This window comes from Capricornis sumatraensis, chromosome 19 (assembly GCF_032405125.1).
Source record: "Capricornis sumatraensis isolate serow.1 chromosome 19, serow.2, whole genome shotgun sequence".
Taxonomy (NCBI): Eukaryota; Metazoa; Chordata; class Mammalia; order Artiodactyla; family Bovidae; genus Capricornis; species Capricornis sumatraensis.
This window is the reverse complement of record NC_091087.1, coordinates 66176652-66246337: the sequence shown is the minus strand read 5'-3', so window position 1 is coordinate 66246337 and position 69686 is coordinate 66176652. Positions and strand designations below refer to the sequence as shown.

Here is a 69686-nt window from a genome sequence, read left to right as displayed (position 1 = left end):
TCATGATGTACTCTGCATATAAGTTAAATAAGCAGGGTGACAATATACAGCCTTGATGTACTCCTTTTCCTATTTGGAACCAGTCTGTTCCATGTCCAGTTCTAACTGTTGCTTCCTGACCTGCATGCAGGTCAGGTGGTCTGGTATTTGAGAGTTTGATCAAATTCATGTCCATCAAATTGGTGATGCCATCCAACCATCTCATTCTCTGTCATCCCCTTCTCCTCTTGCCCTCAGTCTTTCCAAGCATCAGGGTCTTTTCCAATGAATCTGCTCTTCTCATCAGGTGAGAGGGACTGGAGGGACTGAGCTTCAACATCATTCCCTCCAGTGAATACTCAGGGTTAATTTCCTTTAGGATTGAAGGTTTGATCTCCATGATGTCCAAGGGGCATCTGCATCCTTACAGAACTTAAAAAATATTCAGTGACAGAAAGGCACTGAGATAATCAAGAAGAGTTTGGTCTTGTCCTTTCTGAGATCATGATCTACGTGCTTTCAGTCCCCAAATATTTCCAGAATTGACTGTATATTTTTAAGTTACAGAAAATCACCAGGAAAAAAGACATGAAAACAAAGCTGCAGTCTATTTTTCTCTTGTAAGTCCAGATGTAAATAGAGGGTTGACAAGGTAATTCCATGTTGTAAGGGATTCAGGGTGCTTTTATTCCTCACGATCTTTGCCAGATCCCAGATGGCTCATGGCCACATCCACCTTCTGTATAACGGGAGAGCAAGGGATAGGGCTTCCCTCATAGCTCAGTTCATAAAGAATCCACCTGCAATGCAGAAGGCCCCAGTTTGATTCCTGGGTTGGAAAGATCCTCTGGAGAAGGGATAGGTCACCCATTCCAGTATTCTTGGGCTTCCCTTACGGTTCAACTGGTAAAGAATCCTCCTGCATTATGGGAGACCTGGGTTCAATCCCTGGGTGAGGAAAATCTGAAGAAGGGAAAGGCTATCCACTCAGTATTCTGGCCTGGAGAATTCCATGGACTGAATACCCCATGGGGTTGCAAAAAGTCAGACATGACTGAGCGACTTTCACTATCACTTTAGGGCTTCCGTTATAGCTCAGTTGGTTAAGAATCTGCCTGCTATGCAGGAGACCTGGGTTTGATTTCTAGGTCAGGAAGATCCCTGGAGAAGGAAACGGCAACCCATTCCAGGATTCTTTCCTGGAGGATTCCGTGGACAGTGGAGCCTGGCAGACTATAGTCCATGGGGTCACAAGAGTTGGACACGGCTTAGTGACTAAACCAAGGGATAAAAGGAAAGGCACCCTACTCTTTGAGAGATATTATCTAAATACCACCTGCCTTATTTCCACTTCTGCTCCATTGCCTAGAGCTTGATCCTAGGGCTATATCTTGCTGCAAGGAGGCTGTGCTATGAGGTCAATATTTTTCACTGGATAACCCATGTCACAGCTGAAAATGGGAGGTTTATTTCGCAAGAGAAAATGAGAATGGACATGCATCATGACTTCTAATCTTGCCACCACGTTCTGCCTGAGTGTTCCCTAGTCCTCTGGCCCCAGGGGAGACATCATTTTTCTTAATGCTGTCATTAGGCTGTAGAGAAGACTGTGACTTGACAATCCTACATGAATGGTGGTTGTTGGATTCCAAAAATGTCCTGTACCAATTGGTCTGCTGGTCCCAAATATTGGTACAGGATATTTTTTCAGTTCAAAATCACCGTTCATGTAAGATGTTCATGTCGTGATCTTGTCTGTAGCCTGATGAGAGGATAATTTGTAATGATCCAGAATCCATTGGCTCCTCGTCTTTGAAGTGAACCCCTCCAGACAATCTCTCAATAGCCACTAAGACGGCAGGACCACTGGAGCCTCTTTACCTTTTTCGATATTCCATCCTCTCAGTCCAAGGGACCCCAGGCATATTTCTGAACCCCACAAAAGGAGTTAAAAAGGAAAGTAGGGACCTACTGTTGTGTTAAAAGATAATCTTGCTCTCTTGTGGTATACCACTCCAATCTTTCCTCCCATCATATCAATTTTCCTTTTTTTCTGGTGTTAAATCTCTCTAACAATCTCTTATCAGGACTCTTGGCACTTAGAGTTCACATGAATAATCCAGAATTAACTCCCCAACTTCCATTTCAATATCCTTCAGTTAATCAAAAGTGTTAATAATCCTACCATCCTCTGACCTCTTTTTCAGCATAAAGGTGACATTCATAAGTTTTAAGGAATTTGAACATGGATATATTTTAATGATGTGTTTTTCACCTTATCATGAAAAAAAAAAAGGCAGGTGGGGGGAGGATAAAGAACTCTCAAATGTTTCATAAAAAGAGGAAGAGACAAAGTGTGTGTGGAAAAACAAAAGTATTTTTAATGGCCTCATCTTGTTAGGCTGGGAAATAAACACTGGATTAAAGGCAGCAGGGAGAATAATATCCCATCCTGGTAGGAAAAAAAATAAGTACATTTTGATTGGAAAAAAAGAGTTGGTATCTAATTTCCAAGGACATTTGAAACCTACACATCATTTAGACCTTTAGAAAAAGGAAGATAAATATTAAGGGAAACAAATTTGAAAGAAATGGCACAAAAGAAATTAATACAGTAGTCACAGTAGGAGATATAAGGAGAAGAAAAAAGAGTAAACAAAAAGGCAGTTCATCAAAAATCTAAATTATGGCATCAGGAATACTTGGTAGAATATATTTTGCAAAGAGAACTAAAACATGTTTCATCTCATTATGTGACCTTGGCAATTCCTGGCTGTGCCTTTATGACCATCTCAACTGCTGTAGTGGGTTAGGGTTAGGGTTAGGGTTAGGGGAGGAAAAGTGGCCCCTTGTGATTTCTGGCCTAACACATGGTGACTGCAGCCATGAAATTAAGAGACGCTTGCTTCTTGGAAGGAAAGCTATGACAAACCGACAGCGTATTAAAAAGCAGAACCATCTCTTTGTTGACAAAGGTCAATATAGGCAAAACTATGTCTTTTTCCAATAGTCATGTATGGATGTGAGTTGGACCATAAAGAAGGCTGAGGGCTGAAAAACTGATGCTTTTGAACTGTGGTGCTGGAGAAGACTCTTCAGAGTCCCTTGGACTGCAAGGAAGTCAAAGCAGTCGATCCTAAAGGAAATCAACACTGAATATTCATTGGAAGGACTGATGCTGAAGCTCTAATAGTTTGGCCACCTGATGCAAAGAGTCAATTCTTTGGAAAAGTCTCTGATGCTGGGAAAGATTGAGAGTCAGAGGAGAAGGGGGCGACAGAGGATGAGATGGTTGGATGGCACCACTGACTCAATGGACATGAATTTGAGCAAACTCTGGGAGATAGTGAAGGACAACAAGACCAACCCCAAGAAAAAGAAATGCAAAAAGGCAAGATGGTTGTCCAAGGAGGGCTTACAAACAGCTGAGAAAAGAAACAACGTGAAAGGCAAAGGAGAAAAGGAAAGATATACCCATTTGAATGCAGAGTTAAAAGAATGGCAAGGATAAGAAAGCCGTCCTCAGTGATCAGTGCAAAGAAATAGAGGAAAACAACAGAATGGGAAAGACTAGAGATCTCTTCAAGAAAATTAGAGATAACAAGGGAACATTTCATGCAAAGATGGGCTCGATAAAGGACAGAAATGGTATGGACCTAACAGAAACAGATGATATTAAGAAGAGGTGGCAACTATACACCTATACAAAAGAGATCTTCATGACCCAGATAATCACAATGGCGTGATCACTCACCTAAAGCCAGACATCTTGGGATGCGAAGACAAGTGGGCCTTAGGAAGCATCACTACAAACAAAGCTAGTGGAGGTGATGGAATTCCAGTTGAACTATTTCAAATACTAAAAGATGATGCTATAAAAGTGCTGTACTCAATATGCCAGGAAATCTGGAAAACTCAGCAGTGGCCACAGGACTGGAAAAGGTCAGGTTTCATTCCAATCCCAAAGAAAGGCAATGCCAAAGAATGCTCAAACTACTGCACAGTTGCACTCATCTCACATGCTAGTAAAGTAATGCTCAAAATTCCCCAAGCCAGGCTTCAACAGTATGTGAACCATGAACTTACAGATGTTCAAGCTGGATTTAGAAAAGGCACAGGAACCAGAGGTCAAATTGGATCATCAAAAAAGCAAGGGAGTCCCAGAAAAACATCTACTTCTGCTTTATTGACTATGCCAAAGCCTTTGTGTGGATCACAAGAAAATGTGGAAAATTCTTCAATAGATGGGAATACCAGACCATCTTACCTGCATCCTGAGAAATCTGTATGCAGGTCAAGAAGCAACAGTTAGAACTGGACATGGAACAACAGACTGGTTCCAAATCAGGAAAGGTGTATGTCAAGGCTGTATATTGTCACCCTGCTTATTTAAATATATGCAGAGTACATGATGAGAAATGCCAGGCTTGATGAAGCACAAGCTGGAGTCAAGATTGCTGGGAGAAATATCAATAACCTCAGATATGCAGATGATACCACCCTTAAGGCAGAAAGCAAAGAAGAACTAAAGAGCCTCTTTGATTAAAGTAAAAGAAGAGAGTCAAAATGAGTGAGTGAGTGAGTGAGTGAAGTCACTCAGTCATGTCCGACTCTTTGCAACCCCATGGACTGTAGCCTACCAGGCTTCTCCATACATGGGGTTTTCCAGGTAAGGGTACAGAGTGAGTTGCCATTTCCTTCTCCAGGGGGTCTTCCTGACTCAGGAATCAAACCCAGGTCTCCTGCATTGCAGGCAGACGCTTTACCCTCTGAGCCACCAGGGAAGCAAAAAGTTGGCTTAAAACTCAACATTCAAAAAACTAAGATCATGGCATCTGGTCCCATCACTTCATGGCAAATAGATGGGGAAACAATGGAAACCATGACAGACTTTATTTTCTTGGGCTCCAAAATGACTGCAGATCATGACTGCAGCCATGAAATGAAAAGACACTTGCTCTTTGAAAGAAAATTTATGACCAACCTAGATAGCATATTAAAAAGCAGAGACATTACCTTGGCAACAAAGGTCTGTCTAGTCAAAGCTATGGTTTTTCCAGTAGTAGTAGTCATGTATTGATGTGATAGTTGGACAATAAAGAAAGCTGAGCACTGAAGAATTGATGCTTTTGAACTGTGGTGTTGGAGAAGACTCTTGAGAGTCCCTTGGACTGCAAGGAAATCAAACCAGTCCATCCTCAAGAATATCAGTCCTGAATATTCATTGGAAGGACTGATGCTGAAGTTGAAACTCCAATACTTCGGCCACCTGATGCAAATAACTGACTCATTGGAAAAGACCCTGATGCTGGGAAAGATTGAAGGCAGGAGGAGAAGGGGATGACAGAGGATGAGATGGTTGGATGGCATCACCAACTTGAGGGACATGAGTTTGAGTAAACTCAGGTAGTTGGTGATGGATGGGGAGGTCTGGTGTGCTGCAGTCCATGGGGTCTCAAAGAATTAAACATGTCTGAACAACTGAACAACAAAAAAATGACAAAGTATGTAAAATTTTCTTCAGACAACCCCAAAGAGGAAAAGGTTTAGGAGGCAGGAAAAATTATATCGGCCCATGTTGATAATGACTGAAGCTGCTGATAAGTATGTGAGATTCATTATGTCATCCTCTATATTTTTATATATATCTTAATTTCTCCATAATAAAAATGTGAAGCAAAAAAATCTTTGCGAGAGAGATTGTGCTTTGTTTCTCAGTCTTTAATGCATCCTCAGCATGAAGTGGGTGCACAATAGTGAACAAATGAAGGATGAAAGAGGGAAGGAATGAAACCATACATCTCATCACAGCCCCTGCTGTGCCCTCCCTTCAAGAGAAAAACTTGAAGATTCCTAAGAAGTCAAGGAAAAGTGAGACTGTGGGTGTTTATGTCCAGACAGTAGATGAGAAGTCAGAATAAAGTTGGGAGAAAATGAAGTCTGGTGCAATCGCATTAAACCATGTTCAACCTGACTCTGTGCTCAGTCTGGAGGCCACATGTGTGCCATCCCTGCCATCAAGTCAGCTCAGAAAGGACCAGGCTTTTGAGTTGCAAAAGTTTTGCAAACATGCTTTCTGTTGAGTACATATTGACTTTTCTCTTCGTGCTGCATTGAAGTTGAAAGTTCTATTGATTTGTATTTACCACAGAAAACCACTCCAACCAAAACAAATACACTATTGTGACATCTGAGAGAGTCATAACTCAAGCTTCTTGAAGGCTAGATCGTTGACCTGGGCTGCACTCCTGTGACAGGCGCAGTGTCATAGCAGGAGGTGTCCCAGAGGAGAGAATGACCCAGGAGCATGGCTCCAATGAGCTCAGCCTTCCTTGGTGTAACGAATCTCTATCAACATCTCTGGTTTCAGCTTCATGATATCGACTTGAAGGGGGTGTCAGGTTATACGGAAATTTGCAACAAAAGGCAGGTATTCTGAACATCAAAAATATTTTGGCAGTTTCGTGAATTAAAGAAAACCAGATATCTCAAGTTAAGGAATCTAGCACTTTTCTATGTACAGAAAGAGGCAAGAGTCTAGGTTCACTTTCCCATATGTATCTCAGCTATATGAGGCCAATATCCTGTGTTTTCACATCCTCAGCTCCCTTGCGGCTCACCATAGGGAGTGGCTGCATCTGCATCTGATGGCTGCCACATCCTGCAGGTGTTCTTCCTGAGTGCCCTTAGGGCTCACACTGGAGAGCTGCAGTCACTGACAACTGTGACATCCTTATTTACAGATATGGCAGGAAATTCTGTTTCTCAGTGGCAACCTTTGGTGGCCAGGGGGCAAAGGAGGAAACTGAGACTCCAAGAGTCAGACCCAAACACCTGAGCCTCAGCCCAGGACTTCAACCCCAGTCACAGCACCTCCCACACCCACAACTGTTTCTCCTCCATGTGTGGATACCCACACACTCCTCTCTGAGGGTTGTTCACCTTACTGATGGTGGTTCTGAGGGTGGGTAATGGGCCAAAGGAGCCTTGGAACAGTCCGTATTATCTCAGGAGACTAGCCTGTCACTTTCTCCCGACAGGGACAAGCTTCTGTGCCAACGGCCCTGGTGATCTGCTGTCTATCCCCAGCTCCTCTAAGATTCAGGCAAAGATTTCAACTTGAGGTGAGTGTGGAACTGCAGGTGGGGCTGGAGTCCTGGTCCCCACTCAGCTTGGTGAGTTGGCCACAGGTCATCTCCTCAAAGAACACGTGTTCCCTCATGCTCCAAGAGCTGCACATGTGGGCAACAAGCTGTGTGGTGCCAGCTCATCCTACCTGCATGACCTTGACCATGCTCTTCTCTCTGACTATATCCCTCTCTGATGCACTCCTGATCCATCTCCCCATCTCAGCTCAGAGGCCACCTCCTCCAGAAAGCCTTCCAGAAACTCCCTTCCTGCTTGCTTTATGCATGCTCTCCTGTCTAGGCCTCCTCTGACTGCCATTGCTCATGGACCCATAATCAGGGCTTCACATTTCCATCACAGGTGGAAGATGGTGAGCTCTTTCCAGGCTGGATCCAGGCTGCCAGTCCCTCGTGTCCTGATTGCCGAGTATTTGTTGAAGGAGTGAGTCAACAGGGGAATGGATAAGCGTCTCTCCAAGCTCGGAGAGCTCTGTGGCTTGGAGGCCCTAGGCATGCTGACACACTCAGTTCAATTTAGTCACTCAGTCATGTCCGACTCTTTGCAACCCATGAACCACAGCACTTCAGGCCTCCCTGTCCGTCACCAACTGCCAGAGTCCACCCAAACCCATGTCCATTGAGTCAGTGATGCCATCCAGCCATCTCATTCTCTGTTGTCCCCTTCTCCTTCTGCCCTCAATCTTTCCCAGCATCAGAGTCTTTTCCAATGAGTCCACTCTTTGCATCAGGTGGCCAGCGTATTGAAGTTTTAGCTTCAACATCAGTCCTTCCAATGAACACACCAGGACTGATCTCATTTAGGATGCACTGGTTGGATCTTCTTGCAGTCCAAGGGACTCTCAAGAGTCTTCTCCAACACCAGAGTTCAAAAGCATCAATTCTTCGGCGCTCAGTTTTCTTTATAATCCAACTCTCACATCCATACATGACCACTGGAAAAACCATAGCCTTGACTAGACGGACCTTTGTCAACAAAGTAATGTCTCTGCTTTTTAATATGCTGTCTAAGTTTGTCATAGCTTTTCCTCCAAGGAGTAAGCGCTTTTTAATTTCATGGCTGTGGTCACCATCTGCAGTGATTTTGGAACCCAAGATAATAAAGTTTGTCACTGTTTCCATTGTTTCCCCATCTATTTGCCATGAAGTGATGGGACCAGATGCCATGATCTTAGTTTTTTGAATGTTGAGTTTTAAGCCAACTTTTTCACTCTCCTCTTTCACTTTCATCAAGAGACTCTTCAGTTCTTCTTCACTTTCTGCCATAAGGATGGTGTTATCTGCATATCTGAGGTTATTGATACTTCTCCCGGCAATCTTGATTCCAGCTATGCTTCATCCAGCCCGGCATTTCACATGGTATATTCTGCATATATAAGTTAAATAAGCAGGGCGACAATATACAGCCTTGACGTACACCTTTCCCAATTTGGAACCAGTCTGTTGATCCATGTCCGGTTCTAACTGTTGCTCCTTGATCTGCATACACATTTCTCAGGAGGCAGAAAAGAGAATAAAATAATAAATTTTTCAATCTGGCTATGATATTCACCAAAGCAGATTATCAGACAAATGGGCGTATAGAGACTAGTGTCATCTCTGCCCATAAATAACTGACAGGGACACAAACATTGACAGAAAAGGCTTTCCTAGAGGCTGAGTTTTAGTTGTTTCTTCTCTTTAAAGACAAGAGAACTCAAGTCTATAAAAGTTAAGGATTGGCCAAGGACACCTGGGAAACCCGAGGCACAGTGGAGAGGCGTGATCATGATCAATTCTGTCAATAATTAATCCAATTCCAGAGGGGCCAGGCAGGACTGTGATAAGGGAGCCAGGATGGTCAGGGGTTGGGGAGGGGTCTCCAAGGAGCAGGGGTGTTGCTTGTGCTCCAGGAGAAGGGCTGAGACCCTAGAACGGGGTTTTCTGAAGGATGCCCATGGACTGCTAGTTCTTTGAACAGATAGTGTTTGAATGTCCACTCCGTGCAGAGCACTAGGAACTGAGCTGTGGAGGACACAGGCAGGCCTCTGCCCTCAAACAGCTTACCCTCTAGTGAGGAAGTCATATGGTCATATGGTGTCAGATAAGCAGAAGAAAGCTAAAGCAGGGTAGAGAGCGGTGAGGACAGAGGCAGTGAGGATAGAGGTGGGGACTCTCTGAGAAGGTGACCTGTGAGCAGAGAATGAGTGGAGTGAGGGAGTGTGCCATGCAATGGGCTGGGGAAAGGCAGGTCTAGCAGCTGACAGCAAGCGCAAAGGTCCTGAGGCAGGAAGCCACTTACATTCTAGAACAGCAGGAAAGCCAGGGTGGTTAAAGTAGAGGGAGGGAGGGGAAGGATGGTCAGAGGAGAGGACAGAAGGTTGGCAAGGGCAGATCATGTGGGGCTTCGAGGTTGTGGTGAGGAGTGTGGATTTTTTTTCTCAGAGATCTGGGGGCCATCAAGGGTCTCCAGCAAGAAATAAACAAATCTGATTTGTGATAGAGGCTGACACACCAGAGAGTATCACCAGAGGGTGACAAAGGCTGGTTCCATGGACTGAAGGGTCGGCTCAGGCCCTTACTGACATAAATTCTGGTTTCCCCCGAGACCTACCGAGTCATAATCACTAGGCAGGACATGGCCTCAGGTCCACCAGGGGAATAAAGCCTGCTGCCTCCTGGGGGCCTGCCCTGAGCTAGGTCCTGGGCAGGGTCCCCAGTGCATGATCACTTTGATTTCCTACAGCCCTGGGATGAGGGATTCTGACATCACCCTACAGAAAGGACCAAGCAGCCCAGAGTGGTTAGGTGATCTGAGGAAGGTGGTGGGGTCCTTGTGCAGCAGTGGAGCCTGGAGCTGAGCCCAGGTCTCCAGGACTCACCTGCTCAGGACACTCTGCATCTGCCCCCCCCACGCCCCCCCCACCCCCGCCCCTCGGGAGCTTCCTGCAAGTTCAATACCAGGGATGAGAAACCAGTCTCAGATGGGCTAAGTCAATCACCCAAGGTCAGGCTCTGGGATAAGAGGATTTGAGGAGGGGTCAGCTGGAGGAGGGGCTCTGAGGGTGCCTGATGAGACTGATGCTCTGTATATGAACCTAGGAAACAGTGGGGTGGGGTGGGGACTTGTGCACCATCTGGAGAGGGCAGAAGGCCCCTCCCAGGCCAGGGGACGCAGCTGGAAGAGATGCAGCTGACTTGAGTCCCGTGGTGCCTCTGGATTCCAGGGACCGGTGTGGAGGAAGCTGGATCCCCACCTCGGGGTGGGGAAAGAGAGCTTACATGCACAGGGAGGTCAGGGCACTCCAGCAGGTGCACAAGGTGCCTGGCCTTCTGTTCAGACCGGCTGTCTGTGCCGTGATCCTCTCATCCGGTCAGGAATCGGTCCCCGCCAGACTCTGGGCTCAGTCCTGACTCCACCACGAACGAGCTGCTGGGCTTTGGGCAGCCCCCTCACCTTCCTGAGACTCCCTTTTCTTCTCTATTAAATGGCAGTGTGAAAATAGTGCTCACCACCAATGACTGGTAAAAATGAAAAGAGGTTAGGATCATGAGACATTCGCACAGTGCCTGGCACAGGGCAGACCTTCCAGGAATATCACTGATGACCATTACTGTTGTCTCCTTTCCTGCTTCCACTTCCAGACCAAGGGCCCCTGAGCATGAAGGGCCCTCAGCGGTTGCCACTGGTCACTGTGCTCTTGGCTGTGGCTCACTGTCTGGCCCTGGTTAACCAAGAAATTCTGATCATACTAACCTCAGCCCTCAGGACAGCCCCGCTACTGCTGCTGCTAAGTCACTTCAGTCGTGTCCGACTCTGTGCAACCCCATAGACAGCAGCCCACCAGGCTCCCCCATCCCTGGGATTCTCCAGGCAAGGATACTGGAGTGGGTTGCCATTTCCTTCTCCAATGCATGAAAGTAAAAAGTCAAAGTGAAGTTGCTCAGTCGTGTCCAACTCTTAGCGACCTCATGGACTGCAGCCTTCCAGGCTTCTCCATCCATGGGATTTTCCAGGCAAGAGTACTGGAGTGGGTTGCCATTGCCTTCTCCTGGACAGCCACAAAATCTCCAAGAGCAACATAGGCTTTGCCTTCAGCCTCTATAGACCGTTGACCATGGATGCCTCTGGATAGAACATTCCCTTCTCCCCAGTAATCATCTCTTTGGCCTTGGGCATGTTCTTTCTTGGGATCCAGGACCCAACAGCACTTACCTCCTGGAGTGCCTGGATCAGCCTCATCATGGTGGTGAGCCCAGGTTGCAGGAGGGCTTCCAGGATCTGTTGCTCGGTCTTCCTGAGCAGGATACCCAACTCCCTCTGATCATGGGCAGCAGATCAGTGGCCTGGGCCTGGGGGCCAGCCAGGATTTGCCAGAGGCCCCCAAACCATCCATGAGTGTGTTAAAAAGCAGACCCAGGGGAAGCTTGTGGCCTGGGTGGAAGAGCTCAGGGTGACACTAGAGCAGTCTTGAGAATCACATGCTCCTTGGAGGTGAGACAGCATATATCCAGTGTGGAATCTCCACCTGGGAATCACAGCTTCAATCACTCCCAGACCCACTCTGCTCAGCATCTGGGAAGCCTCACCTGCTGACTTGACATAGGAGGCACTCAGTCAACGTCTGCCCTCTGAAGCCTGGATGCTTCTGCTTAAATACCTCCAGTGATGGAGAATTCATTGTCTGTCCTATTTTAATGCTACTTGTTGAAAGTGAAAATGTTAGTCGATCTGTATGCCCGACACTTGGATTGTAGCCCACCAAGCTCCTCTGTCCATGGAATTCTCCAGGCAAGAATATTGGAATCAGTTGCCATTCCCTTCTCCAGGGCATCTTCCCAACCCAGAGATTGAATCCGGGTCTTCTGCAATGCAGGCAGATTCTTTTCCGTCTGAGCTACTTGTTGAGGTTCTTTCAAAGAAGGGTTTTCCAGCTTTGCTGCACATGACAACTCCCTGGGGACTTTGTTTAACATGGAGGTGCCCTGCACTCACCCCAGGAGATTCTGATTTAGGACAAAAGTAAGTCAGGGACTCTGCATTTCAGAACCTCTCCTTTCTTCCCTCAGCAAGTGATTCTTCTGCAAGAGGACTGTGATCTTCACTCGGAGGAACCCTGAAGGCAAGTACTGAATTACGGAACATGAGTTCCCTTCCTCTGGAAGGTCCCAAAAGGCATGGGTTAACGCAAGAAGAATCCCACTGCAGGGAGGTATTTTATTTTTTCCAAAAGAGCCAGTAAAGTTACATGCCTCCCTCCTAACCATGCTCCTAATTCAGCAAATGAACTCAGTCTTCCTCACATTTGTACAGGGCTCTCTGGGTCTCCAGAGGTATTCACACCCAGTATCTCCTTTGACCTGCTCACCTGGATGAAGCTGATGGGGCTAAGACTGATGGTCCCATTTTATAGATGAAGAGACTGATATCTTAAAAGAAGAAAAGTTGTTACCCTGAGGCATCATGGCATTCGTATACACACCTATAGATTGCTGCCAGGTGTGATATGTAAGTGTTTTATACACATGTGCACATGCAATCTAAATATGAAGTCCTTATCATCAGGCCAGGCATTGTGCATAATTAGCTTTTGTTGAAATCTCTTTGCATCTCAGCAAGGTAGATAGTATCACGTCCAAGTGAGAGACTGGAAAGCTGGGGGACAAGTGTTAGGTATTTGTCCCAGATCTCAAAGCCCGGCAGACCCTCACCTTCAGATCCACACCTACCTCAGAGCAGCTGGTACCACAGGATACATTTTTTCTCTAAAACTAAGCAATTTCTGGAGAGGTTAAAGAGACTAGGAAGAGCAATCCTATTTATATATCATTATACTCTTATTCTAATGTAACAGTACTCACTTCCATTTTACAAGCAAGGAGACAGAAGCTTAGGGTGGTGAGGGGCCTTGCCCCTCAGGGTCACACAGGTAATAAGGGACAGCCCAGATACTTTGGCCCATGTGATGTGAAGAGCTGACTCATTAGAAAAGACCCTGATTCTGGAAAAGATTGAAGGAAAAAGGAGAAGGGCATGGCAGAGAATGAGATGGTTAGATAGCCTCACTGACTCAATGGACATGAATTTGAGTAAACTCCAGGAGACAGTGGAGGACAGAGGAGCCTGGCGTGCTGCAGTCCATGGGGTCGCAAAGAGTTGGACACAACTTAGTGACTGAACAACAACAAGAAGTCACCACTATTAACTTCCCCTTAGGACTGTGCCACACTACAGCCCTGGTGCTGGTCACCCCACCTCCTGAATCTTTTCTGAGGTCATACAAATGGGCCCAGCATCTTTAAAGCACAGAAGCCAACTCCAGGCTAACGCTTGCCAACCTGAAGGCTAAAGTCTAGAAAGGTCATCTGCCCCCCTTTACTTCCACCTCTTTTCCCCCTCCAGCCAGGGCAGGGCTCCTCTCACTAGGCTGGCCCTGCCTGTGCGCTGCTCTCTGTGGCTTTAGATCACTGCATCCCATGGACCACTCATCCTTCCCTTACCCCAAGGCCCCTCTCGTCCCCTGAGTACCTCTCCGGTGGTCCTGGAGTGACAGCTTTTCTCCAATGCACGCTCTCCTTGGTTATGCGCCCTTTCAGGGTTCCTCCTCTTCACGTCCTATGGTACCCAGCTTAGGGGGCCTCTTCCCATCACCACCCACCCCCCATCCTGGGGGCATGAATCCTCATGCTTCTCTCCAGCCTGATTCTCTCCAGAACACCTCCCTGAGCAGGTCCCTTGGTTGCCTCCCAGGAACCACACACCTGGGGTTCAAACCCAGAGGTGTCCCCTCCCCCAAAACCTGCTCCTCCTGCGGGGGGGTCCTTCCTCGGCAGTTGCTTTGTCATCACCCAGGAGCCAAACTGATTGTGGGTTGTTTTTCCTTCTTCTACTCACATCCACCCACAGTCGTTTAATGCTCTCTTCACAGGCTTCCAATCTTCCCATTCTCCCTCTCAAGCCTGGACCCGTTTTGGCCCCAGTTCCTGACATAACTTGTTGAATACTGAGAAATGGAGTATTTCCTGCCATATCAGTAAACAAGGATGTCACAGTCATCAGCAATTCTGGTCCTCCCAAAGAGAATTCCTGAGTCAATGGCACTCCACTCCAGTACTCTTGCCTGGAAAATCCCATGGACGGAGGAGCCTGGTAGGCTGCAGTCCATGGGGTTGCAAAGAGTCGGGCACGACTGAGCGACTTTTTTCACTTTTCACTTTCATGCATTGGAGAAGGAAATGGCAACTGACTCCAGTGTTCTTGCCTGGAGAATCCCAGGGACAGAGGAGCCTAGTGGGCTGCTGTCTATGGGGTCGCACAGAGTTGGACATGACTGAAGCGACTTAGCAGCAGCAGCGGCAAGGGCACTAGGGAAGGAGAATACCTGCTTCCTCTCACAGCATTCAGGCTGCAGCCACTCCCTACAGTGAGCGTTGAGGAACTCTGGATGTGAAAAATGCAGGACACTGGCCCCATATAGCTGAGATGCACAAGAAAGGGGTGATTGCAGGGAGCCCAGACTCCCACATCTTCCCATACACAGAAAAGCTCTAGATTCCTTAACTTGGGATATCTGGTTTTCTTTAATTCACAAAAATACTTTTGATGTTCAGATGACCTGCCCTTTGTTGCAGACTTCTATACAACTTGACTCCTCTCCCTACCTTCTGGGAACAGTTTTCTCAGGGTTACTTGAGATGCTGTTTCTCAGGTTTGAAGTCCTAAAAATTTCCACCAAATAAAACATAACTCTCAACTTTTGGGTTGTGACTCTTTTTTAAGTCAACAATATCCAGCCTGTATCCCTGACCTGGATCCTGAATCACGTCTCTACATAGCAGCCAGAGTCATTTCTCTACCATGCACATCTGCTCACATCAATGTTCTGTTTAAATTCCTTTAAAGCTGCCTAGAACTCTACAGAATCTTTCCAGAATCCCTACTGATTGCCAGGCCACTTGAGGTCCAGGGGCTCCGTCATGGCCCCACTGTCTGTGTAAGCCTTTCATTGCCTACTTCAGATCTGTCCACATTTTTCAGCTTCTTGAAAATGTTACCCTCACTCTCTCCTGCTCAGAACATTCTCCTCTCTCTTCACACCGTGACATTCTTATTCTCCCTCTGTTGATATCACAGAAATCACCTCCTCCAGGAAGCCTTTCATGACCTCCCGAACTAACTCTGGCCCTCTGCTCTCAGTTTCCAGAAGCTTGCTTCCTCATACACCCTGCCCATCAGATCTGAAGTTCCTAGAGGACCATCACTGTGGAAACATTTATAGGGCATAATGGCTCTGCAGCTCAGGGTATTCTGATCGAGGAGGCTGGGTTAACATTCTGCCAGCCATAATCAATAGCTGTGTGAACTTGAGGGCAATTACAGAGGCTCTCTGTTCCTCAGTTTCCCTATCTGTAAAGTAGGATGAGTAGCAGGATGTAACTCCTATGATCATCATGAGGACTAAAAATGGGTTATTCTAGGTAGAAGCGTTAGCAGGCTACCTGAAAGAGAGATCTCGACCCTTCAGTTGTGGGTGATGCCATCATTACCGCTTGGAGCTGTCCTCCCTGGAGACCACACAGCCCTCCATACATCAGTAGGAGGCAGGGCTGGGTTGTCGCTCTTATCACAGGTGTGTGTTTGATGCTCTTTCCCTCCTAGGACACCTCTTCTGCCTGCTGATGGGGATCGTCTGTCAGGGGAGGAGGAGGAACTGGTCAGGAGGTGGAGGAGCTCAGCTGGGATCCGGGAAGCAGTTAGTCTCCCAGGTTTGCTGCTGGAAGGCAGAGGGGAGGTTCTGGGGGAGGAAGGCCCAGCTCAGCAGCAGAATGGCAGGGTCCAGGGGCTGTGCCAGAAAAGGGTACATTGTGGGCCCTGGGGAGGGAGGGGTGAATGTGGCCCTGGGATCAGAGCCCCTGAAAGTGGGGATCAGGCAGCAGGGCCCCTTTCAGTCCTGGACCTGTGGTCCAGCAGGCTTGGTCACAGCTGCAAAGCCTGCTCCTGGGATGGCTGGTGAGGCTGGGGCAGAGGGAGGGGCTCAGAGTCTGGGGTGGGCTGAGCAGATGTGGTAAGTCGGGGGTTGGGGTGGCCTCAGGGCTCAGGCAGCAGCAGAGTGGAGACACACAGGAAAGAGGCAAGTCCAAGGAAGGTGCTTTATTGCTGTCAGAGGTTTCAGAGTCTCCCTGTGACCTGGACACAGAGTCCCTGTGCTTATGGAGCCCCAGCATCGTCACTGTCACCTCCCCAGGGGTGAGCAGGTGGGGACAGGCAGGGTGGACCCTCAGTGCCCAGGGGCCAGGCTGCACCCAGGGACCTGGGCGCCCCGCTCCTCAGGGAGGGCACCCACAGCTCAGAGCGGAGCTCTAGGCTTGACTGGGGTTGGTGACTTTCCCCAAAAAGATGATGCTCTGGGTGTCTTTGAGAACTATGGCAATCAGGAAGGGCCTGTTGAAACGCACAGTGGTTCTCAAGACCGTTCTTTCGATGCTGATTCCTGTGGCAGCAGCTCCTTCCGTGCCCTCCTCGTCCACGTCCAGCGCAGCGCCGTGGACCACCTGTGGGAACACCAGAGCAGTACCCCCCGGAGACGGGGTGGGCGGAGGCGAGCAGTCACTTAGCGCTTCTAAGGGGGCTGACACTGCTGCTCGCCAGTCACTCTGCTCTCCCAACAAACACCCCACTGTTTCCATAGTTGTGATACACAGACGTGCAAACTGAAGGCAAAATCTGTGAGTGATATGCCCAGCATCAGACAGGAAGAGAACGGACTCACTCTCCTAACCCAGAGACTGTGCCGCCTCCGAATTCCCCTTAGTATATGGGGAGGGGCCAGGTCAAGGCATTTTTCTTGCAGGGAACTGTCCGCAGTGCCGCCATGTCAAAGCAACAGATGGGTGAGCACTGCTTTCTGCTCCTCTCCTGCCCCAGCTGACGTGTCCCTGAGCCCTCAGCTCCCTTGCCTAGGATTGGCTTCCCAGCCCTGGACCACGGAGCCCCATAGTGCCTGTGTCCTTTGCCAGGTCCTATGGCAGGTGGGTGCAGGGGAGCCTGCAGGGCTGCCCAGACACCCCCCATCCCACCACTCCCTCTGGCTCCCCTGCCTCTAGGATCACAGCACCAGGACACTGGGTGTTCTCACATGCTCTCAGTGTATTTTCATCACGGATGCTTTACAGACTTTGTTAGAACCTATAACCTCTTACCTGCTCCGCTAGGCACCAAACAGGAACCAAGAACTATACGCTCCTTTTAAAGATGAAAAGTTGGGGGCTGCAGAAATGTGATCATTCCCCTCTACAGACAGTGAAAGATGGAGCCTGATATGGGGCCCACTGCTGTTTCCACTCCAGGTCCTTCCCAGTGACAGGCTTCTGTGTCACTTTATAACTCAGGGAAGGTGGGACCTGATGTCACCATGATTGTAACCCAGCTCTCCTGGGCTTGGGGAGTCCCAAGGAGGGAGACTGAGTTGCAGGAAAAGCAATATTTTACAAATTCCAGGGGACCTGCCATCTGTCTGGCCTCCATGTTTAGCGCTCTGATAGGAGGATGAATTGTCCAAACTTAAGACTCACCTGGGTGACTACCAGGTCCCCGGTCCCTGTAATTCCTGACAGGTCAGCGTCACCAAATATTGTCTCAATGCCCAGCTGGAAGAGGATGTCCTTCAGCTCATAGTCGCTTTTGATGGAAAATTTTGGCAGGTAGAGTTCATGTATTCGACTAGGAAACAAGGAAAATAAATTTGAACACCTGCTTGAAAAGATGCCCACCTCTTCCCACCTCACAGCACTGTCTTCCAAGGATTCCTCTTAACCAACCCCCTTCTCCCTGGAATAAGGACTCTTGTTCTCAGTTTCTAGATCCCTCGGGCTAAATCCCCTTATTTTGTTACTTATCCATTCCAGTCTGCAGGAGTCTAGCATGCCAGGCAGGCACCAGGGCAGGGGGAGGTTAAGGAGTCTGCAAGGCCCCAAGTGACCTGAGTCCACCCCCGGGGGGACCCTGACCTCGCCCAGCTTCCCCCCCTCACTCCCTCTGCTCTCCTCTGGCCTCACTAATCCTCAACCACGCCAGGCTCGCTCCTGCCTCAGAGGCTTTGCCCTGGTGATTCCCTTGCCCAGAAATGCTTTTCCCAACACATCCAGAGGGCCCAGTCTCTCACTGCAACATCACCTAAGGGCCGCCCTATTTATGATCACAAACTACCTCTGGATACGATTTTCTTCACCCTTTTACTGCGCTTTACTCTCCCCACCTCCCCATTTGTCCCCTCTCAACCTAACAAAGAATTTATATTCATTTCCTGTCGGTCTTCCACAATTATAGAGTGCCATGAGGACAGAGAATTTAGCGTTTTATTTGCTGAACTACCACATGGTCTAAGTTAGCCTCTGAGGCATAGTATGTTCTCAGTTAACCTATTCAACCAGTGCTGACTGGGTGAATGAGTAAATGAGTGACTACAATGGAAAGACAGTGCAAATATGGTCCTCAAAACCCATCACACCTGGGCCCTCACCTGATTCTATTCAATCCTTCTACCTTCAAGAGGAGAAGTCATGGGGAGAAGCTCATGAATATTGGGGGTCATGTTGAGTCCTCATGACTCAGCCCTTGTTAATGTGAGCCAAACCTTCAGCTCCCACCCTCTCAGATGTCATCAACTTACAGAAGGTTTTAAGCACTGAGCCAGGCAGGCACCAAAGGGCAGGTTGTCACGGGATGGGCTCTCCCACCCTGCCCCTGCCCTGCACATCCCTGAGGCCCTTTTGCTGGGGGTCAGGAGTCCAGGAAGAGGGGAAGAACTGAGAAAGCAGCTGAACCCACAGCTCCGGGTCCTGGGGATAGTCACCTGGGCTTCAGGGAGTTTCGCCACCTCGTCAGCGTCTCCGGGATCAACTTGGCTTCCAGGTCCTGCATTTTGCCCTCATCAGGGAGGATGAAGAGGGCGCTGTCGTTGCTGGTGTACATGAGCTCTACCAGCGTGCAGCCCAGCTCCTCGTCCCGAAAGTAAGGGGTTTCCAGGCCAAGGGTCATCGTGGGCACCTCCACCATCTCGTTCTTGCTCACATGGAACTCTGCCTGCTCAGTGTGTTTGGGGTCAAAGGGGATCTTCCACCTGGCTGGAGGCGGGGGGACAGGTGAAGAGTCTGTGAGTGTAAGGGCTGTGTTCCCTCCCTCCTCGGCCTTGGTCCCTGAGCAGGGAAGACCCTCCCCATGCCAGTAGCCCCTCACACCACGTGCCTCTGGGGACGGAACTGCTAGGTGTGACCATACACCTGGGCAGCTGGGTAAGCCTTTGGGGACGGGGGTGAACCCCGCAGGTCAGGATTGGGAAGCGGGATATGAAACAAAGCTGGTTAGTTGTGCTAAAGGAGAAGTCGACAGAAGTGTCGAGAGCAAGGGAGAGATGGGGATGAGGCTGGGCCTGGGGAGATATGGGACCGCCTGGTCCTTCAAGGGGACATGTTAGTGACCAGGCGTTAGTCGTTGGCTTTGTAGGGAGGACACACGTCCCCACAGCCTTGTGAGCCCGGCTGGAGCAGGAGCCACTCGGGGACCCGGAAGGCAGAGGAGGGGGCTTGGGTGTCCCCCAAGGAAGATGGAGACCTTCGTGCCGGGGGTGGACTTCTTGGGGAGATTGGAGCCCTGGGGCTTCATGGAGGATATACCCGCCCTGCTTCCTGCTTTGTTTCCACCCCTGCCTATGTCCCCACGGTTGGAGATGGGAGGAGAGGGGAAGCTGGGTTGGTGGGCACCCCTGGGGAGGAGAGAGTCCTGGGACAGGTCAGGGTGGCAGGAGATTAGAGCACAGAGAAGTCCAGGAAGAAACGTAGCAGATCTGGCCTGGATTATTACCAGTTCTCCTCTCTTCATTTACAGAGGAAAACACAGATCCAGGAGGGCTACCCAGGGCTGTGCCAGGAGCTTCCAGTTCAGGGCAAACATGTCCCCCCAGCAGGTGCCCCTTAGGCACTCGACCACCCCACAGTGTGCAGAGCATTGGCCTTCCCTGCATGTGTTAAAAGAAGCTGGGGTTCCCAGCCACTCCAGAGTGGAAAGCCCCTTCCTCCAGGCAGCCAGGCAAGTTTGAGAATAAAAAGTCTCCCTATGGCTCAGGCAAAAGTTTAATGGCTCTCTTGCCCTTGTGTGCTGTAATGATAGCTCTCATTTAGAGAACCTCCAGATAGACAAAAACCCATTAAGAAGCAACAGTTAGAACTGGACATAGAACAACAGACTGGTTCCAAATTGAGAAAGGAGTATGTTAGGGCTGTATATTGTTCACCCTGCTTATTTAACTTCTATGCAGAGTACGTCATGCGAAACGCCAAGCTGGATGAAGCACAAGCTGGAATCAAGATGTCTGGGAGAAATATCAATAACCTCAGATATACAGATGACACCACCCTTATGGCAGAGAGCGAAGAAAACTAAAGAGCCTCTTGATGAAAGTAAAAGAGGAGGGTGAAAATTCTAGCTTAAAACTAAACTTTCAAAAAACTAAGATCATGGCATTCAGTCCCATCCCTTCATGGCAAATAAATGGGGAAACAATGGAAACACTGACAGATTTTCTTTTCTTGGGCTCCCAAATTACTGCAGATGGTGACTGCAGCCATGAAATTAAAAGATGCTTGCTCTTTGGAACAAAAGCAATGACCAATCTAGACAGCGTATTAAAAAGCAGAGACATGCCTTTGCTGACAAAGGTCCATCTAGTCAAAGCTGTGGTTTTTCCAGCAGTCACATATGGATGTGAGAGTTGGACTATAAAGAAGGCTGAGCACCAAAGAACTGATGCTTTTAAACTGTCATGTTGGAGAAGACTCCTAAGAGTCCTTTGGACTGCAAGGAGATCCAACTGGTCAATCCTAAAGGAAATCAGCCCTGAATATTCATTGGAAGGACTGATGCTAAAGCTGAAACTCCAATACTGTGGCCACCTGATGAGAAGAACTGATTCACTGAAAAACACCCTGATGCTGGGAAAGATTGAAGACAGGAGGAGAACGGGATGACAGAAGATGAGATGGTTGGATGGCATCACCGACTCAATGGACATGAGTTTGAGCAAGTTCCAGGAGTTGGTGAGGACAGGCAAGCCTGGCATGTTGTAGTTCATGGAGTCGCAAACAGTCGGACATGACTGAGCGACTGAACTGATGGTCCGGACAGGGTCTTAGTGCCCAAGCTGTCCTCACTGATGACATCCTCTATAATGCCCAGCCACAGAATTGGCTGAGCTGAAATTGAAATAGCTCCGAAGACACAAAACTAGACGTGTGTTTCCTTCTGAGACAAACAGGGTTACCCACCTTTAAAGTAGATGTAGTTCACCAGGACCAACACCGTTTCTGGGGAAAGGCACTTGAACAGCTCCTCAATTTTCCCCTGGGTTTTATTCTTCACATAGTCATTTATTAGACTCCTGGCAGCTTCAGGATCCCCGAAGTTGGTCGGGAAGGCCTCGGAGGAGTACAGCACTTGGGCATCTTCTATGAACTTGTCCAGCAGCTTCAGCTGGTCCTGCACGAACATGGCATTGCCCACGCTCAGCTGCAGCTGGTTGCTGGGTCGATTGAGCGCCTGCAGGAGGTGCTGGAAGCCGTGGTGGATCTCTGTCTCCTGGATCTCCGTGAGGTTGAACTTGAGACCTTCCAGGATCTCTGTTAGGGTGGAGCCACGGGCCCCCAGAGACAGGAAGGCCAAGGCTATGGAGACACTCAGTGGGGAGAAGATGACATTCTTATTGGGGTTCTTCAAAGCCAACTGCTTGTAGAGGCTGAAGGCAAAGTCGGTGTTGCTGGAGGCTAATGTGTGGTCATCCACACGTGCCCTTCTGTCTTGGTCCTTCAACACCACATTCTCCGGGAGGCAGTGGACACTGCAGAGCCCAGACAGAAGGAGCCCCAGAGCCAGGAGGGGGGCCATTCTCTTTGCCCTCATGTCTGAAAAGCAAAGCTCCTTAAGTCTCCACGTGTCAGATGACGTCCCAACCCCCGCCCTCTGTCCCCCCTGGTCTCTGTTCTCTTGGCCCTGCTGCTCTGGGACCTCCCAGGTGTAGGCACCCTCCTGGGCTCCCAACACACATGAGGAGGCTCTGGGCTCCCTCTCATCCTTTGATCAAGTACCATTTTCCCCAGTGGAGAGACTGGGCGCAGAGAGGGGAAGGGGCTTTTCCAAGGTCACACAGCAAACAGTGGAGGAGTGAGGGTGAGGAGCCTGGGGTGCCTGGCTCCAGGGTAGGGAAGCTGGTGATGCGTGTGAGGTGCTGTGCAGCAAGAACCCATCTCCCTCTTCTAGGGAGCTGACGCTGTCAAAGGGGCCTAGGAAGCAGGGATCCCTTCCCACTCTGTCCCCTCTCTGTCCTCCCAGGAAGTAGTCCTGCACTGATCAGAGGACACAGCACCTCTCCCCGCCTCTGAGGACAAGGGTGTGACCTCAGGGAGGCTCTCCCGTTGAGGTGCCTGGTCACAGTGAGGGTGCAGGAGCCGTGCTGTAGCCTGGCTCCCTGAGGAGGGCTGCTGTAAAGAACTAGGAGGGCAGAGCGTTCTGCTCAGCCCCTGCTACGTGGACAGGTGGAGAGTGTTTCCATCAAGAACCTGGAAAGGCCTCCTGGTGGGGAGAAGCAGGGTGAGCTCAGAGTCTCAGGGACCTGGTCGAGGATTTTGTTTGGACCACCTGTGAGTGTCGTGAGGTGACGAGCATGACTGCACCTCTACGACCCTCAATTCCCACCTCTGTCCAACACGTGGAACGGCTCAGGTGACATACAGGAAGAAGGTGCTGGGCTCCTAAGAGGAGTTCCAGACGTGTCACCCCCTCCAATGGGCACCCTCTCTAGGACTGTATAAGCCAGACTGTGATCCCTGGGGTCAGAGGACAGAGCTACTGCCCAGAAGCCTCAGGAGAGACGGAGGTCAAACTGGTGACCTCAGCAAAGAGGGCTGTTTCCCTTCAGCCTCTGCCTCTCATCTCAGGGTTTAGAGGAAAGAGGGCTGCTGGGGTGGTGCGGTGGGGAGGGGAGGAGGAGGAGGAATTGGAAGAGAGGAGCCTGAGCTGAGTCTTGCCCAGAGGCTAGGGGAAAGGCCCCAAACAAGCCTGGGCACAGAGGTAAGCAATTGCCCCAACTTGGGGCTGATGCCACCATTTCAGTTCTTTAGAAAAGAGTTAAACATTTTCCTCCAAAATTATATTTGGAGAAGTAGCTCCTGTGTATTTGGCCATTTTGGAGGGCTGCCTCTGTTCAGTTCCTGTCTGGCTCTGGACAGACTCAGTTCCTGTCCACTTGGCTGGGGGCCCTGGACAGTGGAGCCCAGAACCATAACCCCCGCCTCCGGATACCCTGCATGCTCTTCCCAGAGGGATGCACTGCACTAATTCCATCTCCAGGGCTCTCTGAGGGCAGCGCCCTGTGCCAGGCAAGGAGACGCACCTCAGGGCCCTCGGGAGAGCTCTGACCTGACGCTGGATGCACAGCTGGATGGGGTGCAGCTGGCTCGAATCACAACTGCAAAGACTCAAAAGCAGAAATGTTCCCTGAAGCCCTGGTGGCACGTCCCTCTCTTTGCAGGATGAAAACTGAGACCCAGAGAGAGGACTGGTCTTCAGAGGACTCAGAACCCTCCCAGCATCAGACACACGTCCTCCCGCCTCCCTTGTGCCTCAGGTTCTACCAACCCCTGATTGAGGCCAGAACCACCCTGGGAAAGGGGTCCCTTGGCTCCCAGTGTGGGAGCATCACGGATTACCTGCCTGTGAGAGCGGGATGTGGGCAGTGAATCCAGAGCCGCCGCCTGCCCAGATACTGGAGTTTCCCCGGTGCTGCCGCCTATTTATCCTGCAAAGACCTCCTCCCAGGCTTGTGAAACATAGACAGGGACAACACAGGACTCTGTCCTCTGACTGGAAATGGGCAGATGACCATTCCTGGTAACAGGTGGGTCTGTTAAACAGGTTAAATCTATTTGAACAACCTAGTTACAGAAACCACTAAGTTTTTGTTTGTTAAAACTGAAAATACATTTAAAAAATTTCCCTTGAGAGTGTTTTCTCCTGTTTAAGATAACTCATTGAAGAGTATGTGAAAATTCAGGAAACTGTAAAAAAGGAGATTGAAAAGTACCCCTGATTATTGCGATTTTTAAAACAATGTTGGTCTTGTTAGTTTTCCCCATGTTTATGATATCCTCACTGAGGACTGTGTAGTAATCCAAGGACTGTAGAGACAGACGTTGGAAAACATTCCCTAGAGTTGTGTCACTCTGGGAATGCCCCGTTAGCATTGCGTTGTTTCCTTTATGAGCCACCTCTCTCTAATTTGTGGATATGTGTGTACCTGTGTGTATGTGATAGGAAGCGCCAAACACAGTCTCAGATATGTTTTAAGAGGTAATGCGCTTTGACTACAGCAAGATTGACTTTCCCAGAGATGGGGTGTGAGGGCCGTGAGAGGGCCTGGGGCCTCTGTTCTCTGGTACCATCTGTCTTTGGGGTTCTGCTGTGTCTCAGCCCTCGTCGTTACCCCTTGACTATTGCTTTACCCTAATAGCTAGTTGACCTTCATCTCTGGCTTTGAGGTCCCCTTAGATTTCTCTTTGAGCTAATCCCAGGTCTTTCTAGGCCTCATGGGAAAATATTTCTCTTTTATCCCTCACAGTCACAACCCTCTATCTATGACAAGCCTTGACAGACCTTTGTGACCTGTAGGAGTTCCACCAAGCAGTTTGGCTTTGGACTGAATACCTCAATCAAAGAAGTACTCCTCACCAGGTGTGACCTCAAGCTTCTGCTGTTGCTGCTAAGCTTTCAGTCGTGTCTGACTCTGTGTGACCCCGCCAGGCTCCTCCGTCCCTGAGATTCTCCCGGCAAGAATACTGGAGTGGGTTGCCATTTCCTTCTCCAGTGCATGCATGCATGCTAAGTCACTCCAGTTGTATCTGACTCTATGCGACCCTATGGACAGCAGCCCACTGGGCTCCTCTGTACACAGGATTCTCTAGGCAAGAATACTGGAGTGGGTTGCCATTTCCTTCTCCAGTGACCTCAAGCAATTTACTGTAAATCCCTTCATCCTTAATCTCCTCACCTCTGAAATGAAGATAACAAAGTTTCCCTGACCAAGGTCTCTGCAAACACTAAGTGAGATAGCACTAAATGTAAGCTCCAGTAGGACAGGACTTGCTAGTGGGGGTGGGGGGTTTAGGGGGGTGGTTATACAGTGCTGCCACCTCTAAGTGAAGTGAAGTGAAGTCTCTCAGTCGTGTCCAACTCTTTGCGACCCCATGGACTGTAGCCCACCAGGCTTCCCCATCCATGGGATCCTCCAGGCAAGAATACTGGAGTGGATTGCCATTTCCTTCTCCAGGAGACCTTTCCAACCCAGGGATTGAACCCAGGTCTCCCGCATTGTAGGCAGACGCTTTACTGTTTGAGCCACCAGGGAAGTCTTGCTGCCACCTCTAAGTACTAAGTAAATACTTGTTGACTGTAAAGCATTGCTATGACTAAGAAGGTTTTGGCCCCACCGTTCCTGAAATGAAAGCTTGCATCCCTTCAGGCACCGAATATTTCCAGAACAGCTATGTATTTTTAAGCTACACAGAATCCCAACGAAACAGTGGATGAAACAAAACTGCAGTTTCTTTCCCTCCCAGTAGGTCCAGCTGCAGGCCCTGGGTTGACATGCTGGCCCCGACTTTGTCAGGACCCAGGTTCGTTCTATCTTATTCTCCCATTTCTGATGTTTATTTGCCCTTTCCCAGATGGATCATTGCTGAGTCCACATTCCAGTTAAGGGCCAGAGGGAAAGGGAAAAACACACCTTTTTCTTTGAATGAAATGTGCTAAATGTTGCCTATATCATTTCTGCTTCTGTTCCGTCAGCCAGAGTTTGGTCTTATGGTCACACCTAGCTGCAAGGGAGGCTATTTGGTGCAGCCAACATTCCACATGGGGTGCCATGCTCTAACTAAAAAAATGGGAAGGGGATAATTACCTTGAGAGACAATGAGAATAGACATTAAGTATCATTACTAACATTGTCCTAACATTTTCCCTGTGTGTTCTCGAATTATCTAGCTCCAGGAGAGCCATCATTTTCCTTAAGACGGAAATGGCTTAGTCTGGAGCTTCAGGCAATGTAAAGGCAGAAAAGTTTTCTACTCTTTCCAGCTAACTTTCAGGATGATGTATAGGTCTAAACAGTCCTGGGTGCCACCAGTCACCCAGAGTTCCAAGCTAATACTCCAGGGCCACATGCACCTCTGGCCACCTCTGACCATCTTTCAGCCTCTTCTCTGAGCTTTTAGAAACTTCACTGGTCTGCTTGGTCCCTAGTGTTCATACAGGACTTTTTTTTCCATTTCCACAGCATCGTTTATGCAAGGAAGGTCATGGCACAGTGTCACTAGGGCCTGATCAGAACATAAGGGAATTACGACACAGAATGTAAACAAAGGTAATATCAGTTGTACTGTTGCTGAATCTAATGACTCCTATGTTTGAAGCAATACCCTCCAGGACATCTCTCTACAGGCCACTGAGGCTACAGAATTATTGGAACGTGTTTACCTCCTGAGCCAGGAATCATTTTTCAATATCCCCCCCTCTGTGTCCAGGAGATGCCATAAATATTTATGAACCACACAAAAGGAAAAAAAAAATTAATGGCATACTGATGACATCTTAAGAGATACTCTTGCCCATGAGGAAAAAGCTTTGACATCATTACTGTATTCAAATGTGGCATGGGGACCAACTGCAAGAGCTTGTAGAAAGGCAAACTTTTGGGACCCATACCAGACCTACTAATACACAATCTGTCTTCTGATAATCTCCCCAAGTGATTCATATACGTCTTATAGGTTGATGGGGCACAGCCATGTAACCTAAGATGTTGATGGGGAGCAGACCAGGTGCTCAAAAAAACACAGAAGCCTGCAACATAGAGTCTTTGGAATTGCAGTTTGGAAGATATCGATTCAGGTAAAATCAAAAGAGTGTTCCAAGGAAGAGAAAGGTCGGGAGCTTATAAAGACAAAAACCATAAGGCTGCTAAAGTTATCTGGCAAGAACTATGACTGACTCTGACACAAGAAAGGAAATGATTGCCCTTAAGAGATAGGCTGTCAAGATTTTTTAAAGATAAAGTTCCAATAAGTAGATAGGTAGTCATGAATTATTTTAGGATAAGAATCTGGTATGCATCTTGAATCTGAAGACTGGGCAGATGTTCTGGATGTTGATGTTAAGAAAATAATTGGTTACAGTTCAGAATCCACTTGGGCTGAGATGTGTACTAGTCACAATTCTTAAGTGCCCTCCAGACTCTATTTTAGAGAGTCTTTTAACAATCAGCTCAGTTTAGTCGCTCAGTCGGGTCTGACTCTTTGCAACACCATGGACTGCAGCACATCAGGCTTCCCTGTCCATCACCAACCCCTAGAGCTTGCTCAAACTCATGTCTATCAAGTTGGTGATGCCATCCAACCATCTCATTCTCTCTCGTCCCCTTCTCTTCCTGCCTTCAATCTTTCCCAGCATCAGGGTCTTTTCCAATGAGTTGGTTCTTCGCATCAGGTGGCTAAAGTCTTTTAGCAATATTGACTCCATTTTTATTTTCTAGTGAAATTTACACCTTTTGTTCAAGATCTTTTTGACAAAAGCATTAGTGATCAACTGCTTGTTTACTTGGCATTAGCACTGACATCTTTGGTGCTGGGAAGACTTCTTCCCAGAAAATCATGTCTTATGAAGGAGGGAAAGAGAGGGTCATGCAGGAGATATGCTTTTAGAGAGTTTATGGCCACATTTGAGGAGCCATCTAGGAAGGGAGTCTTAGGCAGCACTCACCATAGGAGAAATTCGTGGATGTTCATTAGGAGGAGTCTTACAGGATAAGTCAATCACCTCCAGAAGTCAGCTACCACTATTCTTTTGGAGGCTGTCATAGTACAGCAATGGAAGACACAAAGCATATGAAATTAAAAAATGATAGAGAACAAATTAGAAGAATGATTAGTATAACTAGCTGCAATTTTGACAATAATAAGGCACCAAGTCTAGAAGGGAGCCAGTTGAAGATTTCTAGATGCCAAGGTGTTGAAGCCTCTTTTTGCAGTTTGAAATGTCTCTGATGATGGCCTTTGGTGTTTTCACAAACTTTCTGAATCACTCATACAACAGCTGGCATAAAGCTTGCCTGTACACGAGCTATTATGGTAATTTCCCTGAGGTTTATATCAAATTGTCCAATTTTAGCTTGTATGGCTTCAGTAAAAGGGCAGTTTTAGTTCTCGGTGATTCTAAGTCAAAACGATTAGAGGAAAAACTGAAAACAGTTGTTTCAAGAGTCAGAGCCCGATATTGGAGGAAATTAAAATTCAGATCTAGTTTAGTTTACGGGTAAATACCAAAACCTCAAAGACAGTTAACAGCACTAGAATCTATTATCCACAGAGGCACATTACTGAAACATAATTTTTCTCTCTAAAATCACCCTCATTCCACCAAATATTGCTATAATTAAGATTATTTTTATTCATTAAAGTAAGTCTGGTATCAGCAAAATTGTCCTGATTATTTATCTAAGTGTAAAGCAATTGATAGCATAAGCTCTTTTGAATCTGCTTTCCTGGGACTTTTCACTAGGAGTCCCAGATTAAACTTTTAAAGGCCTCTGAAGTCCAGGAAAGCCAAGCCATATACTTACCATCAGATTTTACCTGCAATGTCTTACAGATTTAGGTGAATTTCCTCCCTTCTTGAGATAGATCCCCCAAATATCTTGAGCTTCTTGTACTTACCTTCCTTACTCACCTAATTAGACAGCTGGGAACCTTGTAAGCAAGGTACCAGACTATTTTCCCTGGGGTTTTTTGGCTCTATACAGTCAATCTTAGTTCCTTAAAGCTGCCTGGTAAAAATTGAGTTTACGCATACTCTTGAATATGACATTCCAGACAAAATCTTGGTAATAACTCAATGTTTTTCCAGTTGTATTCTATTCTAAAGAGAGCAGATTATTTTGAATTTATGCAAGTGGATAAATTGTCACGAAAATAAGCACACTCTTCAAAAGTTTCTGAGTCCTGGAGAGTTCAGGTGGGGAGAAATCCATAAATGTTTTATATTTGTTTACAAAGTTAAACAATATCAAATAGCTGCAAGTCACAGATGCTTTGAAAGAAAAGGGTTCCTTAAATCTGGAAGAACAAAACATAAAAAAATAGACAATTTTAAAATCAAAGAGTCGTACAAATTATAATCCTCCTAGTCAGTTTATTCCTTTTCATGAATTTAATTCTTGATTTTGCTTTCTTGCTTCCCTAGGGCCGCCCACCTGCGTCTGTTACTGACTTGAGGTCTTGGACTCTTTAATCAGTAAAAATTGATAAGAGGCCAGATGAGAAATTCTGGCAATGGTTTATTGGGACTTAGGCTGCAACAAGAGGGAGCAAAAACAAGCAACAGATGCCCTTGTTTGTTCCCTGAGTGGGAGGCAAGCTGGCAGGGATCATGGGCAGGGTCTCACTCAGTGAGGCTCCTTTGACATCTGTCTCTGCCCCTATCTACTAGCTGAGTTAAGGCAGTTACTTTTCCTCTCTGAACCTCTTTCATCAGTTATGTCTCTTTAAGGAATTCTTAGGGGGAAGAAATGAGAATTGACAGCTACTCAAACTGCAGAGCAGCTTCCACCTTCTCTGTTTTAGGCGAGGGGACTCTGGAATCTGCTCTCCCCTGGAAAACTATGGAGAGCGCAGATCTCTATTGCCTGACACCTATGCTCTCTGGCCACGTTCGCATGGACCTAGTTTTGCAGTTGCAGGGGAGATGCTGACTATAGATCGGAGGTGCGTTTGCAAATCCCCTCCAGCACAACCCGGCTGGCCCTTGATCGCGTCCCCACACAGATCAGATCTGGAGGCAGCTGCAAGAAGCATTCAGCAGGATCGGGGAGATTTCCTGTCTCTGCTTTGCCTGATGCTTAGTCATCCATTCCTCCTCCTGCTGTATCTTGTTTGCCTTTGAGGAGGGAACTTTGTACTTTGCATCATCGTTTTCCCTTTCAGCACTGCCCTCCAGGTTCCGGGTGACATATGAGAATTTCTGGGTAACAGGGACTGTTGAGATCAGAGCAGCCACCCCCATCCTAACAACTTTAACCACAATTCAGCCTCTCCAAGCCGCAGCCTCTTTCCTCGGTGTCAGACAGGACAGAAATGCCCTCTTCACTCACCCATTCGTTTGTTCATTCATTCCTCCCACTTGTTTTTAATTAAGGCTCTACGGCAAGGGCAGCGACTTCACTGGATTTGGAAATTACAATATGCTGGTCATTTTAGAGGTATGTCCACAAATTCTTTGATAATCCTGCCTTTAAGAGACAGAGTTTAACTACCTTCTCCTGGAGCTAGAGTGGACTTACTGGGCGTGTGTGCGTGCTAAGTCACTTCAGTTATGTCCGACTCTTTGGGATCCTATGGATTGTTCCTGCCAGGCTCCACTGTGCATGGGATTCTCTAGGCTAGAATACTGAAGTGGGCTGCCATGCCCACATCCAGGGGATTTTCCCAACCCAGGGATCAAACCCACCCCTCTCATATCGCCTGGTCTCCTGAATCGGCAGGCAGGTTATTTGCCACTAGGACCACCTGGGACTTTGTGATTTGGTTCTAATGAAAGGAATATGGCAGAAGGGATGGGGTATCACTTCTGTGTTTGGGTTGTAAAAAGATGCTGCTTCTGTCTTGGGTTCTCTCTCTTTTTCACTCACACACACAGGCACGCGTGCACACACACACACACACAGACTTGAGGGGAAGCCATGTGTGAAGCAGCTCTATGAAGAGACCCAAAGGCAAAGAACTGAGGCCTCTTGCCAACAGCCATGTGAGTAAGTCTGATCATGGAATTCTAGTTCTGGGCAGGTCTGTAGCCCTCCTGCCCAAGCTCATGAGAGAGAGCCAGAACCACCCAGTTTAACACATTCCAGATTCCAGATTCTCAGAAACTGTAAGATAATAAATATTTTATCATTCCAAGCTGTTAACTTTTAGAATGGTTTATTATACAGCAGGAGATAAACCCAAATCCACATCACCTGCCGACTTGACTCAGGCTAGGGGAAAACAGTAAACAGGGATATCTGAACACTACGGAAGAGAGCAGACCAGCTTCACAGCGCGGCGGCGTGTTCCCTCTGCCTTCCCCGTTTTTATGCAAATTATCAGTTCCTCCTTCACTGCACAGAGGCCTAGTCATAACGAGAATGTAACCACAGGTGAGCTGGTCGTTATGTTAAGAACTCAAGTTCTCACAGATGCCTTCTAAGGCAGGTTCGGTTATTCAGTTTCACATATGAAGAAACTGAAGTACAAAGAGAGGAAGCGGATTCCCATGGTTGCGGGGCAGTGAGTGCCCAGTGAGGATTTTGCACCAGGCCAGCTGGTTTTAGAGCCCACGCCCTTGTCCTTTCCAAGAAACACAGCCCCACTCCTGGCTGACCTGTTCTCAACCTGGCCACAGAGACAGCACGTGCAGCCCACGGGAAGGAGGAGGCATCCTGACTCTGCTCTGGGCCAGCCTGTGGGAAGATCTGGTACAGGTAATGTATGTAATGGACCAGGATCCTATGGGGCCTTCCCTGAGTTCCAAAGAATAAATTGAACCATAGAAGTGAGAAAATCCAGAAGCAAAGGAAAATAGTCAAGCAAGACAAAATAAAAATACTTTAGCCATTAAACAAAATCAAGGATCTTTATTTCCTCCCTAAGGGCTATAGATAATATTCTGGACCATAACCTTTGAACTATTTTGCAGACACTGAAACCCCCATCGGGGGGAGAAGTTAACTATAAGCTGCCCACTACAGACCCCAGACCAACTGGAACCAGAAAGCTGATGATGTTGACTCCCAGTTACCTCACCACCAATCAATCAGAAGAAAGTTCAACAGCAGATTCAACACACCCTCAAAGCCCCCTTCCCTCCTCTTATTTTTAAAAACTTTTCCCTGAAAGCCATCAAGGAATTCAGATCTTTTGAGCACAACTGCACACACTCCTTGCTTGGCGCCTGTGATAAACTGCGCTTACCTTTACTACAACCTGGTGTTAGACTGGCTCCGCTGCACAAGGGCAAGTGGACCCAAGTTTGGTTCAGTAACATGTGGATGGTAATAGTTTCTGATTTTAGGGATCACAGGGCACAAAGGGCCTTCCCTGGTGGCTCAGATGGTAAAGCATCTACCTACAATGCAGGAGGCCCGGGTTCAATTCCTGGGTCGGGAAGATCCCCTAGAGAAGGAAATAGCAACCCATTCCAGTACTCTTACCTGGAAAACCCACGGACGGAGGAGCCTGGTAGGCTACAATCCTTGGGGTTGCAAAGAGTCCAACAGAACAGAGCGACTTCACTTTCACTTTCAGGGCACAAAGATGCCGCAGGCTGCAGGGCTCTTGGTTAATGTGGCCGTTGTTAACCAAGCCCTCATGTGCTTCTGCAACTTCTTCCCGTGCCCCCTCAGCAGCTTGGTCTGACCTGAGACCCTCTCCTAGATCATCCACTCTCCATAGCAGGGTGGTCTCCACCTGCTGAGTTTTCTGTCACGTGGGTCACCTCCCACCTCTTTCCTGGGATGCTGCGGCTCTCACCACGCTTCAGAGACTTCTGGCAATCAGGATTTTGATGCTGCTCCTCCTTGGCTTCTCTCCTTGGGATCTATCCCACCAATTATGCCCTAAATAACCCCCCACCCTCACCCTTCTGTTCTCTGCTCCCCATCTCAGTGGACGGTGCCGCTATCTCCCCAGCTCAGCCAGGAGCCTGGGGCACCCTCCCCGCCTTCAGCCTCCCCTTCAGTGTGGGCGAGATATCCTCTTCTGCATCCCAGGAACCTACTTCCTACCCTCTGTTTCTGCTGCCCACACTCTGGTCCCAGCTGCTGGCACTGCTCCCTGGGTCATTGGCCCCTAGGGTGCCTACTCTCTTCCCTGCCTGCTCCCTCTCAGTCTGTTTTCTGAAAGGTCCTCAGAACATCTTTAAGGATACAGATTATTCAGGGAACTAGTGTTTGAAGCTCCCACGTCCACCCCTGGCCTCCCTTCCATCCTCTGATCCATCAGCAGCCACATGGTCTGGCCCTACCCACCTCTGCAGCCGGGATACCAGCATCGCAGGTCACAAAGCATATTCCATAGAGCACAACTGTCCCTATAGAACCCTCGTGTGCATGCATGCTAAGTCACTTCAATCGTGTCCGACTCTTTGAGACCCCATGGACTTTAGCCCGCCAGGCTCCTCTGTCCATGGAATTCTCCAGGCAAGAATACTGGAGTGGGTTGCACGCCCCTCTCCAGGGGATCTTCCCGACCCAGGGGTCGAACCTGCATCTCTTACGTTGACAGGCGGGTTCTTTACCACTAGCATCACCTGGGAATCCTCAGGTCTCTCAGTTCATCCCAGGGTAAGGGAGGATTTCAACTCCCTTCACAAACAAGGGGACCTCTGAGAAGTTCTGTCTCGGGCTTCAGCTTGATGCAATCACACATGAGTCCACTCCTTTGTGTTATCTCGGGCTGCACAGCATGTGGCAGGAGCCCTTCCTGGTCCTTCCTGGTGGAATAGACCCTCTGACTCTTCCAAATCTGTTCCCACCCTCTTACAGGAAAAGCCTTTGCCTGCTGTCCCTGTGATATGACTTCCCCCTTAGCTCTGCAGAGAGCACTGCTGGCTTCTGGCCGTGGGGATGGCCGCTTCTCTCTCACCCTTGTTCTCTACACAAGAGCTGTCAGATTTGGCAAACAAATTCCTGGGACCCACCCGACAATCCCTGGGACATACTTATGCTAAAAAGGGATTCATTATCTGGAATTCATATTTATCTGTGTTATCAGCAACCCCATTTGCACAGTGCACTCAGGTAGGCATTCAGGGCTCAAGGAATAGGGGGTTTTAGGCAGTGGACTGAGGACTGGCAGAGGCATGGAATCTTCTGGAATCTCCATCATGTAGCTCCTTAATTCATTCACCCAACATTTGTTGAGGGCCCACTTTGGGCCAAGGACCATGCCAGGCACTGGGGCCAGCCCTCGGGGATTTCCTGGTATGTGAGAGACACAGACATGTAGAGAGATGGGCAGTACAGAGTGTGGGAAGTCATGGAGGAAGGGGTGGCGGGGGGCGTGGCCCAGAGATGAATCTGGGGGAGTCAGGAAGGTGCTCTGGGCAGAGTCCTGAGGATGTACCAGCATTTGTGTTTATTACCTGGCAGTGGCTCTGCAAGGGTTAGATGGGAAAGTGCTAAAACTGAAGAGTATCCAGGCCCTCGGGGCATAGAGTTTGAGTGTATGAGAGTCCCCGGGCACTGAAGCTTGGTGGTGGCAGCTGCAGAGAGGAGGGGGTGTGGATTCACTGGGATCTGAGCCAAACTGGGTAACTCTGTGCTCTGCTTGTGCATCAGAATTCCGATGGTGATGGGGGCTTGTTAAACACACTGATTCCTCCCGTAGGTGCCAGGAAGAGGCTTCTTTAACAATCCCCCACCCCTCCCCCCAGTCTCTGGTGATACTGATCACAGACTGAGAAACACTGGTGTAAGGTGTAAGGTCAGGGCCCTGCCCCTGCCTTCAATCTGGTTCAGTTGCTCAGCCGTGTCCGACTCTGCGACCTCACAGACTGCACCACGCTGAGCCTTCCCTGTCCATCACCAACTCCCGGAGTTTACTCAAACTCATGCCATTGAGCCGGTGATGCTATCCAACCATCTCATCCTCTGTTGTCCCCTTCTCCTCCCACCTTCAATCTTTCCCAGCATCAGGGTCTTTACGAATGAATCAGTTTTCCCATCAGGGGGAAAAAATATTGGAGTTTCAGCTTCAGTATTAGTCCTTCCAATGAATATTCAGGACTGATTTCCTTTAGGATGGACTGGTTGGATCTCTTTGCTCTCGAAGGGACTCTCAAGAGTCTTCTCTAACACCACAGTTCAAAGGCATTAATTCTTCAGTGCTCAGCCTTCTTTATGTTCCAACTCTCACATCCATACATGACTACTGGAAAGACCATAGCTTTGACTAGATGGACCTTTGTTGGAAAAGTAATGCTCCTGCTTTTTAATAAGCTGGTAATTTTAACATGCTCCTGCCTGGTTTCCTCCAAGCCTCCTTACCATCACCTTGCATGGCAGTGGGGAAAATGGACATACTGTGTGTTTGGCGCTGTGTACCTGAAAGCAGAGGCTGGGCCCCTATCTCATACTCTTAACACACACCCACCAGACCTGCCAGACTGGCCTTCCCAAACCTCCAGCCTGACCCATCCCAACCCAGCCCAGGTCCCATAGCATCAGAAGGAACATGTACCTCCTGCTCAGAGCCATGAATGGTTCATACCACAGACTCTCTGGGGGAGGGATGGAGAAGCAAGGACCCACATAGGGGAAGGCTCTGGGACCACCTCCCCCACCCAACCCCCCAGGTATACAATGAATGCTCAGCTTCTAGTTCAACCAGAGAATTAGCAGCCAGGTATCTCCAGAAGACTGTGTGTGCCCACGTGTGCACATATGAGCAAGCAGCAATTTGGACATGTGTAGGAGTGTTGTTTTGTTGTTGTTGTTGTTGGTTCTCTGTATGCCTTCATGGAAAATGAACATCAGGAATGGCATGTGGTCTCTCACACTGTATTCTCTCAGTTGGGCAAAACACTTTTGTATCTGTAGCTGTTGCCACGTGGGGTCATCTCATTCCCACCTCACTCCTTGGGGAAAGGTGGTGGCTGGTCAGCTCTGGAGTGGGGCCCTATAGAAAATGGGAAAATGTCATTGATGTCACCCACTTGCCCTCCCAACCCCTTGTGCAGGTGCCTCTCTGCCTCTTCATTAACTGAGACAACATATGCAGAGGTGAGCGGTGCAGGTGCACAGAAGGTGGCATCCAAGTGCCACCCAGTGTCAGGAGTGCTGCCATCCCCACCACCGCCCTGGCACCCTGCATAGTCTAACTGGTGCTGGTGAAGACTGGGCCTCCTGGGTTCCAGCCGCCTGTGTCTTTTGGCCCCTGTCAGTTCCATGAATAGGACACACTCTCCCATTGCTGGGTCTTCACTCACTTTCTATACAAGTAACAGTCTTCCCACTCATCCCTGCTTGTCCCTCAGCTCTCAGCTTCAATTCCACCACCTCCAGCTCTCTCTTGAAGCAGTAGAAGGTCCTTGCCTGTCTCTTGGTGCCCATTCTCCTCCTTAACTAGTCCCCTGCTTCTGCCCCACCCAACCCCATATCTACTCTCTTTTCTACATTTTTTTTTAACATCTCACTGAAAAAGTCAATTTTCTAGTTTGAAACAATTTTAGATGTACAGAGAAGTTGTGATGACAGTGAAGAGAGCTCTTGAGACATAAACATCTTATGCAGCCGTGGCATATTTCTGAAAACCAAGGAGCGAACTTTGGCATGGTATACTCTTTGGGATTTCACTTTTTCCGCTAATGTCCTTTTTCTCCTCCAGTATGCTATCCAGGAAACCACATTATACTCAGTTTCCAGGTCACCTTAGTTTCACCTGGCCTGTGACAGTTTTTAGGTCTCTGAAACTGTCCTGCTGCTGTAACAGACTACCACAGGCTGAGTGACTTACACACAGTAGAAATTCTCTTTATAGTTTTGGAGGCTGAACATCCAGGCTGAGATCAGGAAGCAGCATAGTCAGGTGAGGACTCTCTTCTGCTTATGTCCTCATGTGGGAAGGGACAAGAGAGAGCTCTTGTGTCTCTTTTAAGGGCACTAATCCCATTCATGAGGGCTCCACCCTCATGACCTAGTCACCTCCGGATGGCACCACCTCTTAACACCATCACATTGCAGGGTGAGGGCCTCAACATGTGAATTTTGAAGGAACACAAACCTTCAATTCATAGCATCAGGCTTTCCTTGCTTTGTGTGACCTTGACACTTTTGAAGAGTAGGGCTGGTCAGGTATTTTGTTGAAGGTCTCTCAGCTGTGGTCTATATGGTGTTTTCTCATGATCAGAGTGAGGAGGTGATGTGTTTGGGGGAAGATCCCACCGAGGCAATGCTCCTTTCTAGTCACTCCATATCAGAGAACCCAAGATGATAACATGCCACACCACTGGTGAAGCTGACATTGATCATACAATTACAGTCAAGCTCCATAACCCAAGTTCATGGATGTCAAGTCTCTCTCCTGTATTCTGCACTTCCTATGCTCTGACCGTCAAACTCACACTTCATAGCACTTTGTCATCACCTGACAATGTGACATATTTTACTTTTTGATTTTTTTCTCTCTTTTTTGTTGTTATTATCTTTCCATGCTAGAATGTAGCTTGCCCAGAGCAGAGATCTTTGTTGATTTTTTCATTTATCTCCAGCACCTGGAGCAGTTCCAAGGGATATTTAATAAACATCTGGGAACAAAAGGATAGCCCTCATTACAGTTTGTAATTTTGTGTATTTGTCTGCATGCCTGGTTATTGCCTAAGCCTGGATCAGCTAGGCTCACCATTTACATCTTTGTCCTAGCTCCCTGCCTGATTCCCTGTAGGAACCCCTTGAACAGTAGCCTTCAAATGATAGAGTTAGATAAACAAGGGTAGGCTAGCCAAGGTTGTTCCATGGGGTGTGAAGTGCTTTCTCTGGAGACCAAGGTCATTCTTTCTGGTCTGGATTTCTGCCGGGAATGGTGGGGGAAGGAATCTTGGGCCCTTGAACCATTTCTCTGCTCTCTGAAGTCCACAGCGGGGCGGGCCTCAGAGTGCATATAGTCAGACAGGGAAGTGAACATGGGTTCCTAAGGACAGCAGTGAATCTGGCAACAGCTTCCAAGGAACTCAAAGATGGGTGACAGCTATGGTTTGAGCTGCGTCCTGACCAAATCCATATGTTAAAGCCCTAACCCCAGTACCTCAGAATGTGGCTATATGCAAAGGTGGCATCTTTAAAAGGGTGATTAAGTCAAAATTAGGGTGGGTCCACCACTCTCTGAAGTCCACAGGGGAAGAGCATCAGAGTGCATTTGGTCAGAGAGGGAAGCAAACGTGGGTTGCTAAGAACAGCAGTGAATTTGGCAACAGAGGCCAAGGAACTCAAAGATGGGTGACGGCTACAGCTTGAATTGTGTCCCCCTCCCAGCTCATAGGCTGAAATCCTAACCCCAGTACCTCAGAACGTGACTATATACAAAGGCGGCATCTTTAAATGGGTGATTAAGTTAAAATTAAGGTGGGTCCCCATCCAATATGGGCATCCCTGGTAGCTCAGATGGTAAAGAAAACGCCTGCAGTGCAGGAGACCTGGGTTCAATCCCTGGGTCGGGAAGATCCTCTGGAGAAGGGAATGGCTACCCACTCTAGTATTCTTGCCTGGAGAATCCCATGGACAGCCCATGGGGTTGCAAAGAGTCAGATACAACCGAGCGACTAGCACTACTACCATCCGATATGACTGGTGGAGATTGCAAGGGGAGAAGATTAAGACGGACACATGCTCAGGGAAGCCCATGCGAGGACACAGAGAGAAGACTGCCATCTGCAGACACGGAAGAGAGCCCTTGGAGAGAAACAGCCCTGAAGACACCTGATCTCAGACTTCCAGCCTCCAGGACTGTGAGATAATACATGTCCGTTGTCAAGCTGCCCCATCTGTGGCATTTTGTTATAGCAACCCCAGAAAATGAATACAAGGGCTAAGAAAGAAGGTCCAGAGGTGGGTGTCTGTGCATGCCTAGTCACTTCGGTCGTGTCCGATTCTTTGTGATCTTATGGACTGTAGCCCAAAAGGCTCCTCTGTCCAAGGGATTCTCCAGGCAAGAATACTGGAGTGGGTTGCCATGCCCTCCTCCAGGGGATCTACCTGAACCAGGGGTCGAACCTGCGTCTCTTACATCTCCTGCATTGGCAGGCAGGTTCTTTACCACTAGTGCCAGCTGGAAAGGCCCCAGATGGGGACAGCCATGCCTATTATGCAGGCACCCAAAAGACAGGTCTGGTGGGGTCGATGGAGGAGCAGGTGTGGATGGGTGTGAAAGCACCCCCTAAAGGGCTGCGTGAAGCATCTATGGACACACAGATGGAAGAGCGAGGGCCCGGAAGGGGTCCAGGGAGTGACTTAGGTGTGGAGAGGATGGTCAAACTACCCTGAAGCTCAGGATGAAAGGGAAGTGTCCAGGGTCCCTGTCACTGGACCACAAGAATCGCCCGCTCTTCCCTCCTTGCTCTCCTTCCCATGGCGGCCCTGGTCCATGCTGAAGCCTCCACCATCTCCCATGAGCACTGCAGCTTCCTCAGCCACACTCTGCTCCAGCTGTTCCCCTGGCCAGACCGCCCAGCCCCGAACCCGAATCTGCTGCCCGTGAAGCCCTATGTGCTCACTTCAAGTCACTGCTTTGGCAAAAGCCTCACCTGCGCCCTCAGAACGTAACCCTCCTTCTCTCTCTGAGTGGCTCTATCAATCTGTTCATCCCAGGATGGTGAGACAATTGACTTACGTGAGCAGTGCTGACTCCCAGCTCAGAGTTTCCCTCCAGGCCACCCCAAATCAGCCGCCCCGAGCCCGGGCCCGTCCCCCACACGGGGGCATTTAGTGACTATTTGCTGAGTGAACTTTAGACAGCGCTGGACCTTGGCCTGACACACGTGGTATAGTCAGGGCCTCCCCCTGACCTTGGACTGGCTGAGCCAACGCTGAGAGAAATATTTGCAAAAAAAAACAAAAAAAGACCAGGTGTTACGAAAGGAAAAGGCACCCAGGAGCAGGTCAGGCCCCATGAAGAGGCCCCATCCTCCCCAGATTCCCAAGCCCGAGGCACACACACAAGGACAAGCCGCCTGGTGCTGGTTGCAGCCTCTGCCCTGCCGCCACCCGATACTCATGCCATCTGGGTCTCTCAGCCTGTGCCTCTCACTGGAGGGCTCTGGGCATGCACTCAGGCTGTCCTCTGTGAGACAGGGACTCTGACAGGCATGCAGGGTTGTCGAAGGATCAGAGATCACAGATGCCAAATGTGGCCGGCACATAGTAAGTGCTCATACATCAGGGGATGGTCAAAGCTCGGGGTTCTGACCTTAGTTCTAAGGGGCACACACCTGCCACACAGGCAAGAGTCTGGTGTCAGAGCCCTGGGCACAGGCTCATGAAAAGCAAGCCATGGGCATGCAGGGTGGGGTGACAGGCACTCACGGGTCAGAGCTGGGGGCAGTGAATTAGGGGACCGTCTGAGAATAAGTGAAGGACTCCTTCACTCATTCACTCCTTGATGCTGGAATGTGCCTGATCCCCTTCATCTGACAGACAGGGGAGCATGATGGGACTCGTGAAGGAGGAGACTGAGCCTCCCTGGATGACAGCGGAGCTGGCGCCCTGATGCACTTGACCTGGGCTTCTGTTTCCGGGTCATGTCTGCTCTGCAGCAGAGCCCAGGGCTGAGAGGGAGGTCCTGAGGCCACACTCCCAGCATCCAATCCTGCCTCCACCACCAAGGAGCTGCGTGACTGGAGAAATTACCTGTTTCCAACAAGGCTCACCTTCCCTATCTGTAAAATGGGAATTAGAGGAGTACCTGCCTGGTACTGGATATTGTGAAGGGTAAGTCTAACGATCCAGGTGAAGCAGCTAGCATTGGTCCTAGAACACGGTAAGCTAGGAATGTCGCCATTCCCAGCGCTGCCTCCAGAAGGACAATGACACTCAGTGTTTGCAAAATGCTTTATTGTTATTGCTGACACTAAAATCCACGGTTAGTCATTAGGGTCTTCAAATGACACTCTAGTATTCGCGTCAGGCCTCCATTCTTCCACACCCAGCCAAGCCCACGAGGTTGTAACTTAACCCACAGGACAGTACAGTCCTGGGTTGGCCATATCTACCCTGCTGTCCGCCTGCTTTTCTTAAAAGATGAGTGGCACTCAAATGCATTGAAATCAACAATGATTGGTGGAGAACATTCTAGCCTTTTTATATGATTTCAAGGATTCTTCAGTCCCTGACCTGACATGAGGAAACTGATGTCCAGAGAGGGGTAGTATTACCCAAAGTCACATAGCTGGGACAGAAGCCCGATTTCATACTCCCATCCCAGCATTTTTTTTCCAAGCCATGATGAACGGATAGCTGGCACTGCCAACAGGTGGGAAGCTAGGCTTAGGGATACACTTCCTGTTGGAAATATCTACTGGAACAATGCTCCTGCAGAAATTGGTGGTGTTGGGCTGGGTAACAGGCACTTGGATTCTGGGCTTCTCTCTGCCACTAACATGCTGTGTGACCTTGGGCAAGTCACCAGCCTCTCTGGGCCTCAGCACTAATCTCCACTAATGAAAGGCAAGGGCAAAACCAAATGTTCTCCAAGGCACTCATGTCTTGCAATCATGTGAAAAGAAGCAATCATCACTGTTTTGATGATATTCTTAGTATTATGATTTGTGGGAGCCTCGTTAGTCAACCAAACCTGTGTAAATCAGCAGCTCCCAGCAGACAGACAGCCATCATGCACACTCATCTTCCACTATGGAGGCTCCTTGAGAAATCGTCATTTCAAGGGCGAGTCACTTTGCCGAAGAAAAGGATGTGTTTGCTGTTCTCCACAATAAGCATCAGAAAGGGCCTGTTGAAGACTATTCTTTGAGAGCCCAATCGGGCAGATTTGAACGTGATGACTGTCCCTGTGGCTGCAGCCGCTTGGGTTCCAGACTCATCCACCTCCACCACGGCTTTGTGCACCATCTATGGGGGAGACATCAGGCGTCACGGAGCCACCAGGGGCAGGGAGATGCCATCGGGGGAAACAGCCAAGCTTCTGCCGATGGCACCACCGTCTGAATCTCTGTGCTCCTGAGCCATGAAGCAGATAGGAGATGAGGTAACTGAAAAACTACTGGGCCCCGAGGGCTTAGGGGTGAGTGCTCACATGTCTTTCATTGAATTCTCACTGCCTCTCACAGCAAGGGTGTGACTCTCCAAGTTTATAGAGAGAAGGGAGGCTCAGAGAGGTCTAGTAATTGCTGGAGGTCACGCAGTAAATGAAGGAGTCAGCATCTGATTCTTAAGTTTGATTGCTTAAGACAATCCACCTTCTGCAAGACACGGCGCTGGATAGCTTCCCACTGCTCAGAGGACAAGAGGCAAAGTGAAATCTTTGCTTCTTGAGGGAAAAGAGGAGAGGGAGAGAGAGAGAGAATTTGGAATGAGGGATGGGGTGAATAGAATGGAATAGAATATAACAGAAAAGGATAGAAGTTTCTGGAAGCAAGTGCTCAGGAGCTTCTGGGCTCACCTCAGACAGCCAGATGCTGGAGTGGTTGGAGATGCCGGTCAGGTCGGCATTGGAGGTGAAGACATCTCTGATCCCCAGCTTGGGGAGGACTTCCTCCAGCTGATAGGAGCCCTCGATAGAGAACTTGGGAAGATAAAGCTCAAGCCGCCTGGAAAGAGAAGAGGACCTTTTCTTAGACTTTCCTAGAGCACTGGCTCATATTCCTGCTATCTCTAGGTTTCCTAATGCTCCTCCAACCTGTTGCCTAGGATGGAACCCATCCCACTCTGAACTTGGACCTGAGCTGTCCCCAGCGGTCACTGCCCACTCAGATGTCCCACCAGAAAACCCAGCTTCCAGCCCTGCTCCCTCCAGCTAGCTGACTCAGGCCCCAGAGCTGGGATGTCACATGATGCTTCTGGGCTTGGAGGCAGGTCCTGGGCCAGGTGAGTCCTCCCACCACTGCCGTGTGGCCCTGTGGGTGTGCCGCAGCAGGAGGTCCAGCGTAGTGTGAAGAATACCTCTTCATGGGCATCCTGAGCCACTTCTTCAGTGTTTTTTCCTTCAGGCCATTTTCCACCTGCTCCATTTCCCCCTCACGGGGGAGGATGAAGAAGGCAGTGGCGTTCCCTTGGTAGGGGACCCCCACCACCTTGCAGGAGAGGTTTCGGTCCAAGAGGTAGTAAAACTGGTCCTGTTGTTTCATCATGGGGACCCGCACCACCATCTCCGGGGTCACGTAGAAGTCCTGCTCGTGGGTGCTTTTGAGGTTGAAGCTTGTCTCCCACTTAGCTACATATTAAAATGGAAAAGGAAGAAATTGTCAGCCACCAATGAAGTGTATTCACAGTAAACCTACCAGAGAGCATCCTCTTTAGAGCAGTATCGTTGGGAGAAGTGACAGCCAATCCTCTTCAATATAAAGACAAGCCCCTTCTTAATTCAGGGGACAGACTAGAACTTTGTGGGGCTATCCTCCCACCTTTGCAAAACAAGGAGGTTGGTTTTCATGTTTTCAGACACCCTTGACCCTAAATGCTGTTCGTCTGATTCTCTGATGTTGGTACTCAAGCTCACACATCCCAGTGAAGAGGGTGAGTTCTTCTCTTTCCCACTCTTTTCCCAATATTGAATTTCAATCTAGGTTTGGAAGAAAGGTTCGTAAGGGTCCTGAAAAAACCATGATTCTTCCTGCTGGGAAGTCTTTGGTTGTGCTTCTTTCTCTGTCTGTTTCATATGGGTATTTTGTTCAAAGTGACACAAGTAATTGCTTTCATCTTCTTAGCAGTTATCAAATATAGATCCAACTCCCATGGACCAGTTAGCTTACTCCACAGCTGTCCTCTGAAGCCTAGACCTGGACATGAGGACAAGAACTCTTAGAAGGCAAGCTTGATCCTCACTCTCTGTGACCACAGGTAGGGGGTTTGGGTACCAGTTTAACTAGTTTCCTCTCTCCCTTTCTTCTCACTCCCCTCTCTGTCCTTAGTCAGGCCCCACCTAGGGTGCTCAGGACTCAGCATCTAGAAGGAGAAGCAGGCATACAAGCTGAGATGAGTAGGGATATTGACAAGAAATGCCAGGGAGACAGATGGGGAGTCTGACTCTCAAGTGGGGGAGAGAAGACAATTCGGAGGAATAGGTTCTTGTCCCAGAACTTCTGGGCTAAGGAACCAGCTCCTAGGAGGGCACAGAGGTGAGGATGTGGGTACATCAGAGGAGCTGGCAAAAGCCCTCTAAGGCACATCCAAGACCCACAGTCCTTCCCTGAGTAGCCATGGTGTCCGTTTCTTTGGCATTGTGGCCTTGACAAACTCATGCTTCAGAGTTTATGTGGATGCTGTGGCTTTAAGTATTCCTGGGGGCCCAAAAAGGAACCAGCTTTTCCCCAGTGGAGGAAACAGCATCAGGCTCTTCATATCACCTTAGGCACGAAGAGGGGCTTCCCTGGTGGCTCAGCAGTAAAGAATCTGCCTGCAATGCAGGAGATGCAGATTTAATCCCTGGGTCAGGAAGATCCCCTGGAGGAGGGCATGGCAACCCACTCTGGTATTCTCGTCCGGAGAATCCCATGAACAGAGGAGCCTAGCAGGCTACACAGAGTCCAACCCAACTGAAGCGACTAAACACACACATACGCACCAAGAAGGCTAAGAAGGCATCCTCTCACCCGGCTGACTACTGACTTCATTCTATCATCAGGGCCCAGAGAGTACTAAACCCACTCCCACTCTTTTATGTGTGTGGGAACTGGTTCTGTTCCATCTTTTGTTTTGTTTTAGAGGGACTGGGGTTCTTTTGTTTTGTTTGTTTGTTTTTGACAAAAAGCATCTGCAAAGAGGAAGTTCAGATTCAAGCCCAAGGGTCTTACCTTTAAAGAAAATGTAATTCACCATGACCATGACCTGGGTGCCATCCAGGCTCTTAATCAAGTCCACAATCTTGCCTTTCGTTTGCTTTTCCACGTAATCGTTGATCTTCTTCTTGGCCCCTTCGGGGTTCTCAAAGTCCGTGGGGAAAGTGTCTGCCAGGTACAGAGTCCTCATGGCACCCAGGAAGGCCTCCTGGATGGGCAACGTGGGCTTGGTGAACAGGGCGTTGCCCAGGCTCAGCTGGAGGCTGTCTCGGGGTTGCTGGAGCTCGCGCAGCAGCCTCTGAGAGGCGCCGTGGAGCTCCTCCTCCGAGCCTGCCCCCGGGCCGATGCCCAGGCCTTCCAGGATCTGCACCTTCGTGTTGGATCGAGCTCCCAGGGAGAGCATGGCCAGGCTCAGGGAGATGCTCAGAGGGGAGAAGAAGATGTTCTGATCGGGGGCGGCTGCAGCCAAGGTCCTGTAGAGGTCGAATACAAAGTCCCTGCTGCCCGGGGACGCCGTGGTAGCCGCCGGCGGCACCTCCTGGATTTTCTTCTTTTGGGGGCGCCGGAGGGTGGCCATCCGCGGCCCGAGGAGCACCAGGCACAGGAAGAGACAGAGGCGCATCGTGGCTAACCCCCGTTCTGAAAGGGAGAGTGGGAAGATGACCTCAGAGAGGGCGGCGGCTAGCGCATCCTCTCGGCGAGAAGATCGCAAGATTAGGGGCAGGGCTGACCTTCGAAGGCGGCGGCAGTGCCCACCAGCAGCCTCAGAGGGCGATGATGAACCCCAGCGGCTGGGAGGGAGTGAGGTTTTAGAGAGCACCAGAGGGGCGGAAGGACAGAGGCTCGGGGACGTGGGCGTCTATGGCAGGGAGAAGATGGACAAGGCAGAGGAGTGAGACCCGTGTGGGTACCGGGCAAGAAGACGCTTCTCATCCATAGGGAAGTACCCGTCACAGGGCACTGAGGATTCTGCCTGCTCAGCAGCTCTGAGGTTACTGGGAGCCGAACAGCCTGTATCCCTGAATGACCCCTATCTACCTCATTTTCTTGCTGGGGCGTAGCATTTGCAAGACCTCATTTCCTGCTATGAGCTCAGGGTAGCTGCTCCCGGTGGTCTCAGCCATACTGCTGGATTTGTCCCTGCTCATTCGGAGCATCCAGGTGGTGGGCAGAGTGCCAGGCTCCTGTGCTTCATGCGTGAACACAGGATACCATCAGTCTCCCTCTCCTTCCCCAGGGGCTGCTCTAGGACCCCACAAAGCCACCCGGTCCCTCATCAGAGGCACCTTCCTCCCTTGAGGAAGTTCTGTCCTCTTACTGTGAGCTCCCAGGCCTTCCCTGGTGGGTCAGTCAGTAAAGAATCTGCCTGCAGTGCAGGAGACCCAGGTTCAATCCCTGGGTCGGGAAAATCCCCTGGAGCAGGAAATGGCAGCCGACTCCAGTATCCTTGCCTGGAAAATCCCATGGACAGGAGCCTGGTGGGCTGCAGTCCACGGGATCGCAGAGTCGGGCACGACTGAGCGACTAATACACACAGTGTGAGCTCCCAGACTTCCCTCTTCTTCAGTGATGGGCTGAAGTGTGCCCCCCAAATCCATACACTGATGTCCAGAACCCCAAGACCCCCCAAATGTGACTGTGTTTGGAGACAGGGCCTTTAAGAGGCAGTTAAGTTAAAATGAGGTTTTTGGAGCAGGGCCCTGATCAGATGTGACTGGTGTCCTTGAAAGAAAAGGAGATTAGAGAACAGATTTAAGGATAAGGGCGTGGGAGAGGAAGGAGAGGGTGAAATGAATGGAGAGAACAGCATGGAAGCAGATACACTAACATACGGAAAACAGCCAATGGAAATCTGCTGTGTGACTCATGGAACTCGAACTGGGGCTCTATAACAACCCGGAGGGCTGGAAAAAGGTGGGACATAGGACCGAGGCTCAAGAAGGGGGGCACATATGTATACCTATGGCTGATTCACGTTGATGTATTGACTGAAATCAAACCAATATTGTAAAGCAATCATCACTCAGTTAAAAATAAATATAATCAAGGATTTTAAAAAAGAAAAAGAAAAGATTAGGACACAGACACACGCAGATGAGGGATGACCACACGAGAAATGTGGGGACACAGGAAGGAGGAGGAGACAATCACAGACAAGCCAAGGGCAAGGCCCCAGGGGAACCCGCCCTGCCGACACCTTGACCTTGGCCTTTCAGCCTCCAGGGCTGTGAGACCATGAATGTGTGTTGTTTGACCCCCCGGCGCTCTTCTTTGCCTCCCCCAGATAGGAGGCCCTCACCTCTGTCTCTCTATGACTCTCAGGTGGGCCCTGGGGCTCTGCCATCATCCTGGCCTTGTCCTCCACCCTCAGTCTCTCCCTGCCACCCACCTAGACTCCCCCTGTCCACCCAGGAACTGTTCCTGTGCCTGGGCCTCCTAAAGCCCTCCTTCCACCCACTGTGAACAGCACAGACTCTAAAGGCAGCAGACTGGGTTCAAATCCCAGCCTCACTGCTCCCTCCAAGTGTGATTTGAAGCAAGTGTCACTGCCCCACCTGTAGATGGGGGTCAGGACAGAACCCACACCAGGGGTGGCTTTAAGGAGTCTGCATAAGCAATGGCTTGGAACCGGGCCCGATGCAGACGTGCTGTCCGAGTGTGAGCTGGTGGGGTTGCCGTGATGGACCAAAGCCCCACTCGAGACCCCTGCTTCCCCGGCTGTACCATGGGGCTCAAGCTTTCACACACACGCTCTCACGGGAGCCCAGTGGCAGCCAGACAAATAATTCCCACGATGGCCCGGTGTGCATCCCCTTCAGCTGGGTGTGCTCCCCGCCGTGGACACCACGTCATCAGGCCCTCCAGGCTCAGAGTGAGCACGGCCATGGAATCATAGACCCACGCAAAACCAAACTGCAAAGGGCCCCCCACTGCTGTATTAGACATGGCTGGTGGGAGGACACCAGTGAGCCTGGGGGTACGTGGACCTTCCTGTCTTTGTCTGAATGAAACCAACGGACTCAAGCAAGTCACACTTGGCACTCCTGGCCTCCAAATCGCACCCGAGGGCCTCTCGCCTTCTGAGATGGCCCACACTCTGTGGGTTATGTTTCTACCAGCACTGTTCTCATCTTCTGAGACAAACCACATTCTGTCTATGGAATGTGTGTCAGTTTAAATAAATAAATTTACTTCTCACATTACCAAAAACAAACAAAAAAATAAATTACACCTGAGTCCACAAAGGAAGTTCATTTAGGATGTTCTGTCTGCCGAACCTCCAGGGACCCTGAGCCAAACACAGCGGCTTCAGGGGTCCCTGTGCCCGTGGGAGGCCCAGGTCCACTGCCAGCACCTCCACTGCTGGGTGCTGCGATGTCTCAACAAACATCAGTTCCTTTAGCCTTACACACCCATGGAGGCAGGTTCGATTACCGGCTACGAGGCAGGAGGTAGATGGACCCCCCAGGGGAAGAGTGATTGGAGATTCATTTTCTGTGGACCAAAACTCCAAGACGAGAATAGCAGGACAATTAAGGGAGCAGGATGGACCCTACCCAGAAAACACATGTTTCTCTTTTCTTGAAGTCAGGAGACCTCTCTGACCACACATGCCCAGACAGACTCCTTGGAGGGCCAAAGAATGATGTCAAGAAATGGTCTACCCATGAGCCTCCTTGGTGGGATCCGTCTTAGCTAAGAGATGCATGTGCACACATGGGAAGATCCTGAGCTATGGCAAACATGGACTGTGAACCAGGAAATCAAAATGGTTGGCCAAAGGAAACCTGGAAGAAATGCCCCATGAAAGTAATTCAAACTGCCATGGGGATGTGAACTCAGTGACTCTCTGAATGTGCCTGTGTGTCTACCCCCACTTACAGGACTCCTTTTCCTCCTAATAAATACTTCACTTGTTTCACTACTTTTCATTTTGTGAGAATTCTGTTTTGCAAAGCAGAAGGGCAGGGCCTTGTCACTGGTCTAGCGGTTAGGATCTGGTGCTCTCACCGCCATGACCTGGCCTCAGTCTCTGGCTGGGAACCCAGGCCCTGCTCCAAGATGGTGCAGGCCAAGGCCACAAGATCAGCTCCATTTTACAGACGGGTCATCTGAGGCTCAGAGAGCTTGAGTCACTTGCTACTAGTGGCAAAGCTTGGGCTCAGACCCAGTTCGGACCCTGAAAGCTCATGCTCTGAACCACCACACCATTCAGTTCCCCAGATCCCTGGCCCTCCCTGTCTGTGTCACAGCCTTCCAACTTTGTATTTTCTGCCTCTGCAGAGAATTGAGAAATGGTCAAGGCTATGTTTTTTCCAGTGGTCATGTATGGATGTGAAAGTTGGACTGTAAAGAAAGCTAAGGGCCAAAGAACTGATGCTTTTGAACTGTGGTGTTGGAGAAGACTCCTGAGAGTCCCTTGGACTGCAAGGAGATCCAACCAGTCCATCCTAAAGATCAGTCCTGGATGTTCATTGGCAGGACTGATGTTGAAGCTGAAACTCCAATACTTTGGCCACCTCATGAGAAGAGTTGACTCATTGGAAAAGACTCTGATGCTGGGAGGGATTGGGGGCAGGAGGAGAAGGGGATGACAGAGGATGAGATGGCTGGATGGCATCACCGACTCAATGGACAAGAGTTTGGGTGAACTCCAGGAGCTGGTGATGGACAGGGAGGCCTGGTGTGCTGTGATTCATGGGGTCACAAAGAGTCGGACATGACTGAGCGACTGAACTGAACTGAACTGGGGACTCCACTGGTGGCCCAGTGGTCACAAATTTGCCTTGCAGTACAGGGAACATGGGTTCGATCTATGGTCAGGGAACTAAGACCCCACATACTACAGAAAAAGCAAGCCTATGCACCACAACTATTGAGCCCGGTGTCATACTAGAGGGTCTGTGAGCCACATCGAAGGACCCATAGGATGTAACAAAGATCCTGCATTCTCCAAGGCAGCCAAATAAAAAAATAAATAAGAAGCAGTCAGGCTTCCCATGCTGACACTCCCTTTTTGTTCCCACTTTGAGAGTGACCTTCAAGAAGGTCTTTAAAGAGCGTGGGTACGCGGCGTGATCACTGTGTCCTTTAGTCCGCAGAGTGTTAGAATCATCAATGTAGCAGATGCTGCTTAAGAAGCAACTCAGTTCAACCCTCCCCCTACACCCACACACAGATAACACTGAGCTGATAATTACCATAAAAGAAATGCTTTCAAAGAATAGTTACAGAGCACAGAGGAGTTTCCTGCTTGGACAGTGGAGCCCAGGGGCAGCTGGTCAGGGAGCAGGAGTGAGAGTTCCAACTCCCATTCTCCTGTCCCTGACAACAGCCTGGTAACCTCGGGCCAGGCCCTTCCCCTCCCAGGCCTGGAGGTCTGGTGCTGGGACCCCACCACTGGCCGCCCCTCTGAAACACCAGCAATCTGATGGATGAGAGCTGTTTCTCTCAGGGTCCGCTGGGCTTCAGGTTTGGGGCCCAGAAAACCTTGTTCCGTTTAGCTCTCCCCCTCTTATTGATGCCACTGTTTATTAAGGACTGATTAAATGCTCTCTAAATATAACTGCATTTCATCTTTACCAAAAGCACCATTAGTCCCATTTTACAGCCAAATAGACTGAGTCTTCTCTGACGGATCAGTGGTAAAGAATCTGCCTACCAATGCAGGAGACATGGGCTTGATCCCAGGGTTGGATAGATCTGAAGAAGGAAGTGACAATCCACTCCAGTATTCTTGTCTGGGAAATCCCATGGACAGAGGAGCCTGGTGGGCAATAGTCCATGGGGTCGCAAAAGAGTTGGACCCGACTTAACAACTAAACAACAGCAAGAAACTGAGGCTTAGCAAAATGGAATAGCTCATTCCAGTCAGTGAGTAATGGATCTGGGTTAAAATCCAGACTCCGACTGGTGTACACGCTGCCTCTTGGCTCCGATTTATGAGGATGACATGCTGTTCCCCCTCTTCTGATTCCCAGGTGTCTCCTAACCTGTTCACCTGAAATAGCTCATTTATGTTCCTTGTCTGCCTGCAATGCAGGAGACCCAGGTTGGATCCCTGGATTGGGGAGATCCCCTGGAGAAGGAAATGGCAACCCACTCCAGTATTCTTGCCTGGAGAATCCCATGGACAGAGGAACCTGGCGGGCTAGAGTCCATGGGGTCACAAAGAGTCGGACACAACTGAGCGACTAACACTTCACTTCACAGCAACATGGAGTTGGTATCCTTGTCACAATTGTCCAGGAGAGGAAACAGACGGCCAGAGAGGTTACTTTTGAGATAGTAGAGGCCTGGGGGTGCTCATTTCAGGTTTCCGAGTTTCTAAGTCCAGGCTTTGCAATTGCACTTATGGGCCTCTGGGGGCAAATATACGGCTTACAGAGTTTCATGCCAACCTTGAGCCAGTGGAAAGTCTTCAGGCTCTGTGAACCTGGCTCTCAGGAGACCAGCTCCCACTGCGTGCCAGCAGAGCCTGGCCCGGCTGACCCTCTCCTGGGTCCCTGACGCCAGTGTGTCCGCAGAGATGCTCCCACATGTCAGAGGGAAGAAAGTGGATCAATCGGGCTGATCTGGCACCCCAGGCCAAAGGGATTTGCGATGACAGAGGTTGGGCATTGGATAGGCAGGTCCTGGGCGGTCCTCCCACTGGTGCCCCACCATCCAGCCTGGAAATCTGCTGGTGTTTATTCCAAATGTTAGGCAACAAAGTCCCACCAAGGTCGACTTTGGACTCAGCTGTGGGAGGCGGCCGTGTGGCTCAGAAGGGTCTGTCTATATCTGCTAATTACACAAAGAGAGACAGGACTTGGAGCCCAGGCAGAGAGGGAGAGATAAAACACAACTTCCCCTAGATCCTCCAGACCAGGGGGAAGAGCTTTCCGGAATCAGGGGTCTGGGGAACTTTCTTAACTTCCCTCTCTATCTCCAGACCATCAGCAGGGCTTGTCGGTTTCTAGCTCTGAAATCTGCCTGCCTCGTCCCATTTTCCTTGTTATCATCCCAGTGGAAGCCTCTTTTTCCTGGACTCTGCTTCTCCTGCCCCTGAGAGCCATTCTACATACATAAGTATATTCTGAAATAATCCCCTTCGAACACAAACACGGGCAGGGCGCTCCCTTGCCTAAGGACACCATTGCTGCCCACTGGCTTGGTAAAACCTGTGATTACACGATAACCCATGAGGCTGCCAGCTCTGTCTGGCTCTCACCAGCTGCACCTGACGAGCTCTGCCCCCCAGGACACACGTCTTGTATTTCAGTTCCTAACACAGAAGCCCTGTCCCAGTCCTGGGCCCTTGCACACTCCACGCTCCCTCCTGGAAACCTTTCCCTGCCTCTTTCACTAACGCCACCTGGTCTCTGGGTCCAGGCTTCCACTCATCCTGCTGGTACCCTGTCCACATTTGGCCATACCTTCATCACTGCTATTCTCTGTAAGGGCTCCTTTGATTGTTTCTCTCAAGGCTCCATCAATTACAGAAGTGAAATTACATATGGGTGTGCTGTGGGCTTCTTTTGTCCAAGCCTCTCTCCCACTAGAAACTGTGCTTGTAAGAAAGGACCTTCATCTCTATTGGTCCCGCCATGACACGTTCAGTCAAGAGGTGGTGCTCCAGCACCCCTGTGGCATGAATGGATGAGTGGATGATGACTGGACCTGGGCTCCTTCTCTGTAATTCAGAGGTGTTAGAACACGTGCTGGCCACCGAGTCATGGAAATGAGCCAGGCTGGGCATCCAGAGCTGAGCCCTGGCATTCCTGGGGCTAACTTGCCAGCTGACCTTGAATAACTTCTGCACTGAAGCTCAGCTTCAGTTTCCTTTCTCTTTCTTTTCTAAAACTACTTTATTGAGATCGGACTGACATGCCAAAGGCTGTACATATTTACTGTACACAATTTGATGAGTTTGGAGACCCAGGAAGTACACACCTGTGAAATCATCACTGCCATCCACCACTTCCCAAAGTTCCCTCCCACCCCCTTTATTCTTCAAGCTGTGGTTTCTTGATCTGTCAGTAGGATGTTGGCCCAGAGGAGCACTTTCCCTTTGGCTGTTGTGTTTCATGCCCAAAGCCTTATCTTTAGAAAAGCTGAAAATTCCACTCACTGTATGTCTACATTTTGTTTACTTAGCAAATGGCCAAATGACCACTCTCGGTGGCAGCCTCCTGGCAGGTCAGCCTTATCTTAGGGAAACAGATTGTATTCGATCATTTTTCCTGATTTCTGAAGGTGAAAGATTCCAGGCACAGAAAACAATAGAAGTTATGGTTGGTCCAGCATGTTCCGGGGACCAGACGTTGTGTCCCCACCACTTAGTTCAGGGTTTCTCAACACTGTTGGCACTTGAAGCCAGGTCGTTCTTTGCAGTGGGGGCTGTCCTGTGTAGTGCAGGGTGTTCACAGTATCCCTGGCCTGTCCTCTCCTCCTGGAAGCCAACAGCAGCACTCCAGTTCTGACAACTAAAAGTGCCTCCAGACGAAGCTGTGCCCAAGAGGCAAATCACACTTGGGTGAGAATCACCACTTTATTAATCTTCACCATCACCCCCTGCAAGGGGTACAGTAATTTATATCTTATCCATGGGAAAGCTGAGACTCAGCCAGATATAGCATTGTCCCCAGAACTACACAGCAGGGGAGGGGGGGAGGGCACACACACATATCTCTGCTGTCTCAGAGGCCCTGGCTTCCTCCCTCCCTACCACTGTCCTGCTCACCCTGGGACACCTGCAGAGTTTTTAAGCCCTCCAAATGCCATAACTCCAGAGGCCATTCCCCACTCCCCCACCACCCCCCCAAGCCCCACAGGTCCTCAGTCCACATTGCCTGTACTTACTCTGTCCGATGATGAGCGTGCACACAGCAGAGGCGACTGTCCGTAGGGCTTGGTAGAGAACTGGCTGGACTGGAGCCAGCTTCTGTCACTGACCAAGCAGAGCCCTGACTCCGCCTCCCCCACCCTCCCCGACTCTGCCTCTCCTCCGGCCCCGCCCCTTCCCTGGCTCCTCCCCTTCCCTGGCTCCTCCCTGTCCAGTCGTTGGCAGGGCTGAGCTCTGACCAAGACCAGCCCCTCAATGCCCTGAAAACCCTACATTAGCCACCAATTGCTATGGCACAAACACCCCAGGCGGACCAGGCTAGACAGGTGAGCAGCTCTCCAGACACAAAGAGAGAGACACTCTCCCAAACCCACTTTAGCTTTGTTTCCTGCAGCCAATTTGCTGCGGATCTGGGGAAATGAGAGCCCACGCTCTATGCAGGCTGCACACTTACAAGGTTCATGGACTCCTACAGCCAGCTCCTGGTGGAAATTAGATGTATCAAGAAGGTCTTTGCCTGGAGAATCCCATGAACAGAGAAGCCTCCATGGGATCACAAGAGTCAGACATGACTTAGCGACTAAACCACCACCACCACAATGGCTGAGATGAGGGATCACTGTCTCCACCCCTCTTATTGCATCAATAACTGCATTGAGGCTCAGAGAGATGAAGGGACTTTTCCGAGACGTGCATTAGTTAGGGACAGAGTGGGGCTGAGTGTTCAGGCTGCCAGCTTCAAGGCCAGTGTTCTTTGCAAAGCAAAAGTCTGTCTCCAGGATTTCTGTGGGCTCAGTTGAACTGTCCTTTTCTACCTTGACAGTGGGGCTTCAAAACTCAGCCCCACTCTTTCAAGTCTGTTTCCAAGTGGTGGGGTGTTGGCTCAACCCTTGTTTCATTGCCAATGTCCTCATGCTTGGGGCTTCCAAATACTGGGGTGTACAGTGTGTGGCCATGACCCAGAAGGCTGTGTGAGTAAATGTGGGGTATGCAGTTGATAGAGGAAACAGAGGGTCGGGTATTACCCAGAGAACATGACCTTGCTGCTCAGCAAACAGGGTCCCTCTAGAACCTCTGAGACATCCGCTTTCTTGCTCCATAATTTTGGACCCAGTTTTGGCCCTTTATCTAGTTTAGTACTTCCAGCTGCCCTACAGAGGGGATAATACTGAGTTTTGCCTCGATCTAGAGACAAGCACAGTCACTACCGGGCATCGGGTGCTTGCTGTGTGCTCACTGCCTTTGCCGTGCACTGGAGGATGGGTGCTGGAATCCCTAAGGAATCAGTGAGAAGATGGAAGTCGAGAGAGGATAGGTGATCAGCCCAACGGCACACGGCTGCTAGGGAGAGGCCTTAACAAGGGGAAACGAGGTCTCATTTGTTCAGGCTTTGTTTTCCATCCATTGTGCCATGTGAGGTAAGCAAGAGTCCCTCATCTCATAACCAAGAGATTCCCAAACTATGCTTTATAGGAAGGAAATCAGTGTTTGTTACGTTTTGAGAGTCTCTTGCAAGAACAAAGTCCCACACAAGGATATCAAACCAGTCAATCCTAAAGGAAATCAGTTCTGAACATTCACTGGAAGGACTGATACTGCTGCTGAAGCTGCAATACTTTGGCCACCTGATGTGAAGAGCTGACTCATTGGAAAAGACCCTGATGCTGGGAAAGAGTGAAGGCAAGAGGAGAGGGGACAACAGAGGATGAGATGGTTGGATGGCATCACAGACTCAATGGATGTGTATTTGAGCAAACTCTGGGAGATAGTGGAGGACAGAGAAGCCTGCCAGGTTGCAGTCCAAAGGGAAGCAGCAGGAAGTAAACACGGGGATGTGGGGCCTTGGGCCCAGGAACTCCAGAAGCAAACTCGGCTGACACGACACCTTGATGTTGGCCCAGGAAGACCCATTTTGAACTTCTGACCCTCAGAACCATAAGAGAATAAAATTGTGTTGCTTTACCCCACTCAGTTGGCCCTAATTGGTTACGGCAGCAATGGGAGGCTAGTGTAATACCTTAAAATGGGTTTCTGATGAAAGATGGGACTAAACAAGACGCTGAAAAGACTTCTCCAGCAAATGTCCGTGGAGGCACCCCAGGTACCATGTCCCAGGCTTACATTCTAGGGACTAGCTTGAGAATTTGGGGAACGGGGCAAGCCCTGACTCCCCATTGCCACTCAGAAGGGTTCTGAAGGAAGGGGGGCTGGGGGCAGGGACACTTGGAAGAGAAAGTTCTGAGGGTGTCTCAGGGCACAGATTAGTCTGCTCTGGCTACCAGAACAAAAGACTACAGACGGAGGGGCTCACACAAAAGAAACATGTTTCTCAGTTCTGGCGGCTGGAAGTCCGAGACCAAGGTGATGCCTGGGTTCTTTTCTAGTGAGATCTGCCTTCCTGGCTTGTAGATGGCGCCTTCTTGCTGAGTCCTAACACAGCCCCTCCTCTGTGCCTGTGTGGGGGCAGAGAAAGAGGGAGAGAGAGAAGAAGCAAGCTCTGGTGTTTCTTCCTCTAATAAGCACACTAAGTGCTATGAGATCAGGATCCCATCTTTATGACCTCACCGAACTTTGATTTCTTCCCTGAAGGCCCATTCACTGGGGGCTCAGGCTTCAATATGCAAACTTCTGGAGGACACAATTCAGTCCACAACAACTGGGGTGAGACAGTAGGATGAGCCAGTGGCCGGGATATGGGGATTTTAAGGACCGAGTAAGTCATGCTAGATTAATTTCTCCATTGACATCAAGAGCAACAAAGAACACTATTCCCAATAGGTGAGTTTCACCCCGGGCAGAACAGAGTTCTGTCACCCCCGAGTGAGTGTGACAGTGTGGAACAGAAATGTCTTTCAGTGGGGGCTCTTACTATTCCACCTTCTCAGTCCCCATCACTGTCAGCCTGCTTTACCTGCTTGGGCCACCTGCCAACTCTGGCAGGCAGGTGGAGTTGTGACCCTGCTCTAGGGGAGAGTTGTGATAAGAGATAAGACGAAATAACAGTGGTGAGTATTTGTAGAACAGCAAAGGCAGGTGCTTTAGACACAGTAACTCATCCAGAGTCTACTTATGGGTTAGGTGCCTCATCTCCATTTCACAGGCAAGGGAACTGAGGCACAGAGGGGGGGACCCAAGTCCCACATTAGGTCGTAGGTTCAACTGCGTTTCCTTAAAATTGAAGACTTAACCACCAGCATTTCAGAAGGTGACCTGATTTGGAAATAGGGTCATTGCTGATGTAATTAGTTCGGGTGAAGTCATTTGTAACTAGGGTGGGCTTTTAATCCAACATGGCTGACATCCTTGTAAAAAGGGGAAATCTGGAAAGATACCCCCACACAGGGGGAACACCAAGTGAAGAGGAAGCAGAGATTTACAAGCCAAGGAAAGATGACAGGGAACCTCCAGGAGCCAGGGGAGAGGCCGGGACAGATGCCCCCTCATAGCCTCAGAAGGAATCAACTCCACCATTCTGCCATCACCTTGATCATGGCCTGCTGGCCTCCAGAAGGGTGAAATAATATACTTCTGTTGTTAAACCACTCAGCTGTGGTCCTTTGTTAGAGCAAAATTAGTACACTAACCAACTCGTGTACTCAGTCATGGGTTGAGTCCAGGTTTGAGCACAAGCATTCTGGCTCCAAGTCCAGTTTCTGCGCTCAGATGCTCATGGCCTCTTGGTAACTCCCTGAAAGCACTTGTCACTGTGCCTTGCTTGCTGCAGATGTTCAGAGCTTGGAAACCATTAGGCTTAGCTCTGCTCTGGCTCAGAGAAGGACACTTCACCTTCCCAGGCAGCCAGGGATGGAACAGACACCCTCCGGCCCTTCACATGTCCACACATTCACAGGCTCCGTCAGAGCCGGGGGTTCCCAGGCCTGGATCTTCTGGGGATCCCATGTCCATCTGCTCCCTACCTCTATAGGTGCTACGGGATTATGTACCCACTTACAGGTGCAGAAACTGAAATCCAGAGAGGTAAGAGCTTGCCCTCAGTGCAGGTGACAGAGACGCTGGGAATGCAGACTTTCTGTCTCAGCCCAAGTTTCAAATGCCTCTTCTCGCATTGAGGAAATCCCCCTGGCTTCCTGGCTAGTGGCCAGTCCACTCTTTGTTGAATGAGAGAATGAATAACCAAAGGAACCCACGATGCTTCTCTCCACACCTGCTTATGAGGGCAGGGCAATTCATCCATCCACTGGCATCCGGGTCCCCCAGACTCCACCACGACACTCGTGACTCCCTTGCCTCCCTCCACTCTCCAATTGCAAAGTGCAGAAAGATTGTGCCTTTCTTGCCAGAGGAGAATGACAGAAATCACCAGCATACCCGCTGCCTCCCAACACTGAACTCCGTGCCCACAGTGTGCCTCGCAAGTAGCAAAACAAGGGTCACACACAGCCCTGTAGATCTTTCTTTTTTTTAATGCTCCAAAAGGACATTTTGAAATCTGAGAAGCTGGACTAAATATTTACCCAATCAATCCCTGGGGTGTGTCAGGGGGTGGTGATACAGAACAAATAACATGGGACCTTGCTCAGGGTACAGCCTTTTCCATTCATTCATTCAGTCACCAGCTATTGGTTAGGCCTGAGTCACGTGCCAGGCCAGACGATCAGCGCTGGGGTCAGGTACTGAGGTGAGTGAAGAGAATGCAATGTGAACAGGGTCCTCTCTCTGAGACGTTCCGTCTAAGAGGGGCCAGGGTTGACCCAGTGGGAGGCAGAGATTAATGTCAGGCAGCCACGTTTGATGGTAGCAAGACCGTCTGCCTTAGGGACAGCAGGAGGTACTTGTTGGAAATCCTAGTAGATTCTCAGAGATGGGGAAGGGAGCATTCTCGGTGATAGGGATCTGAAGGGAGAGAAGCCCAAAGGTGGGAAGCTATGGGCAGGCTGGGAAGACACTCAGACTTTCCATGAGTGCAGTCACTGGGCGAGTGAGGGGGTGGGGGGCAGGAGAGGCAGGCAGGGACCAGATTGGTGGGGGGTGGGGCTTGACTACAGTTGGAGGAATTTGAACTTTATCCTGGAGACAATAGGGAGCCATTGAGTGCTTTTGAGCAGAGGAGGGAATGAGATGAGCTTAATCAGAAGAAGGCATCACTCTCAAGGGGACTGCACCCCTCTCCTCCCCTTCCTCCTACCAGAGCTTCACTTCCTCACATCACCCCAGCAGCGTCATTGCCATGGTAACCCCAGGCCTGCATCTTCTTCCAGGCTTGTCTGGGAAGAAGACACCCACCCCCTGCTGCTGTAGGGGCAGACAGGGGAGTGAGTCAGCCTGGGCTTAACTATCTCTTGCCTGGTTGGTGAAAAATAGAATCCAACATGCCAGCAGGTACAGGGGGAAATGGACCAATAAAACCGGGGTTGGCAAGAACAGAGCGAGGTCCTCGGGGCCTTGGAGGACTTGGTGCTGAGCACTGGCAGGCCCTTGACCTTGTAGCCCAGAGCTGGTGTGGTTAGCGCTGGGCTGGTGTTGCTGAGCTATTTCCTCCTATAGGGCCTTCTCTCTGTTGGTGACGCCCGAGGCCATCAGCTGTGTTGCAGAGGAAATGAGGGGAGACCCCCCAGAAACTTCCGCTCCTCGCTCTGTTCCCCATGGCTTTTTCCATCAAAAAAGTTGTCTGTCTCCTGCTCCAGATACTGGCTTCCTAGCTTCCTGCCACAATCCTATTCCTGCCATCATGGCATTATTTGGGCCAAGGACCAGGACCAGGTCACACAGTCCCTGGACTATTTTGATCCTTGAATAATCGTCAGCTCCATGTATGGCTCTCAGTCTATTTTTCTTCATCACCAGTGAAAACTCTGGTTTTGTGGCTGTGAGACCTTCTGCTGCCTCTGACACTCACCATCAAAACCAACAAACGAACCAAACCCACTAGGCCTTGCCCAGAGAAATGCATTTGCTGGAAATTACTGAGGTTTAGGACAAACACAGCCAGGTCCTGTCAGCCTGCCTCCTCCTGTGGGAGGGGGAGAGGTTTATTCTTACAGACTCTGAGTGGTCCCTCCTCAGAGGCTTCACCCCACAAACTCAAAGACGGTCTGAGCTGGGCCACTTGTTGTTCAGCTGCTAAGTCATGTCCGACTCTTTGTGACCCCATGGCCTGCAGCACACCGGGCTCCCCTGTCCTCTATCTCCCAGAGGTTGCGCAAACTCATGTTGAGTTGGTGATGCTATCTAACCATCTCATCCTCTGTCCTCCCCTTCTGCTCCTGCCTTCAGTCTTTCCCAGCATCAGGATCTTTTCCAATGAGTCAGCTCTACGCATCAGGTGGACAAAGTATTGAACTTTCAGCTTCAGCATCAGTCCTTCCAATGAATATTCAGGGTTGATTTCCTTTAGGATTGACTGGTTTGATCTCCTTGCTGTCCAGGGAACTCTCAAGCGTCTTCTCCAGCACCACAGTTCAACACCATCAATTCTTCGGCACTCAGACTTCTTTATAGTCCAACTTTTACATCCAACCATGACTGAAAAACCATAGCTTTAACTAGATGGACTTTGGCAGCAAAGTGATGTCTCTGCTTTTTAATACTGGGCCAGCTAACATTACCGAGGTGGGGACACTGAAGTCCAGAGGGGGAAGGACCACAAATGTCTCAGAGCACCTCGATGGCACAGCAGGGAGGGGAAGACAGGCCTCTAGACTCCTACATCTCACGCTTCTCCTTCCTGTGCAGCTCAGTCTGTGGCCATGGCAACCTGCTCTGAGAGGGATACTGGCCACATCCCAGTGACCACAGGTGGGCGGGGCCTGAGCTGCCCCTGATGACTGCTTGCCTCCCTGAGCCTCCATCTCCGGTCTCGGTAGCAGGTGCCTTGCTGGGCACGCTCCCTGCCAAGGCCTTCTGAACCCTGGCTCTGAAACGGCACCTGCCCTGTCCACTGGCTACCCACGCCACTACCGCCTACCCCACACACACACCTCGTGAACTCACTGGAACTTGGAACATCTCACCACTGTGTCTGGGGCCAGGTGTGCCAGGGGACCACTGGCAAACCCCAGAGGGATGGAAAAGGGCTGCACTGATTGAGTATCCACTATACGGGAAGCGCTGAGCCAGGCTCCCCGTAGTCATCATTTCGTTTAATCTGTATAACTACCCTGGGCCGTGGGGGTGGTGGTGGTTGTTTCTCCCACTTTCCAGGGTAGACACCTGCTCCAAGAGGTTAGATGATCTGTGTCTGGGGTGACACAGCCCTGAGGAGCTGGGTGTCCAGTCCACACCCATCAGATACCACCCGCATCCTTCACCAACAACTTCCGCCCTGGATCCTCAGCATCTTCTGCATCCTCCACTCACACCTAGCCCTCCAGGCTATGTCCTCCTGCTTGTAACAGACAAGCCAGCCCCGGGAGGGCTATGGTTTTGTGGGATTGACCACTTTTTCCAGAAAGAAGATGCTCTGGGCATTGGTGGAAAAGATTACCACAAGGAAGAGCTGGTTAAACCAAAGGGCTTGGTGGTTGTCCCAGGGCCAAAAGGTGACAAAACTGCCGGTGGCCCCTGCAGCCTGGGTGCCAACTTCATCCACCACCAGGACGGCCTTGTGGAAACTCTGAAAGGGAAATGACTAGTGTTAGCTCTGAGAGAGCATGTGTGTGTTAGTCGCTCAGTCATGTCCAACACTTTGCGACCCCATGGACTGTAGCCTGCCAGGCTCCCTCTGTCCATGGGATTTTCTAGGCAAGAACACTGGAGTGGGTAGCCATGCCCTTCTCCAGGGATCTTCCTGACCCAGGGCATTGCAGGCAGCTTCTTTACCATTTGGGCCACCAGGGAAGCCTGAGAGGGCATGAGTCAGGGCTTAGGGAAGCCTCCAGGGACCAGAGACCACTCAAGACCAGAGCCACTTGTTGGGATAACACAGCAGGGATTTCTACACCGTGGGGAAGGTCACTGAGCTAATGATCCCTTATTTATACAACAGCGATTGCATACAGCTGTGCGTCTATGCTCTTTTAAATCTGCTTAACCATCCTGTGGTGTCAAGTTCTTATGTCTGTTTTACAGATGAGGAAGGTAAATCCAGAGGGTGGGTAACTTTTCAGTGTTTCCTAAGAGGCAGAACTGAAACTTGAACTCTCAAACCCAAGACTCTACCCTCTAGCACAACTTTATCTTACGTAACTGAGGTTATGGGTCCCTTTCTGCACCTAAGAAATGTATGGAACAACCCAGCCTCATCTGCATCCTTCCTCTGTTTCTGTCTCTGCGTTTATCACTCTTGTTGCCACCATCTATGACTTGACTGGGACCGCTCTCTGAGGGCAGGGGCCTGGTGGCCCTGGATTCCCAGCGTCAAGAAACATACCCAGCACATGGTGGGCTACTTCTTGGCTCCCTATGCCCAGGGATTATTGAGTAAAACTCGGACTCTGAGACTTCATATGGTGGCCGGGAGAGCACCCAGCACCCAGCAGCTTCCAAGAGGTAAAAGTCCCCCCCCCCAACCCCCGCCAAGGTCTCCAGGGGTTGATACCTATGGATGACTTACATTGGGCACCTGCAGGTTTAGCTGTTACGTGATGCCAGACAAGTCAGCCCGCTGCAAGAACAGGTCTGTGATGCCCAGCTTGGGCAAAATCTGATCTAATGTATAGGAGCCAGAAATGGAGAACTTGGGGAGATACAACTTGAGCTTCCTGAAAAAATGGCTGAAAGAGGCAGTGGGTTAAAACACTGGACTCTTGAACTAGCCAGGGGTCCCATCTGGGCTGGGCTCTTCTCAAGGGTACTCGCTCCCTGCCCTCACTCCATCGAGTTCTGTGCCATGCCCTCAGTGAGTGCTCCCGGTGACTTAAAGCCAGGCTCCTTTGACCCCAGGGTCAGCCATCTGCAAGGCCTCCTTCCTTTGGCAGCTCTTCTAAGCAGAGGTAGTTTTCTGCACACGTGTCAGGGGATACATGTCTCCTCATGTGGCAGTTTTGCCTTTGTCTCTGATGGGGCCAAAATCAGTCCTGAATACTCATTGGAAGGACTGATGCTGAAGCTGAAACTCCAATACTTTGGCCACCTGATACAAAGAACTGACTCATTGGAAAAGACCCTGATGCTGGGAAAGATTGAGGGCAGAAGCAGAAAGGGATGACAGAGGATGAGATGGTTGGATGGCATCACCGACTTGATGGACATGAGTGTGAGCAGGCTCCAGGCGTTGGTGATGGACAGGGAAGTCTGGCGTGCTGCAGTCCATGGGGTCTCAAAGAGTAGGACACACCCGAGTGACTAAACTGATGGGACCCCATGGTTTTCACTTGTTCGAAACCGGTGACTTCTTTGGATAGAATTCCTCTACCACATGAGTTTTGTGAGTTTCCCACCCCCATATGGCCTTGACCTGAGGTCCTTTTCTTATGTGTGTTTGAAGACTTTTCCTCCTCATAGCCTCAGGGTGATGTGAAAGCTTCCTTGCTACGTCCTGTGGTGGGAGGGTGGGATTTTCCTAAATGCCTCTGTAGCAGAATGGTCGGCATCTTGACCAGAAATCTATTCATTCATTGCACAATGTGGACCCTGAGAGCCGGTGTCACTTCCTCCTGGGCGTGTGCAGTACAAGTTGTTGTTATTTAGTCCTGTTTGACTCTTATGCGACCCCATGGACTGTAGCCCACAAGCCTCCTCCATCCACGGGACTTCCCAGGCAAGAATACAGGAGTGGGTAGTATAAGGGCTACATCTAAACCCAGGATTCCTAACTCCTAGTCTGGTTCTCTTTTCACTGGTGAGGGCAAAATTTAGATACAATATTGGCAATCCTTATTTAAGGAAACCCATGGAAAGTCTTGGAGAAAGTAAGACTTCTTCCATAATGTGGTGCTCTGCCAATTTGGGGCACTGGCTCTTGCTGGAAGGGTTCACAGTGAAGACTCAGCCTGCACCATGCCCTGATGGATTACCTCTTCCGGAGCAAGTTGCTCCATCTTGTTAGCAACTTGGGAGTCAAAACCTCTTCCACCTGCTCCATCTTCCCTTGGTTAGGAAGGATAAAGAGGGTTGCTGTGTTTCCTTGGTAATCCATCAGGGCACCAGGCAGGGCAAGTACCTGTCGTGAAGGTACCAGTGGTGCTGGGTATCCTGCAGCATCATAGGCACCTTGACGGTGGTATCCTCATCAACACAGAAGTTGTGGGGAGCAGTCAAGAAAGGGATGAATGGTTTCTCCCACAGAGCTGGAGGGAAGAAGGGAAGAGGGTACCAGGCATCTGTGGACCAACAATCCCATCCTCCATCCAAGAAACACATCCTCCCAACCATCACTCCAGGCCCTTACCTTACCATCCCACCAGTTCAACACTGGACCTGCCTGGGGCATGGATCTGGGGGCTCAGAAAGATTCTAAAGAGACCCAAGAGGATACCAGCAAGATCTTTTCACATCTTCACCCATTACTTGAAATTGTTGGACTTCATTTTGTCAACCTGGTGTTTGTGCAGTGGTAGCTCATTGTGCTTCAGACATGGCCTTTCTCAGTTTAAAGTAAGACTGAGTACTCTTTTGTGTTTATGGATCAACTGATGGCGCTAGTGGTAAAGAACCCGCCTGCCAGTGCAGGCAGATGTAAGAGATACGGGTTCGATCCCTGGATCAGGAAGATGCGCTGGAGGAGGGCATGGCAACCCACTCCAGTACTCTTGCCTGGAGAATCCCATGGACAGAGGAGCCTGGCAGTCCATAGGGTTGCACAGAGTCAGACATGACTAAAGCAACTTAACACAAGCACGTGGAAGTTTTTTTTTAGTTTAGGTAGGGGGTTATTTATTTGATTTTACCTTGGTGCCAGGTCATGTTTTTGACCCCTATTTCTATAGGGCTGTTTCTTAGTGATTTGCAGCTCTCTGAACACTAGTTGTCTATCAATTCTGTATGTTGTCAGTGTGTTTTCTTCCTCCCTGACTTGTCTTTTCACTTTCCTAACGGTGTGCTTTAGTGACTGAAATTCTCCACTTTAACAGTGAGCATATCAGTTTTTTCCTTTATGGTTAGAGCTCTGTGTCCTGCTTAGAGACATTTTCCTACCTCCAGGTCCTGAAGATACTTCCCTCCATCATCTACAAGCTTTGCTCTTACCTTTCGCATTTAGAACTTTACATCACCTGGAATGAATGCTTACTATCAGTCAGAGGGAGGCGTACAAAATCTTTTTTTTTTTCCCCATGAGGGTACTATCCCTACACCACTTAAAAAAAAATCTATCCTTTTTCTCAATATTCTATCATGCAGGCTTTGTCAAATATCAGATGTTTGTATATCCAAGGGGCCACTTCTGGCTTCTATTCCAGCCTTTCTATTCTGTCCCCTTGGTCTACCTGTACCACACAGTCTAAATTAATGTAGATTATAACCGGTCTTGCTCCCCAGCAGGCAGGTTCTCCCTTTTTAGCCCTTTGCTCTCTCACATACATTTCAGAATGAGCTTGTTAACTGGCACCAAAAATAATCTTTTAAAAAGCTGTTAGGAGGGACTTCCCTAGTGGTCCAGTGGTTAAGAATCCATCGGCCAATGCAGGGAACACAGATTCAATCTGTAGTCCAGGAAGATGCCACGTGCTGTAGAGCAGCTCAGCCCACGTGTCACAACTACTGAGCCCTCACACACTACCATCCATGCTCAGCAACACAGAGAAGCCTGCGCACCCCACCCAGAGGGCAGCCCTCACCTACGGCAACTAAAGGAAGCCTGTGCACAGCAGCGAAGACCCAGTGCAGCCAAAAACAAACAAAAATTTGCCCCCAAAACTGTTGGGATTACATAAAAAATTTAGATCAGTTGGTGGGGGGTTGACATCTTTAGCACATCAAGTCTCCCTATTCCTAAATTCAGTATACTTTTTTTTTCATTTGCCCACATCAGTATCTCTCAATATAATTTTATCTACAAAGACGCTGCACATCTCTGGTTTGTTTTCTTCTAGGTACTTTTCATTTTTGAAGATAAGCCACAGTCATTCCACTCTTCACACCATGTGACCTAGACTGAGGGCTTGGGGCTACATTTATATCCCCAAAGTGATGGGCAAATGTGTCAGAGGGCAGGCTATTTCCCTTCTATTTCTGGAGAGCCTTTTGCTTTGTGCCACGAGCACTAACCCAACTGGAAAGAAGGTTACAGGAAAAGAGCACCAAAAACTTCATTATTTCTGGCCAGAGATTTGGGTGTGGTGATAGTGTATATTATACATGTAAATTATATTATTTTTTCCAATTGAATGGAGTTAATAGAATATTGTACAGCCACTAAAATGAGATCTAAATAAGTTTTTCAATAGTGTAAAAATACACACACACATGAGTGCATGTGAAAACTGATAACATCTGAATAAAGTTTATTTATTTTTATAAATAAAATAAAATTTTATAAATGAATTCCTGGTTTGCAACTGTATACAATTATGTAAGATGTTCCCTGGGTGGCTCAGTGGTAAAGAATCTGCCTGTAATGCAGGAGATGTGGGTTCAACACCTGGATTGGGAAGATCCCCTAGAGAAGGGAATGGCAACCCACTGTAGTATTCTTGCCTGGGAAATTCCATGAACAGAAGAGCCTGGCTGGCTACAGGCCGTGGGATCGCAAATAGTCAGACACAGCTGAGTGACTAAAAACGGCAGCAAATGTAAGACATTATCCAGGGGAACCTGAGTGAAAGGTACATGGGACCTCTCCGCACAACTCTGCAACTTCCTGTGAATTTATAGTTATTGCAGAATTTAACTTTTCTTTTAAATTTTCAATGATGTGTAAAAATTCTACTTGTAAAATGCAAGCAATGACCAGTGTGGCTGAATTGTTAGTCTGGGGCTGTTTCCCAGAATGTGTTTCCTGTAGATTCAAGGTGGTCACAGCATGAGACTGGGAGTCAAATGTGAAACAGCTATCGCCCGTTGAAGGCAGACAAGATGATGGACAGACCAGAGGAGGTGTATGCTGCAGATACCCATGCTGTCCTCCAAGTTCAATGTCCAGCTCCTCCGTGGTGCCCAACTGTGTCCCCAGACCACGGCCTGGGCCTCTTCCCAAGCTCCCCCTATGTGGAACCGATCTGGTGGCTGGATGTGCCCAGCTGGCACACAGACTTCCAGAGAAGTTCCAACTTGCCCACCAGCTCCAGTGCCTTTTTCTCTGTCCCTCCAAATTCTTCCTCCAGGTCTTCACTTCCCTAGTCCCTCCCACAAATACAGCAGGTCTAATTCCTAGGACAATCCTCTTTCTCTTAACACTTACAGTCACTCTGCTCCCTGGATGGCACCCTAAATGATACACACTGTACGAAACTGTCCCCCCTGTGATTTCAACTCTATCTACATATGTGTATAAATAGAAGACTGGAAGGAATTAGGCTCAATAATGCTGGTTCGCTCAGGAAGGTAAGATTATGGACAACTTCTATTTTTCCTGTAATACTTCCATGTATTTTTATACTTTGTATTATGTTTTTATACTTTTATGTATTTTTAAAGGTCTTCAAAATTGTTGTCATCAGAGTAATTACAAATGCTATATTTATTGAGCATGTCTAATGCTCAGAGATATGCAACCTTCTTTTGCAATGGCTCAGAAAGTAAACATTTTATGCTTTACTGGTCATTCTGTCTCAGTAGCAACAGTTGATCTCTGTCTTGCAAAGGCAGTCAGAGATAATACGTAAATGAGTGGGTGTGGCTGTGTACCAATAAAACTTTATTTACACAAACAAGTGGTCTGTTGGATTTGGCTGGGACCTAAAGCTTGCCAATCCCTTCAGGCCCTCCTCTAAGGAACATATAAATACGTGACATCATTTGATCCTTAGAAACAAAACTTGAAGCAGGGACTCATATCCTCACTTCGAGCAAACAGCCTGCTGGATTTGCACTCTTGGTAAGGGGTAAAGCATTGATATGAATTCAGAAGATGTTTGTCACACATACATTGCTGTTATTAAAAAAATAAATAAGAAAACCTGTCTAAAAGTATGAAGGGATGGAAATCTTAATATTATACAAACTTAAATATCTGATGCTCTAACATTAAATTTCCTGAAGGGCTGCTCAATGTATCAGACTCAATCCATCCACTTTCTGTTTTGATGGGTTTCTCTTTGACATGTGAGCCTTCAATAAGTTAGGGGGAAAGGGAAGACGTGGGATTCACCAACACACTGACCTTTGAAGTACATGTAATTCACCAGCATCATCATACTATTGGCATTGAGCTTGCTGACCAAATTCACAACCTTCCCCCGAGTTTCCTCCCTAATGTGGTGGTTGATTAGCTGGGTCATGATCACAGAGTCTTTGAAGTTGGTGCAGAAGAGTCTAGACTCACAGAAGGTTGCACAATCCTTGAGGAATCCCAGAAGAAGCAGTTGCTCAGGGCTCAGGAACAAGGCGTTGCCCATGCATATCTACAGCCTGTTGCCTGGGAGGTGGAGAGTGTGCAGAAGGTTCTGGAAGCCTTGGTGGCTGACGAACTCTGATACCTGTGTGAGGTTGAAGCCCAGACCCTCCAGGATCTGAGTCCTGTTGTGTGAGCTGACCTCCAGGGACAGCATAGCTAGCCTGCGGAGATGCTCAGAGGGGCGAAGATACTGCCCCCAGGGGCTTGAGAAGCCAAAGGGTGGTGGAAGCAGAGGGCAAAGGTGGTGTTGCCTGGGGTGATCTTGAGGCCAGAGAAGCCTTTACTTGCGCCGGGAGCCTGACGGGGGTGGTGGGCATGACCCTGGCCGTAGTGCATGGAATGCAGCTGACCTTGAGAAAGGACTAGGCGTCCAGCCAGAAGGAGGAGCAGAAAGCTGGCCAGATGCATCTTCTGTGCTCTCAGGTTTGTAGGAGAAAAGAACGCACCCAGGAAGCTCCCCAGTAGAACATCCCACCCCTCAGAGAAGGCTGGCAGAGGGCAGGGCCCCAGGATGAAAGTGGTCCCTCTGCTCCTACAGACTAGCTTGAGGGGGACAAGCAGACACCCAGCACCTCCACGCGTGAGATGCCCTGGCATCCTATAGCCAGACTTCAGATTTACAAAGCACAGGCCTCCTTGTCCACCAGCTCATTTCCTTTCCCGTCTCTGTGAGCTCTGCATGGTACTAGACTCCATTCTCATTGCAGAGATGGGGTAACAGAGGCTCCCAAAGGGTCTTGTCTACAGCCAGACCACTCTGAACGCACCTGATCTCGGCCCAAAGTGTCTCAACAAAGTCATCAAACTAGTTTAATATCTTAGCTAGAACATAGGGCTCTGGACTCAGCCTGGGTTGTCTTGTACCATATGAGTTTATTTCCTTAACCCAGTGACCCATCACATCAAAGCCGCTAATCAAGGGCTATGCTAGCATTGACTCCACAAACATCTGTGGTATTCTTTAGTTTGCAAAATCACTTTTATGGTATTTTGTTTGACTCTCTTATCCACGTAGAGGTAAACAGAACTGGTATTCTTAACATCACTGTACAGATGAAATCACTGATGCTCACAACATGATTTGTCCAAAATCTCAGGACTAAAATTGGTCCCTTTTCCTAATGAACTTAACCTGCCCCAAACAGGATGCTAGATTTTCTCCACCAGATCTTCTCTGCTCCATCACACGTCCCTACCATTATCTCGTTATCAGCCTCCAAACCCAGTTTCACCCTTTATTACCTGTCTGGCCTTCCTTCCACTCCCACCCCATTCAGTCTCTCAGCCCGTCTACCGCTATGACCCTTATTCAATTCTCTGTCATCTTTTTCTGAGACCAGAGGTCAGAAAACTTTTTTCCTTAAAGAGCCAGATAGCAAATATCTTTGGCTGTGGGGACCACACAGTCACTGGCTCATCTGTTCAGTTTGCTGTGCTCACTGGGGGGCGCTCGTGACAAGGAACACCCCTCCCTTCTCACACACTCTCCCAGCTTCTCGGTGAGATTACACAGAATTCCCCTCTGGCAGGAGCTTTTCAAGAGCACCTGGAGCCGGAAGATCTGGGTCCCCAGCTGTGTGTGGCTGGAGAAGGTTGTTCTGGGTCTGAGCATAAGTCCCCCCACCCAGGGCCACAAGGAGGAGGGTGCAATCATATGTAAGGGGCTCTCTAGTCTTTGTCACCTCTAATGAGGGTGATCAGTGGTCCCAGTTCACCCAGGACTGTCCTAGTTTC

At 49.4% G+C, this 69686-nt stretch overlaps 3 protein-coding genes and 1 long non-coding RNA gene across 7 annotated transcripts; 1 reads left to right on the top strand and 3 right to left on the bottom strand.

Moving 5' to 3' along the window:
- Positions 1-16243: 16243 nt before the first annotated feature.
- Positions 16244-24004, bottom strand: LOC138095156 (serpin A3-1). 2 transcript variants are annotated; one of them, XM_068991143.1, is made up of 5 exons: positions 23859-24004; positions 21423-22055; positions 18956-19226; positions 17676-17823; positions 16244-16655 (listed from the first exon to the last, which is right to left on the bottom strand). In XM_068991143.1, exons 2-5 carry the CDS (start codon positions 22051-22053, stop codon positions 16464-16466), a joined length of 1242 nt encoding a protein of 413 aa, XP_068847244.1. In that variant the 5' UTR covers positions 22054-22055; positions 23859-24004; the 3' UTR covers positions 16244-16463. The 2 variants fall into 2 exon arrangements, with proteins under 2 accessions (XP_068847244.1, XP_068847245.1); XM_068991144.1 differs by having other exon boundaries at positions 23863-23999.
- Positions 24005-30228: 6224 nt separating this feature from the next.
- Positions 30229-32183, top strand: LOC138095370 (uncharacterized). 3 transcript variants are annotated; one of them, XR_011146307.1, is made up of 4 exons: positions 30229-30454; positions 30892-30999; positions 31636-31714; positions 31930-32183. It is a non-coding gene; the product is annotated as an uncharacterized lncRNA (long non-coding RNA). The 3 variants fall into 3 exon arrangements; XR_011146306.1 differs by having other exon boundaries at positions 31590-31714; XR_011146305.1 differs by having other exon boundaries at positions 30892-31003; positions 31590-31714.
- Positions 32184-40828: 8645 nt separating this feature from the next.
- Positions 40829-53675, bottom strand: SERPINA5 (serpin family A member 5). Its single transcript, XM_068991012.1, has 5 exons — positions 53578-53675; positions 44749-45372; positions 42899-43169; positions 42399-42546; positions 40829-41848 (listed from the first exon to the last, which is right to left on the bottom strand). The coding sequence occupies exons 2-5, from the start codon at positions 45353-45355 to the stop codon at positions 41660-41662; spliced, it is 1215 nt and encodes a 404-aa protein (XP_068847113.1). The 5' UTR covers positions 45356-45372; positions 53578-53675; the 3' UTR covers positions 40829-41659.
- A 7260-nt stretch (positions 53676-60935) lies between these two features.
- On the bottom strand, positions 60936-68369 carry SERPINA4 (serpin family A member 4). The gene is given in 6 exon segments (XM_068991532.1): positions 60936-61133; positions 62073-62232; positions 63475-63601; positions 63604-63747; positions 67719-68111; positions 68114-68369. Coding segments are annotated over 6 exon segments (1269 nt in total). The 5' UTR covers positions 68361-68369.
- Positions 68370-69686: the final 1317 nt, after the last annotated feature.

What these genes read in the sequence shown, in the direction of transcription:
- LOC138095156 (XM_068991143.1), bottom strand. Translation starts at nt 22,053, where the DNA reads ATGAGGGCAAAGAGAATGGCCCCCCTCCTGGCTCTGGGGCTCCTTCTG. An exon ending in GAACTACATCTACTTTAAAG is followed by an intron (nt 19,227 to 21,422) that starts GTGGGTAACCCT and finishes CCCCGCCTCCAG; the next exon opens with CCAGGTGGAAGATCCCCTTT. An exon ending in GGGACCTGGTAGTCACCCAG is followed by an intron (nt 16,656 to 17,675) that starts GTGAGTCTTAAG and finishes GTGTTCCCACAG; the next exon opens with GTGGTCCACGGCGCTGCGCT.
- SERPINA5 (XM_068991012.1), bottom strand. Translation starts at nt 45,355, where the DNA reads ATGCGCCTCTGTCTCTTCCTGTGCCTGGTGCTCCTCGGGCCGCGGATG. An exon ending in GAATTACATTTTCTTTAAAG is followed by an intron (nt 43,170 to 44,748) that starts GTAAGACCCTTG and finishes TTTAATATGTAG; the next exon opens with CTAAGTGGGAGACAAGCTTC. An exon ending in CCAGCATCTGGCTGTCTGAG is followed by an intron (nt 41,849 to 42,398) that starts GTGAGCCCAGAA and finishes TCTCCCCCATAG; the next exon opens with ATGGTGCACAAAGCCGTGGT.